The sequence below is a fragment of the Capsicum annuum genome, chromosome 4 (assembly GCF_002878395.1).
Source record: "Capsicum annuum cultivar UCD-10X-F1 chromosome 4, UCD10Xv1.1, whole genome shotgun sequence".
In the NCBI taxonomy this organism is placed as follows: Eukaryota; Viridiplantae; Streptophyta; class Magnoliopsida; order Solanales; family Solanaceae; genus Capsicum; species Capsicum annuum.
In genome coordinates this window covers 174,438,378-174,510,466 of record NC_061114.1, presented here as the reverse complement: position 1 = coordinate 174,510,466, position 72,089 = coordinate 174,438,378, and the positions used below count along the sequence as shown (strand labels likewise).

Below are 72,089 nucleotides of genomic sequence, written 5' to 3'. Positions count from 1 at the left end.
GAGACCAAACTCATGACATTGTTATTTATAAGAAAAAAATAATGTGAGAGAGGGATTAAATAATTAGATACGGAGAAGAGGTTGAAAACGGAAGAAATTATCCATGTTCGGTGATGATTACACAATTCAATATAAGAATAGTATATAACGTACGTACCTTTGGCAACGGTAGGTTTGATATCTCGATCTTGCATCGTGAAATCAATTTTGTACTTGGGTATACCATCGAGTTTATAGATACCCCAGTGTCGCATATAAGCGCCATATTCTAGAGTATTCCTAGTTTCATCTGTCAAGGAAAGGAGATACATACTTATATCCCTATTAGGGCGTAGTGGAGTTCCTTCTTTCCTAGACATATATTGAAAAAGGCCACGGTAAAATCTTTCAGCATTTTCTTCATTTGCACTAATGTATCCATCTGTAGGCCAACCAATTTGTCCAATAACAATGTCCATATTACCATGACCTGCCTTTGTTAGAGCTGAAACAAGGGTATCATATACGAAAGTGAAGAGATTATTATAGGTGTTATTGCCATCTACGACCTTGAACTTGGATTTATTATCGAAGAAAGCAAATTCCAAATCAAATCCGTATCTAAAAACGGTATGGATTGGGAATATATTGAGAACGAAAGGGCCACTATTTTTGTCAATGAAATCGACCATTTCTATCATTTTCTCCTTTATGTCTTCCCGAAAATCACCTTCTGATGGTTTGGTCACATTTATTAAGCAGTCCAAGAAATGGGGAGTTGTTACTTTGATATCTGTGAAGTTGAAAGTATCGAGGGCATATCTGGTCATATTCAGGAAATTGACATCACCGTTAACTAATCTATTTTGATTTGTTGTTTTGATAAAGGGTTCGTTCCCCACGTACACATACCTACAAATCAATAAGTTTTATATGAATCGAGTTCAAATCTAGAAATGATTACGAAAATATTGAATTTTGGTGAAAATAATGGGAGCTTGGGGATCAAAATTCCAATAGATAGAAACAAACAAATATGAGATGGTTCGTTGGTAAATTGACACTATACTTCATATGTTGGTATGAAGTAGCGAGTATATATTAGACAGAATATAGCAAAGTTGCCAGATGAAATTGCTGAGTTGGGGTTTAGCTGATTCAAACACTATTAGAATAAGAAAAAAAATAAGAAATGCATATATCATATCACATCACAATATGTACCTGAATTTAACTCCTTTGTCGGAATAAAACTTGATACGTTCATAAATAAAGTTGTCCATTTGTTTTTGTCTCTTGACATTTTTTAAAAAGTTGACTTGTAAGGTGATGGTCACACCAATATTGGTGTCTGCAAAAGCATCAAGAACGTGAAAACTTGGTTGAAAAATTCTCATATCTGTAATTCCATTCTGTAATAGTAAATCCACCACCATCGACGGAACAAAATTTTGTCCTGCCGCTCTCCCCCAATTTATCCCCAAAAAGGCGCCTACCTGAATCGCACCACACAAGAATATCACCGACATGAACAAACCTATCCATAATGAACTTATGTTTTTGTACATTCTTCGTCTTTGTTTGTGTTTTCTAATTATTCAATGAAACCAATATAATATTTTGTTAATGCATGGCCCCTTCGATCGTACATGCAATGTCGTCTGGGCGCCTGTAATGCAGCTCGCCCTCCGTCTATGACCGTAATTATAAATTTAGGGAAGTGAAAAGGATATGTTAATTTGTTTTCCTATTGATTTTAAGCAGGCAGGCAGGCATGGTTTCCATGTTCAACATGCAATGAAACAAGATATCTTGTCCTAATTTCTAACTATAAGACGATGTTGTGTTTGTGTGGTTCAGCATGATTGTCGAAAAAATATTTAAGAGTGGTCCAAGATTGCATTCTCAAACTATCATCAGAATACGAGTTCTCAAAGATTTATGGGATAAGCATTTTGTCGTCTTTGATTATTAAAAGTTCTTACATTTTACAAATAAGTAAATTAAAGATTTAAGAGCTATACTTTAATATAATTATATACTCCCTTCTTTTAAAATAGAATTACCTATTCTAATTTGGTACGGAGTTTTAAAAAATAAAAAAAGTTTAGAATCTTATGATTCTAAACTAAAGTTATGTCAAATTTATCAAATTGCCATTTAATCTTATAATTTTAACCATGTCACATGAAAACTTGAAATTAAATTGTTGACAAAAAATAAAGGGAGGGGGGCGGGGGTCATTATTTTTTAAATAGATTAAAAAGAAAAATAGATCATTTCATTGAAAAAGAATAAGTAACAATTAATTGAGAACAAAAGTATATGATAATTTTGTATATTATAGATTTATAGTATTTTGTTAAAATAGTTGCGTTGAATTTAAAAGAAAACTCATCTAATTATAAGCTAACTATAATTAGAACCCCCACAATAGTTGGGGCCTTGCGGGGGTATGTGATCCTTCATATAAAAGGGAATAGAAAATTGGAAATTTGAAGGTATTACAAGTTCATAGAGGCAAAATATTTATATAAATAATAATATCTTACTTAATTTTAGTTAAATTTTAGGTCCAGTGGGTTGATTTATTGATCAAAAGTAAGAAAAAAAGTAACCTAAACTTATCATATATACTGATACAAGCCAAATTACCTCTGGACCTTTGGATGGAATATGTATAATTCAGGAGGTGCTTGACAATTCCTTAGTGCTATTAAAAGACGCCACATGAATGAAGATTACCATTAAGGAGGGTCAAAGGACTTTGACGAGGTCGAAGGAGTGCAAAACGGGGCTCGAAAGCCCCTTGGAAGGGATATGCGCCCAAGGAACTTTGGATCCGTCTTTGATCCGCTCTAGCATTTTAAGAGTAGGTCAAAACAACATCTAGAGGGACTTTTCTTGTCATTGAGTCACTTTTGGGTCCTTGATGTGTAATAATTAGCCCAAACTATAAATACTTGGGAGCTAGCTTATTTCCTTTGTTAGTTTTTGGATATTGATTGAGATGAAACTCTTTTAGAGAGTGTTTTGAGTGCTTGAAAAAGTCAATGTTGATATTTGTTTAGAAACAGTGGTTGTAGGGGATTTTTTATTCTCTTGCGGTCAACGTAAGAGTTAGGTGTTTGTTGGTAATCAACAAGGGGTGGTCTTAGGGTTTGAAATACCTTTTGGGTTGCCCTTTTGTTATCTTCTTTGTGTCTATCTTTCTATCATTATCAGTCTATCACTTAATCTTTTGACTTCTGTGGTTAGATTCTCTTTATCGTAGTTTGATTGTTATCATTTGGTATCATAGCCGAGCTTGATTTCGTTCCTACGAAGTCAATCTTGGGTCTAATCGTCTTAGAAATAAACAATCACTATTTACATTTTTGTTCTTAGGTCATATTTTGAGTTTTTGATTTTTGAGTTTTCTTTTGTTTCTAGTATTAGATTTGCATTCCCTAACACTATTAGAGTTCATATATCAAATTCGAGCTAAATCGGAGTGAAATTGAGCTTTATACTATCAATGAAAGCTTGGGTTTGAAGAAGTTTAGAGTGGACTGAAGATTTCGAAGTTGGTTGTAGAATTTGAAGCGTTGGAAGAGGAATTTGAGAAAAATAATTTTTGAAATGAGTTTAGAATGTAAAAAGTGTCGAGGTTTGAAATTTTAACTTATTTAAAGCTAAGGAGAAAAAGTTCGAAAAGTTGGTGTTCTTATCGTTCTTGAAGAAATTATTATCTTCAAGGTAGATTTTTAGTTAAAGTGATTGTTTGATCCGTAAAGAAGAAAGAAAAAGTGTGAGAAAGTGTTTTTACTGGAGCATCTCCAAAGATTCCAAGCATATTCCAAGAGAAGAGGACAAAGGGGGACCAATAAAGGGGAACAAAAACGTCATTCCAAGAAAGTTGTGCAGGTAATCTGCCTTTGGCCTACGCTATAGGTGCGTTGGGTTTGCTCCAGACCTGCTCACATAGGCTAGACCAATATCTTGGCTTCCACCACCCAAGATGTGTAACACACTTCCAACGCAGTTCAAGCTTCCCCAACGTTGATTTTATGTTCCAAATTCATTCTAACACTTCTAAACTCTAATTTGCTTGGGTTTGATTCCTTAGTTTGATTATTTGATTCTTAAATTTATTTCTTGATTATTAAAACTATCAACAACTAGTAATTCACCTACTATAAGTTGGATGATTAGTTCTTGAGTCCGAATTCTTTCATCGTTCAAGCAATTTTTTCAAAGAAAACGTGAAAAAGATCATTTGATTATCCATGTGATGACTCGTAATTTGATTTTGTTTGAATACATAATTTACTTTGTTCATATAGATAATCTGGAAAAATTTTAAACTATCTTTAATATTGTTATTTCAAGTTCAGTTCTTAATAATAATTTGAGATTGTCAGTTCGTGTTTTCGTTGATCCGAATGTGAGATTTGTAATTTTATGGTACATATATTTTGGTGGTATGAGTTTGTTTAACATATGTTGTAGGGTTCATGTTTTGTCGGATTGATAAGTAATTTTTATCCCAGTGATGTATAATATTGATTTTATATCATTGTATAGTGACATAAATGACTATTTAATATTATTACATTATACTGTCACTATTGTCATAATTTGATGAAGGTAACTATGTTTATAATCACATATGTAATGTATTATCATATCACATTCAAAGATTAAAAAAATTATTAATGTATCTGATGTATGAAATCTGATAAAATGTTGGTGAAGTATTTAGATTTAATTATGTTACATGCATATGTATAAGCTGGTTCAGACATAAATGATTTATATATTATATTGTTGTTTCGTACTTTGCATTATAAAATAAATTGTATAAGGATTTATTATACATGCATTTCAATGTATGAAGACATAACTAATGTATAATGTTATCATATTATATAGTTAGTAAAATATTAAAATTTGATCAAAGGTACCTATGTATAATCACATATTTAATGCATTATACATTTAATGTATGAGCTTTCATTATTTAATATATAATGGTTTGTTATATATGAGATAGAAATGACAGTTTAATGTATAATTGTTTTTTATACATTAGATATAAATGACTGTTTAATGTAATAGTTGTAAACTTAGATAGTATTTATACACATTTATGTATAAAGTATAATTAAACCGTTTAATTATACAATATGATTTTATAATGGTATTATAAATATATTTTAAATTTAATGTATAATGTAGTACATATAGTTATTGCGATGTATACATAAATTCTAACATTTGAGAAGTACCAATATAATAGATTTTATGTCATTGCAATACACTTAATTAAAATTGAAACATGGCCCTAGTAAACGACGTTGCTAACAATACATAACATATGTATATAAGCAGTTCCAAGAGATCAATAAAAACCAAAAACAACATAAAAAACTAAAAAGTGATAATTATTTAACATCCATTGCTAAAACAAGAATTAAATATTTTCATGTAGAATGTTTAATAATTGTGCTACTCTAAAGTAACTATTGCACTTTCATCAATTGATTGGAGATAACTATTCCTTGGGTATGAAAGATCGTCATTATCACTTGTATATCCTTCAATTTTCTTGATCACTCAGTAATTCTAGATTAAAGATGCATAGCATGCACGTTGAGTTTGTGCATCAAACCCACATGAATGCACTTCTAGTGAAACGCCCTGGATTTCTGGACCTTAAAAAATTTCCTAAATTTCTGGTTTCTGGACAGGATATGGCTAGGGAAAATGACTCGTATACTGGGATACGAGAGGTATAGGTTAGTTGTATGCTAACCAATATTGGTTGCTGCGTTGGATTTAGTTTCTAGAATGAGTACGACTTGGGTAGTACAAGTCGTATCAGTGGATAAGGGTTGTTTGTTACTTCACTTAGTCTTATACTTGGTAACTTAAGTTGGATCTAAGTACGAGTGGCTCATCATGATCCAAAATCCAAGTTACGAGTCGTATGGTGGTCAGTGTTCAATCCTCTTGGGATTCTATTCTGTCAGGGGTACGGATCATGGGTAATAGTCGTATACTTAGATACAACATGGTTTCGGTTGAGTCTTACCTTGGAAAGTGTTGGGTCCAAGTGAGATGGCCTTAGGTATGAGTGGTGGGTACAACTCATATTGGAGGGTACGGCTGGTATGGATAGTCAAACCCACCTGACGGGATTTTTAAGAGTTTAAGTGAGGACAATCTGGACATTATCCTATTTAACCTAATAAGTCCCCACGACTTATATTCCTATTGAGAGTTTTTTTGCCCTATCATTCTATTCCTTAACACTTAGAAACTTCTCTTAAACACTCTACAATTCTCTCTAAAAATTTTGGATAAAAGGAGGCTAGAGTTTAATCTTAAGAATTAATTTGGGGCTTGTGTTGGTGATTTCTCTCCATTATCTTCTTGTTTTAAGGCATGTTATCTTTCCTTATTGTTAGTTCCAACTAAAGGTATGGATTTGTGCAATGTTTTCATGGTTTGATTATTGTATGGTTTCAAATTTTTATATATAATTTGGGGATTTTGGTTATGACTTTCCCATGTTTTAATTATACTTTTATATAATTTAATGGTGTTTAAGAAAATTTGTTGCATGGGAATGACTATTCGCTAATTGGCTTTGGTTTTGGATATACTATACCCCCAATATGTTTGATAAAATGCCTATAGAAATGTTTTCACTACATTGTTGGATTTTAATGGAAATTATGCATCGTTTAAACTTGGTAATGGAACCCTAAATAGTTTAAATGGTTTAAAATGTTTAAATGGAATGGTTTTGGGTTTAACAAATATCCTTGTGGGGTATGGAATACCCCAAGTAAGTATGTTAAAGGAACACTTGTGGGGTACGATGGAATCCCCCAAGCTAATCTAATAATGGCACATTTATGAGGTACATGGGCCTCCCCTAAGTTAACTTGGTAGATGGGTACACGGAAATCCCTTTACCTTAAAAGGTTTGGATAAGGACAATACTTGCAAGTTATAGTCAGTATGACGATACCACTACTCTAGCCTTGGTAAATAATAAATAGAATAATGATTGGTTGATTGGAAATAGTTGTAATCGAGCAATAATGTCAGGATGAGATAGCTAACTATGAAAGTGGGATTTCAATAAACTAACACTAGAAACTCATGTTTGCCAACATGAGGGGTAGCGCATGGCGACCCTTTTATGATACTATGAGATACGCGAGAATCCTCTACGTACATTGTACGTATGTATAATGAAGGGTGAGGGTAGTTCAGAATTCCTTACTCTTATGGTATCTCCGTGTAACGCCCCAACTCTGGTACCCAGAATGCTACATAATGCTCATGACCCCGAAGGACCTCAAGCTAACTCATGACTGATATCTGTAGCTGTATACTGCATAATATACTGTATAAATGTGGAAACATGAACTGAAAGGCCATAAGGTTCAAAAATGTAACATAATATCTGATAAAGGATAACATCTGGTGGGGTATGAAATACCTAAAACAACTGAAATAACTGTCTAAACATACTAGTCTAAAAAAGCCTCTAACTGACTGAACTATCTGAATAAGGAGTTGATGGGACAGGTCCCCAACTAACTCCAACTAATAAATTAATTAATGAGATAATATTGAAATAATTATGTCCTCGGAGGATGAGGACTCACTGCTAACTGACTGCTGATATCTGGAATCTACTGGTGCTTTAGAGCTCGTGCTTCAAAACCTATGGTATAGAACACCATAGTGCAAATGCGTCAGTACTTGGAATGTACTGTTATGCATGTGAGGTAGTCTAAATGCATGGGGTTCATATGCATGAAAAATACTGGCTAACTGACTAATATGAATGTGATAATACATATATGAACACATAGTAACTATATCTGAGATCGTGATAATACGAGTTTACTGATAACTAACATGACTGATAACTAAGTTCTAATGACTGATATAACTGATAACATGAGTGACTGTATCTGACAGTCCTGAATTTTGTAACTAAAACTATGAGAAGTAGTTATCTAACCGACATGCCCCTAATACGCCATTATGGCTGAGTTGGGGTCCAATCTATGACCCCAATTGGAAGGGTGTCAATACCGCAGTACTGGTAAGGACAATCTGTGAGTAACCCTCATATAAAAGGTAACTCTAGTGAGAATGGTGGAAACCCTTATATAACAGGTTAAGCCACCTCATCTACTCTCATATAGTAGGTTATGATGTCTCAACCTATGCTGGCTAAGTAGTTCAAGAACGCATGGATTGTTTCTAAGAATCACACCCTCATATAACAAGTGAGTTCCTATCTTTGGGTTCACTCGGTGCTAATTCCTACTCCCATCTGAATAGATATTGAACATGGATTACTAGACTGAATTAACTGAATTCCATTTACTGACGGAATAGTTCTGAGATTACTGAATTACTGAAATTTCCTAAGTCACATGACTGACTGAGTTCTATGGATCATGGCTTAACTGAGAATATCATGAAAACATGACACTAAATCGCAACACACAACTATATTTTTTGGGTACTAGTACCCCCAGGACTCGATGGAAGGAAACTGACAAGGCATGACATTCTTGAAAACATGACTAACATCAACAATCCATATTACAATAATTGAAGATATTTTATGGGCATTTAGTTATCATAGCTTGGTAAGTGAATAAGATAGCATGTATACATAGCATAATTTTATAAGGCTAACTCATGAGCAATCTAATAAACCAATTTCAATACATAAGAATAACATGGAAGTCATTTTGGATCACAATTTAGCTATAGTGCATAATTTTTATCCTCCTAGACATTTTATCAAACACCTTGCATGCAACCCTTAGGGCATAGGCCTAATCATCAAATTGACACACTATAAATAACTCAATTTATAGATTTCACTCACTTGTTAATATAGTTTCATGAAAAACAGATAAATATTCCAACTTGGGAATCATATTACAAGATAAACATGGTTACAACCAACCCACAACATAAATATCATGATTCATAATTTAAAATAAGGTTCTTGAGCTTTATGGATGAAAGGAATCCATAAATTAAAACAACACATACCTTAGTTCTTGGTTTAGAGAAAATTGACAGAGAGACTTTCTTGAAATTGAATCCCTAATTGAAACCCTATCTTGTTCTTGAGAGAAAATTGAGAGAAACTAGTTTATTTTGGGTTCCAAATAGTTGAATCTCATGTTAAAGGGCTTAAATAGAGGTGAAAAATTGACCCTTTTAACCCCGAACGCATCTTTTAAATTGGTGAAAATTTCCCAAACTGGACCACTGGTGCGACGCGGCACTATCCACCGTGTCACTAAAATTTGACAATTGGGAAATAGGGAAATGGTGCGATACGGAGCCATCGTGTTGCCACTTCGTTTGTGACCTAGAAGTTTGGCGTGACACGCCACTATTGTGGACCCCTACTGAAATTTGACAAATGCCATATTCTATTGTGGTACAGCGTGCCACAAACTAATATGGCACTATTTTATGACGGAAACTTGAAATAGTCATAACTTCTTACCCGATTATCGGATTTAGGCGAATCTTATATCGATGGAAAACTTATTGAATTTCCCATATGGAAAAAGTAAAAATCTTAAAAATTACTCATAGAATAAATATCATTCTATTTAGAAGATAATACTAAAAATTCTTGGAATGAAATTAGTTAGAAAACTTTGGGGTATTACAATGTCTCCCCCTTGGGAACATTCATCCTCAAATGAGACTGATTGAGATGGGAGAAATGATAAACTGAAGTACATACTGACCATGAACAACTGAAACAAGACTGACATATCTGAGATTTATATTGAGCATGCACATCTGATGTATGATTTCATGACTTAACTGACTCATGAACACATGATTGAGATTTCTGATAACTGAGTTTATCACCAGGAGAATGCATGTCTGATGCATGAACACATGACTAATATGATGCATAAACATATGACTGGATATGCAATGGTACTTAGTACCAAGTTTTAAAAATGGAATCCTATACATGAGACTGAATCCAAGTTGTAACTAAAATCTGGACATAAAAACTGAAAAGCTTAAAGAGAACTGTTACCTTGAGCTTGATCTGAGTTAGCGAAGAAAAGGTGAGGATACTTAGTTCGCATATCTGCTTCTACTTCCCAAGTAGCTTCCTTAACGGACCGATTCCACCAAAGAACTTTGACTAGAGGGACTTCCTTGTTTCTCAGTTTACGAGTCTGATAGTCTAGAATTTTGACTGGAATCTCCTCATAAGAGAGGCTGTTCTGAACATCTATGCTCTGAATAGGGACTACAACTGCTAGGTCACTTATACACTTCTTGAGCAAAGAGACATGGAAGACTAGATGAACTGAGGCTAGATCTGAAGGCAATTCGAGCTCATAAGCTACCTTGCCAAAGCGACTGAGAATTTTGAAGGGACCGATATATCGAGGACTGGGCTTTCCCTTCTTGCCAAACTTATTCACTCCTTTCATGAGAAATAACTTTAGATAGATATATCACCAATCTCGAACTCAAGATCCTTTCTACGTACATCTGCATAAGACTTCTTTCGGCTCTGAGCAACCCGAAGTCTTTCTCTGATCAACTGAACTTTTTCTAAAACATTGAATACAAAGTCAGGCCCTATGAATGAGGCCTCACTAACTTTGAACCAACCGACTGGAGATCTACATCTCCTACCATAGAGAGCTTCAAATGGAGCCATCTTAATACTGGAATGATTGTTGTTGTTGTATGCAAACTCAATTAAAGGCAAGCGGTCATCCCAACTACCCTTGAAATCAATTGCACACGCTCGCAGCATATCTTCTAGAGTTTGAATGGTCTTTTATGCATGACCATCTATCTGAGGATGAAAGGCTGTTGTTCTGAGATGAACTTGGGTACCAAGACCCTTTTGGAATGCTTTCCAGAAATGAGAGGTGAACTGGGTACCTCTATCTGAGATAATAGATAACAAAACACCTTGCAATCTGACCAACTCTTTGATGTAAAGTTTGGCATAATCCTCGGCTGAAGAATAGATATGGACTAGAAAAAAATGAGCTTATTTGGTCATCCTATCTACAATAACCCAAATTGAATCATGCTGATGACGAGTTCAAGGCAAACCCGTCACAAAGTCCATGTTCACTTCTTTTCACTTCCAAGTGGGAATACTGAACTCCTGCATGGACCCACTAGGCTTCTAATACTCTATCTTAACCTACTGAAATGTAGAGCACTTAGCCACAAACTCTGCAATATCTCTCTTCATCCCACTCTACCAATAGATTTTTCGCAAGTCGTGGTACATCTTTATGGCCCCTGGATGAATAGAGTATCACGCACCATGCGCTTCTGTAAGAATTCCCTGCCTCAAGTTATCTACACCTGGAATACACAGGCGACCCAGACAACACAATACACCATCTCCCCCTTGGGAGAAAACCTCTACTTTCTGGCCCTTGACTCATTGTTTCAACTTGACTAGACTGGGATCTCTATCTTTCTTTACTTTCACCTCAAAAACAAGAAATGATTCTGAACTACTCTAAACCCATATATCACCCTCCTCTGTATCGACTAAGTGAACACCTAGTCTGGAAAGCTGATGGACTTCCTTAGCTAACTTCTGTTTACTGCCCTCAACATGAGCAACACTACCCATAGATAGTTTACTGAGAGTGTTGGCCACTACATTAGCCTTGCTCAGATGGTAAAAGACACTCATGTCATAATCTTTCAAGAGCTCTAACCACCTTCTCTAACAAAGATTGAGATCTTTCTGAGAAAATACATACTGAAGGCTCTTATGATCTGTGAACATATCTACATGCACTCCATATAGATAATGCCTCTAAATTTTTAAGGCAAATACTATGGCTGCTAGCTCAAGATTATAAGTTGGACAATTCTTCTCATAGGGTTTAAGTTATCTGGAGGCGTAGGCTATAACCTTACCATGCTACATGAGGACACAACCTAAACCTACTTTGGATGCATCAAAATATACTACGAAACCATCTGGACTATCTGGAAGAGCTAAAATTGGGGCTGAGGTGAGTCGATTCTTCAACTCCTGAAAACTCTTCTCACAAGGATCTGACCACTGAAACTTGACTTTGTTCTGAGTCAATCTGGACATAGGGGATGCAATAGAAGAAAATCCTTTAACAAATCTTCTGTAATAGCAATCCAAACCTAAGAAACTACTGAGATCTGATGAAGAAACAGGTCGAGGCCAATTTTTTATGGCTTCGGTCTTTTGAGGGTCAACCTTAATTCCATCACTGGAAATAATATGGCCAAGGAATGCTACTAACCTTAGCCAAAATTCACACTTACTGAATTTGATGAACAACTGATGATTTTTTAGAGTCTGAAGTACAATTCTTAGATGGTCTGTATGATCACGCTCACAGTGGAAATAGACCAGAATATCATTTATGAAGACTATGACGAATATGTCCAAGTACTGCTTGAACACATGGTTCATCAAGTTCATAAAAGCTTTTGACATGACTAGGAATTCGAAATGACCATATCGGGTACAAAAAGCTATTTTTAGAATGTCATATTCTATGACTCTAAGATGATGATAGTCGGATCTGAGGTTTATCTTAAAGAAATAGCTGGCACCCTGAAGTTGGTCAAATAAGTCATCGATTTTGGGAAGTGGATACATGTTCTTGATCGTGACTTTATTGAGTTGAATGTAATCTATGCACATTCTGAGAGAACCTTCTTTTTTGAGCATGAATAAGACTGGTATGTCCCATGGGGACACACTGGGCCTGATGAACCCCTTATGTAACAGATCCTTCAACTATTCTTTTAATTCTTTAAGTTTTGTAGGTGTCATTCTGTATGGAGAAATAGATATAGGCTAAGTACCTGGAAAAAGATCAATGTCTAAGTCTATTTCCCTTTTGGGAGGAATCCCTGGAAGATCTTCGGAAAAGACATCTGAATATTCATGTACTACTGGGACTAATTCAAGACTGGGAGTTTCAAAACTAGAGTCCTTAACTCGAACAAGATGATAGACACATCCCTTAGATATCATTTTTCTTGCCCGAAGGTAGGAAATAAACTAACCTCTGAAAGCGGATACACTACCCTTCCACTCTAGGATAAGTTCATTCGAAAGCTAGAACTGGGAAATTCTATTTCTGTAGTTGACTATGGCATAGCAGGAATGAAGCCAATCCATGTTGAGAATAACATCAAAATTAGTCATCTCTAATTCAACTAAGTTTGCTGAAGTGAGTTTCTGAAATATCATAACTAGGCAGTTCCTATATACCCGTCGGGCTATGATGGTTAAACCCACTGGGGTAGAGACTAAAAAGGGCTTTGCTAGAATTTTGGGACTGATTCCAAAATCTACTATATAGGGAGTAACAAAAGACAAGGAATCTCCTGGATCTAGCAAAGTGTAAACATGCACATGAAAGATCTGTAACATACCAGTACCTACATCAAGAGAATTTTCTTGATTTTGTCAGGACTGGAGAGCATAGAGTCTATTTGGGCATTGCCCACTAGTAGCACTGAAAGTGACACCCTACTGGTTTGGGTAACTAGACTAAGCTGAGGAACGATTCTGCTGACGCTGAGGACCTAACTGAGGACATTCTCTGACTCTGTGGCCTGGCTTGCCAAATCTAAAATAAATACCACTGCCAGCTCTGCAAATACCCTGATGGTGCTTGCTATAATTCTAGCAAAAAGGATAGGTGTGGGCACTGCTAAAATTGCCCTGAGACTTAGAGCTTGGTGTTCTATCTTTATTACCCTCCCTAAACTTAAGAGCTGGAGCACTAGCCGAAGAAGGAGCTGGAACTAATGACTTAGGATGAAATTGAGAACTATTTCCTCCTTCTAATTTAGGCTGACCAAAGTTGAAACTACCTATCTTTGCTCTCTTATTATGTTTCTCCTTCATCTTAATCTTTTTCTCTTCTATCTGCTGATCACGAGTCATAAGCCTGGCTAAAGTCATATCACTATTAAACATCGAAGACCTACACTCGTTGACCACATTATCATTTCCCCTGAAATAAACTTACTCATTTTGGCCCTATTGTCTGCAACCACATGAAGGGCATATCTGGTTAATTAATAAACTTAAGAGAATACTCTTTCACGGTCATGTTTCCCTTCCTGATATTGATGAATTCTAATACCTTAGCTTCTCTAAGCTCTTGAGGAAGAATCTATCTAAAAATTCAGTGACAAACTCCTCCCACTCAATAGGCCCTACATCATCTGGCCTTTCTGGCTTCAACTGCTTGTACTAAGTGTGAGTAACATCCTACAACTGGTATGTAGCTAGCTCAGTACTCTTACTAGAAGTAAACCCCATGATGTCTATAACCTTCTGAACCTGATCGATGAATTCCTGAGGGTCCTCATCTAACTTAGACCAGAAAAGGATGGAGGATTCATTCGAGTGAAGTCCCGAATCCTAGCTGCAGCTGAATTGGCCACTGGGTTGGCTGGAATGATAGTTGGTCATTCATTCTGAGCAGTAACTGACTGAGCAAGAGTAGTGAATGTAGCTCTAAACTCTACATGAGAAACATGTTCGCGCAAAAGTTCTTAAGGTTGAGGGGCTGACTAATTCTCATTTCTTCTTTTGGGAGGCATGTTCTATAGAAGAAAGGGAGAAATGGATTAGACTGAGAGATTGTCTTGAGATTATACTCACTGGTATAATATGAATACTGAAAGAAGGGAAACTGTTCCTAAAACATCTTATAGCCTCCTGTACATAAATGTGGCGCGTAGCACACCCATGTATAAGACTCTACTAGATGCGGCTTTCAGACTTCCTAGGACACTGTTGAACCTGGCTCTGATACCAAGTTTGTAACGCCCTAAATCTGGTACCCGAAATGCTACACGATGCTCATGACCACGAAGGACCACAAGCTAACCCATGACTAATATATGTACCTGTATACTGCATAATAAACTATATAAATGCAGAAACATGAACTGAAAGGCCATAAGGTTCAAACTGTAATATAATATCTGAAAAAGGATAACATCTAGTGGGGTATGAAATACATAAAACAACTGAAATAACTGTCTAAACATACTAGTCTGAAAAAGTCTCTAACTGACTGAACTATCTGAATAAGGAGTTAATAGGACAGGTACCTAACTAACTCCAACTAATAAATTAATTAATAAGATAATAAAGAAAAAATCAAGTCCTTAAAGGATGAGGACTCACTACTAACTAACTGCTGATATCTGGAATCTACTGATGCTCTGGAGCCTGTGCTTCAGAATCTATGGTATAATACACCATAGTGTAAATACGTCAGTACTTTGAATGTACTGGTATGCATGTGAGGTAGGCTATATACATGGGGTTCATATGCATGAACAATACTGGCTAACTGACTAATATGAACATGAGAATACATGTATGAACACATAGTAACTATATCTGAGATCGTGATAATACAAGTTTACTGATAACTAACATGATTGATAACTGAGTTCTGATAACTAATATAACTAATAATATGACTGACTGTATCTGACAGTCCTGAATCTGATGGAACTAGTCTGTACTATTTTGAGTTGACTGTATTTGACAGTCCTGAATTCTATAACTGTAATTGTGGGAAGTAGTTATCTAACTGACATACCCCTAATACGCCATTATGGCTGAGTTGGGGTCCAATCTGTAACCTCAATTGGAAAGGTGTTAATACCGCGCCACTGGTAAGGACAATCTGTGAGTAACCCTTATATAACAGGTAACTCTAGTGAGAACAATGGGAACCCTCATATAATAGGCTAAGACACCTCATCTACCCTCATATAGTAGGCTATGATGTCTTAACCTACGCTGGCTACATAGTTTGGGAACGCAAGGATTGCTTCTAAAAATCACACCTTCATATAACAGGTGAGTTCCCATCTTTGGGTTCACTCGGTGCTAATTCCTACTCCCATCTGAATAGACACTGAATATGGATTACCAGACTGAATTAACTGAATTCTGTTGACTGACGGAATAGTACTAAGATTACTGAATTACTGAAATTTCCTAAGTCACATGACTGACTGAGTTCTATGGATCATGGATTGACTGAGGATATCATGAAAACATGACACTAAATTGTGGCACACAACTATATTTTTTGGGTACTAGTACCCCCAGGACTTGATGGAAGGAAACTAACAAGGCATGATATTCTTGAAAACATGACTAACATCAACAATCCATAATACAATAATTGAAGATATTTCATGGCCATTTGGTTATCATAGCTTGGTACGTGAATAAGCTAGCATGTATACATAGCATAATTTCATAAGGCTAACTCATGAGCAATCTAACAAACCAATTTCAATACATGAAAATAACATGGAAGTCATTTTGGATCATAATTTAGCTATAGTGCATAATTTCTATCCTCCTAGGCATTTTATCAAACACCTTGCATGCACTCTTAGGGCATAGGCCTAATCATCAAATGACAAATTATAAATAACTCAATTTATGGATTTCACTCACTTGCTAATGCAGTTTCATGAAAAAACATAAATATTCCAACTTGGGAATCATATAATAAGATAAACATGGTTACAACCAGCCCACAACATAAATATCATGATTCATAATTTAATATAGGGTTCTTGAGCTTTATGGATAAAAGGAATCCATAAATTAATACAATGCATACCTTATTTCTTGATTTAGCAAAGATTTGACGGAGAGACTTTCTTAAAATTGAATCCCTAATTGAAACCCTAGCTTGTTCTTGAGAGAAAATTGAGAGAAACTAGTTTATTTTGGGTTCCAAATAGCTGAATCTCGTGTTTGAAGGCTTAAATAAGGATGGTAAATTGACCCTTTTAACCCTGGACACGTCTTTTAAATTGGTGAAAATTTTCTGAACTGGACCCCTGGCGCGACACGGCGCTGTGTCACTAGAATTTGATGATTGGGAAATAGGGGAATGGCGCAATGTGGAGCCATTGCAATGCCACTTCATTTGCGACCTAGAAGTTTGGCACGACGTGCCACTATCACGGACCCCTACTGGAATTTGACAAATGTCATTTTCTCTTGTGGTACCGCATGCCACTGACTAATATGGCAATATTTTACGATGGGAACTCTAAATAGTCATAACTTCTTATCCGGTTATTAGATTTAGGCGATTCTTATATCGATGGAAAGATTATTGAATTTCCCACATGACAAAAAGTAAGAATCTTAAAAATTCCCCATGGAATAAACATCATTCTATTTATAAGACAATACTATACATTCTTAGAACGAAATTAGTTAGAAAACTATAGGGTATTACACTCTGGTTCATGCGGGTACACACATCAGAGCCTGTTTAAGGGGTTACACTGGCCAATATAGACTATGGATTATTAAGGATGGTTAAGATTCTCATACCCAAGTTAATGATTTTAAATGAATGCTAAACCCGGTTTTCTTTCCCTACATGGTTATATATATATGTACGATTTGTATGGATATGGTTGGTTTACTTAGTTTTACTGGTTGGAATTATTGTATCCTTATTTTGAGTTCATGCTAGAGTTTACCCACTAACCCATCTTCAGGCAGATGTATCCCACGTGATGCAAGAATCGATCGTTATACTCGTCATGCTTAGTTATGGGATATTTGAGATCAGCTACTGGATTGAAGTGGTGAGCTTTTATCTTTTTGGAAGGCTCCATTTCATGGATGTTATTTTATACTTTGGTTTACTTATGGATATTGGTTTTGGCTATGGTTGGTGCTGTCCCAACAGGATTTTGGTATTATTTTGGTTAGAGGCTTTTGTGTAACTACTATTTTTTAGAATGGGTTGGATCAGTAGGGATGTCAGGATTAGTATCAGTATTGGTATTGGGGTTGATACCGATTGACTTTACTGTTGTTTGTTCCATCCTCTTTTATTTTGGGATAATATATAATTGTTATAGAACTCTTATGGTTATATTTTAGCTGGCTTAGCTATTGGTTGGGTTTAGATGGTTGGAATCGATTGGGTCGATCTCAATAATAGACCTATCCTAGAGTTTGTAAATTAATTAGTTGGGCTATCTTTATATATGCTTGAAATTCAGCCAAATTAGGGTAGGCGGCTGGACGTTGGGTAACAGGGTAGTCTTCGGTCTCGGTCAAACTTGGGATGCCCATTACGATAAGGCCTCAGGTCAAGTCAAGTTGGTATTAGAGCCTTAGGTTCATAGTCAATTGGGATTCCATAAAGTTGTGTCTGGTAGAGTCTTTTTTAGGGTTGTGTAATGTGCCACACTCATAAGAAAGAGGCGACAGCACAATTAGAAATCTTTCACTTTCTTGGCATTCTATTTTTAAGCTTAGAATTTAAGTCATGGAATTTTCTCTAATCCTTGTTTGTTTGCTTTTTAGATCATGCCTCATAGATCTAAAATGCAAAAAAATCCTTATGTCCTATCTGGGGATGATATTGATGGAGTAAGCCCTACACCTGGAGTTCGCACTTGATCTCAGAGTCTTATCCCTGATTTTTTTGGTGCTCTTTTGGTTGCTACTAGTCCTCCTCAAAGTGAAGTAACTAATTCAGAATTTTATCAGTCGATTCATACTATTATTCAGTTGATTTCTACTCAAGCTGAGGGGGATACATCTGGTGTTCTATCTATTGAGGCCACAAGGGTTGGTCAGTTCATGAAAATAAATCCTCTTACTTTTACTGGTGTTATAATGGAGGAGGATCCTCAGGGTTTCTTTGATGAAATAGAGAAGATATTTAGAGTGATGCAGGCCACTTATGTGGAAAGGGTAAATTATGCAGCTTATCAGCTCAAAGATATTATTTATCAATAGTATAAGGTGTGGGATAGGGATAAAGGTGATGTGGAAGAGTTGTCAATGACTTATTGGATCGCTTCTTACCTCAAGAGATGAAGAAAGCAAAGATAGAGGAGTTTGTGAATCTTAAGCAGGGAAAAATATATTTCAAGGAGTGTGCCTTGAAATTTCATTAGCTATCAAGGTATGCTCCAGATTTGGTGGATAATATGAGGGTGAGGATAAGAAAGTACACTTATAGGCTATCTCGAGATTCAATCCTTAAAAATAAGACTGCTTTGCTGATTAAAGATACAGATATTTTGAGGGTGGTTGTTCACATCAAGCATGTAGATAATAAAAATAGAAAATAGGTAGAGTTTGGAGAAAGGCAGAGTAAGAGAAGTAGGTTCTCTGATCATGGTGGTGCTCAGTATCAGGGTGGTCAGGATAGCGACAAATGGCTAAAAAAGAAGTGGGGGAGTACTGTTGCTTCCTCTACTACTAGCGCTCTTTACCTGAAGTAGTCGAGTGACAGGCGTCAGCTAGGTTGTGATAATTTTTGGGCACAGGGTGCCCAATCTCAGACAAGTGGGGCATAGTCAGCTTCTTCATGTCCTCCCTGTCAGTTTTGTGGTCTTCTTTATCGGGGCTTTTATGATGAAGGTAGGGATACATATTTTAAATGTGGTCAACAAGGCCATATGCTCAGAAACTATTCGGTTGGTAAGGGTGCTACGGGAGCGGTCAAGGCTTCGGTTGCTTCATCTTCTGCTCCTGCACCTACTGATGCTGCTTCTGCATATACTCCTACTTCAAGTACCGACATTGGCCAAAATAGTTTGTATTCTCTTGCATCTCAGTAGGAATTTATTGTGATGCATCTAAAGTGGGACTTAGTTGTGTTTTAATACAGCATAGGAAGGTGAATGCCTATGCTTCTAGGCAGTTAAAGGTGTATAAGAGAAATTATCCTACTCATGATTTAGAGCTATTGGCGATGGTTTTTGCTTTAAAAATATGGTGGCATTTTTTATATGGAGTGCACGTAAACATCTTTTCTAATCATAAGAGTCTACAGTATGTTTTCACTTAGAATAATCTAAATCTCAGGTAGAGGATATGGTTGGAGCTTCTCAAAGACTATGATATGAGTCTTTACTATCATCTATGTAAGGCTAATGTTGTTGTTAATGCTCTTAGAAGGTTATTCATGGGGATTTTATCTCATGTGGATAAGGAGAGGTGAGAATTGGTGAAGGATATTCACTGTTAGGCTAATCTTTGAGTTCGTGTCTTGGACTTCGAGGGTGGTGGAGTATTGGTATAGAAAATAGTTAGATCATCTCTCAGTGTTGAGATTAAGTAAAAGCAAGTGCTAAATCCTATCTTGATGAAAATACAAAGTGATGAAAATCAGTGGTGACGGTACTTTATGGTACCAAGAGAGGTTGTGTGTTCCTAACATCGATGGGTTGCGATAAAAAACTTAGCCGAGGGGCATGAATCATGCTATGTTATTCATCCTGGTTCCATAAAGATGTATCATGATCTCAAAAAGATATATTGGTGGAATGGTATGAAAAGGGACATGGCTGATTTTGTAGCCAAGTGCATGGTGTGATACAAGTTAAAGTTGAGCACATGAGACCTGGAGGGTTGTATCAAGGAATTGATTTGCCCAAGTGTAATGGGAGGTAATCAACATGGATTTCATTACTGGTCTTCCTCGATCGTGGAACCAATTCGATTCAATTTGGGTCGTCATGGATAGGATGGCGAAGTTTGCTTACTTTTTGCTTGTGAGGACTACCTTTTCGGTAAAGGATTATACAAAGTTATATCTTCAGGAGGTTGTGAAAATGCATGGGGTACCTATTTTGATTAAATCTGATCATGGTATGTAGTTTTTATCTCATCTCTAGTAGTCTTTTCAGAAGAGATTGGGTATTAAGGTAAGTTTGAGTACTACTTTTCATCCTCAGATGGATGGACATGCGAAAAGGATTATTCAGACATTGGATGATATATTTCGGGCATGTGTGATTCACTATGATGGAAATGGGGTTGATCATCTATCTTTAGTAGAGTTTAATTACAATAATAGCTATCATTCTAGTATTGGTATGGCCCCTTTTGAGGCATTGTATGATAGGCAGTTTAGATCTCCTATTGGATGGTTTGAGCTTGGTGAGGCGGACATATTTGGTCTAGATTTGATTTATCGAGCTATGGAAAAGGTGAAGGGGATCCAGGATAGGCTTAAGGCTTCCCAAAGTCGTCAAAAGTCTTACGCGGATGTAAGCCATAGAGATTTGGAGTTTAAGGTTGGGGATAAGGTGTTCCTAAAGGTATTTCCTATGAAAGGAGTAATGTGGTTTGGTAATAAGGAGAAGCTCAGTCCCCTGTTTTTTCTTCCTTATGCGATTTTACAGGGGATTAAAATATGGCTTATGAATTAGAGTTGCCTTCTGGTTTGAGCTCCATTCATCTAGTATTTCATGTTTCCATGTTGAGGAAGTGTCTTGGTGATCCTTTTTTGGTGGTTCCTTTGGAGGGCTTGGGTAACTCACATTCTCTGTCTTATGAAGAGGTCCCAATCAAGATACTAGATCGGCAGGTTAATCGGTTGTGGACTAAAAATATGGCCTCGGTTAAGGTTCTATGGAGAAACCATAAGGTGGAAAAGGCTACATAGGAAGCGGAGGAGGACATAAAGTCCAAGTATTCTGATTTATTTTTTACTCCTGGGATTCATGCTGAAGGTATGTATCTTGAACATATCTTTATTTTCAAAAATTTGTTAAAAAAAAAGACTAATGTCTTCGCATCTATTTTTCCTAACTTGGTTAAAGGTTGGATTGATATTTGATAACGCAAATGAATCATGCTTGTGGTTACTTTACCTTATCCGTCATTCGAGGATAAATATTCCTAGTGGGGGAGACTGAAACACCCTGAGTTTCTAGCCCTTAGAAAATTTCCTGGATTTTTTATCACTGGACAAGATACAACTAAGGGAAATGACTCGTACACTGGGATACAAGTGGTATAGGTTATTCGAATGCTGACCAATACTGGTTGGTGGGTTGGATTTAGTTTCTGTAAGGGGTACAACTTAGGTGGTACGATTCGCCTCGAGGGATACGGGTTGTTTGGTTACTTTACTTTGTCTTAGACTTGGTAACTTAAGTTGGATCAGAGCACGAATGGCTCACCATGATCCGTAAGACAGGGTTCAAGTCGTACCATGGACTCGTAGGATAGTCAGTGTTCAATCCTCTAGGGACTCTATTCTGCCAGGGGTACGTAGCATGGGTACTAGTCGTATACTTAGATACGACATGGCTTGTGGTGAGCCATACCTTGAATAGTATTGGGTCTAAGGGAGATGTCCTTGGCTACGAGTAGTGGGTAACACTCGTATTGGAGGGTACGACTGGTATGGATAGTCGTACCCCCCTGATGGGATTTTTGGGAGTTTAAATGAGTGCGATCTTGATATTTCCCCATTTAACCTAATAAGGCCCCACAGCTTATATTCTATTGGGAGGTTATTTGCGCTATCATTTTCTTCATTAACACTTAGAAACTTCTTTTTAACACTATGCAATTGTCTCTAAAGCTTTTGGGTAAAGGAAGGCTAGGGTTTCATCTTAAGGATTAATTTAGGGGTTGTGTTGGTGATTTCTCTCCATCATCTTCTTGGTTTAAGGCATGTTCTCTTCCCTCATTGTTAGTTCCAACTAAAGGCATGGATTTTGTGCAATGTTTTCATTATTTTGAATTTTCAAATATAATTTGGGAGTTTTGGTTATAAATGCTTGGTTATAGTTTTTCCATGTTTTAATTTTGCTTTTATATGTTTTAATGGTAGTTTTGGATAATTATTTGCATGGTAATGGCTATTTGGTAATTGACTTTGGTTTTGGAAATACTATGCCCCCAATATATTTGATAAAATGCCTATGGAAATGTTTTCAATGCATTGTTGGATTTTAATAAAACTTACGCATGACTTAAACTTAGTAATGGAAGCCTAAATGGTTTAAATGTTTGGAATGTTTAAATGGAATGGTTTTGGGTTTAACAAACATCCTTGTGGGGTACCATGGAATCCCCCAAGTAAGCATATTAAAGGTACACTTGTGGGGTACCATGGAATCCCCCAAGCTTATATAATAATAGCACACTTGTGGTGTATACGGGACTCTCCCAAGTTAACTTTTTAAACGAGTACATAAAAATCCCATTACCTTAAAAAGCTTGGTTAAAGAAAATACTTGCAAGTTATAGTCGGTATGACAATACCACTACTCATAGTCTTGGTAAATAATAAATGAAATAATTTACTAGTTGGTTGTAAATGGTTTTAATCGGGCAATAATGGCGGGGTGTGATAGCTAAGCGTGAAAGTAGAATTTCAATGAATGAACACTGGAAACTCATATTTTCCGACATGAAGGGTAGGGCATGGCAACCCTTTTATGATACTATAAGGTACGCGGAAACCTTTATGTACATTGCACATATGTATCATGGAAGGTGAGGGTACTTTGAAATTCCTTACTCTTATGGTATTTTGAGTTCGTGCGGCTACACGCTTCAGGGCCCGTTCAAGGGGTTACACTGGACTCATATAGCCCGTGGGTGGTTAAGGACAATTAAGCTTCACATACCTAGATTAATTATTTTAAATACATGCTAAATCTGGTTCCCTTTACCAGCATGGTTATATATATGTACGGTTGGTATGCATATGGTTGGTTTACTTGGTTTTATTGGTTGGCATTATTTTATCCTTATCCTGAGTTCATGCTAGAGCTCACCCTCTGGCCCATATTTGGGTGGCTTTATCCCCCACGCAATTCAAGAACTGACCGTTCTACTCCTCCTACTTATCTATCGGACATTTGGTATCATCTACAGGATTAAAGTGGTGAGCTTTCATTTCGAAAGGATCCATTTTATGGATGTTATTTTATACTTTGGTTTATTTATGGATATTGGTTTTGTTATGGTTGGGGACATGTCCCAATCAGATTTTGGTATTCCTTTGGTTAGAGGCTTTGTAGAGCTACTATGAGTTGGAATGGCCGGAATCGATAGGGGTGTCATCCTTAATGTTGGCATTGGCATTGGGGATGAAACCATTTGACTGTATTGTTGGTTGTTCCATCCTTTTTTATTTTGGGATTATATATAATTATTATGGGACTCATATGGTTATGGTTTAATTGGTTTGGCTATTGGTTGAATTCGGATAGCTGCACTCGATTGGATCGGTCTCAATAATAGACATATCCCAGAGTTTGTAAATTAGATAGTTACGTTATCTTGCTATATAGTTGAAATTCAGTCAACTCAAGATAGGCGGCTGGAGGTTGGGTTGGACAATGGAGGTGGTCTCCGATCCCGATATGACTTGGGACGCTCATTATGACAAGGCCCCGAATTGGGTCATGTCATCCAATCCTTCACTTAAGATTTTTGTAAATGTAGCAACAAAAATGCCACAGTCCTTGAAATGAGAAAAAATAATTTAACAAGCCATTAAAAAATTATTATGTGTTTATACATGTAAAAAGTATAAACCAAATGCACTTACAGACTAGCAGATGCTTGTTGTGGTATATTTTGCACACAGTGAACATCAAATAGATTTTGATTGATAAGTTGAGTGTGCTGACCAAGCTTGTCTTTGTATGCATCTAGTGTAGTCCAGTCAGTACGTTCTATTTTTTCAAAAACTCCATTGTCTGACAAGTAAGTATGCTCACTGCTAACTTGTATATTTCATTTGATGGGTCCCTTTTTCTTGTACCTAATAATGAATCATAGACACGTATCACTCTCCTTCAACACAATTACAGCCAACACCCAGTAAAACTCTTCGCCACAGTTAATTGGAACATAGACCTTATCCATCATATACCATGGTAATCCCGTAGAAATACAGAATTCATTAATTGTGTTGGTAATTGATTCTTCATTTTTAGACACAATACATGATTTTATGTAATCTTCGTGAATAGTGGTCTGAATATATGAAGCATCCGGATAATATCTATTATATGTGTTCTCGATATATGTTTTGAAGAAGCAACTTGTTGTTGTATATCTATAATTTTCATTAAGATACAACTTCGATTTCTTTCTCAAATAGTAGAAGATCACATCTAAATGCTAAATATATAAACAGGATAAGAAATAAAAAAAAATGATGATACGTAACAAGACCATATGCATGACAGACCAAAAAACCATATTAAATAGAAGCTGGATAATTTACAATGATTGAAAAAATTAATGTATGAGAAGGTTTTATACAGTACTTTGTATGTATGATGCTAGTGTATTAGTTTTTAGCTATAAGTAAAAACTTGCACAGTATTGTATGAGAAATTATAATACATTACCCAGTTTGAATAATATTTTGACATTATTTATGAAATTTTACACTACAAATATTAGATTTACTCTAACAACAGTATGTGTATGATACTTATTTACATTATTGTATGAAAGTTAGTTTAATTTACATAGTCGTTCCAGCATGTGCTATACGTATGAGAATGTATTATACATTTCTTTCTATGTATGATGCCAGTGTTGTATGTATGATTTACACTCCAACAACAGCGTGTTCTATATGCATGAGAATGTATTATACTTTACATTCTATGTATGATGCAAATGTTTTTATTTTTAGATTTAAGTAAAAACAATTCACATTATATGTATGAGAATTTATTATACTTTACTTTTTATGTATGATTTACAATCCAACAACAACATGTGTTGTATGTATGAGAATGTATTATACTTTACTTTCTATGTATGATACAAGTGTATTCATTTTTTAGATTTAAGTAAAAACCTTTCACATTATTGTATGAGAAATTATAATACATTGCCCATTATGTATGATATTTGTCATTATATATGAAATTTATATAGCAAAAAAATATATTTACACTCCAACAACAGTATGTCTAGGATACTTATTTACACTATTGAATGAAAGTTAGTTTCATTTACCTCATCATTTCACCATGTGTTAGATTGCGACATCATGTATAACCAATTCTTTAACTGTGGATGTGCAACGACGAAGTTCAACTCTCGATAACCTATACCAAAGTAATTTTTCAGGTAGTGATTGTCGGTCTGTTTTCTGTACCATTAACAATGTATAAATATTACATACAATTATGTTGACGTACTGTTTTTTTTAAAAGGTTTCAAATTTCTTACTTGTCATCATGATATTTCAATAATCCTTCAGCAATTCATTTAGAGTAAACCAACATTAATTCATTAGGCAATACTTGAGAAATGGTACAGCCCCCGAAGGCATACTTCTATTTCTCTTCATTATCCTAATTGTCCTCTCCCTTTGAGCTTGAACCAAATTTTGTTAGGTACGGTGACCTAAAAATTCTAGACTTCTTTTGATCCCTTTTTACTGGTACTTTTATGGTCTTACAAATTCAAACTTGAGCATCTGAAAAATCAGGTAGAAAATGACTATCGCGAAGAGTCCATTGTCTCTCGGTCATTGTATTTGGAGTACCAACATTCAGTGGTGTCATAGTTAATGGTGTTGTCAATCCAAATAAGAGTGTATCAACAGGGTCTTGAACTGAATTTGTTATCATGCCACTTAAATCATCCTACATAATATATAACAATCAGATTTTTCATACTTACTTTACAGATGTAAATTCTTTTGTAATGAATTATTTTTCATCATACCATCAAAATATTCTAAATTTATAGTAAATCATTAATACTTAAAAACATCAAGTATCAATACACAGAATATATAAGTATATGCAGTTTGCAAACACATATTAAGTATTAAGCAATTACAAATCTCCTATACTTAACAGTTTAGTGTATAAGTGGTTCGAAAGCGTTAGAAATTTTTTGTAAAACATAACAAATGTATGTATAAAATTTTTTTTACATAACTTATATATGTATAAGTTATTTTATACACAGTAGTAAACTATGATTACTACTTCAAATCAATAACACATAACATTTATCTGATTAAGCAGGTGTCATACATAAGAAAAAATACGTATAATTAGTTCAAAATCCTATTATATAGAATCAAAAGACAAAAAAATAAAGTTCTATGATTCTAATATAGACACAACTCTCCCATACATATCATTTCTCCCATACAAATGCGAATAATAAATTCAAAATCCCTTTTGTTGGCTTTGAACATCATTTGTTGTACATTCAGTATTTTTATGTGTCCCTTGAAAATCCGTTTCCACGGGTTGAATTTTCAAAGGATCATCATTTGGATGTCACTCAGTTGACCCTTGCCCTCATCTTCATTTTGTTTAAGAACGAAAAAAATGTTTATCAATGGTAGAAATACAGACATACTAACAAACACATTTATTTATAAAAAATATCAGAAACTCCTCTATGATTGGACTGTCCTATTTTTTCGATTTTTGTTCACCATCTTTTTTTTTATCATCCATTTTCTCATCCTATATAAAATAACAATATGATTGTATGAATATTTTATCAAACTAATAAAAAAATAAATGTATAAAAATTTTATATCGATGATTTTATTTTCTTCTAGCTTGAAAGCTTTCACAACCTTAGCAAGTATATTTGATATTACTGTTACCAGATCAGCAATCTTTTTATCAACCTTAGTACATACACAAAAATAAAATATTAGTAACAACGCTATCTTTTAAAAAAAAAATATCAATAAGAAAGTAACTTACATATTACTTGATGTAAAGACTTTATCTCATCCATGTCTGAATTCAACTTAGAAGTCCCATGAGACATTGTGAAAGATGAAAGAAAAGTCTTGACTTGCTTACGCTCCGGAGATGCAGCAAATTGTCCTTACTGATCATGTTCAAATTGAATTGATGCCTTATCTATTAAAGCATCTTGATTTTTTTAAAAAGACCCCGATACATCACCTACTGAACGAGCACGTATAGAAATCTTACATCTTTCACCCCTGCACTGTCTTTCTCAAACATCATTGTCTTTTTTCTCTTATATGCTTGTTTAGTTGATAAAGCTAAAGATAATCCAGCCTTAATTAGAATTTTTCGCAATGATACAGTGCCGAAATAATCAAAATCTTCAGTTGTAGAAATAATACGCGGTTGATCTTCATTAGCTACCATTTTCAACTTGCGATCAGCAGATATGGCAGCAGTAGATGTTGAAAGTCGATCACATATCTCAAAATCCTCCGTAAAAGACAAATTCAACCTCTGAACTTCTTCATATGTAGGTTGTAAATTCTTGTAAGCAAACTGTTACAGTGAAATCCACATTAAAGTATTAGAACTTCAAGAAAATGAATTGAAAAAAAAATAAAGAAAAGGTTATACATCAACCTTACTGAACATTCCATCCATAAAAGACTCATATTTAGGCTTTACATACTCTACAAATCAGTCGAATATTATTAGAATGATGTTTTTCTGACGGACCGTAATTTTTTTATAGACTTTAGAGCAGCACTCAAAAATCCAAACATTGAGTACGTGTGGCATTCCATCCAAAGAGTATAACTGTTTTGTGATGAAGAAATCTTGTTGTTATGAGTTCATCAACTTCTCAAATATAATCTTTCCCCATGAAAAATATCTGTATCAACCATCCTCAACCATCTGGAAGTGGGCTAAATTAATCGATGATTCATAATGTTGAGGAAACAAAAATGTATGAACAAAGTATAGTATGGCAATGTTCAAAGCATCTTGAGAGTTATCAAAGTTTTTCATCTTCACACGTTGAATTAGTGTTTACTTAGATATTTCAGTTTTAGCGTTGGAGAAATATTTTGACATCAAAGTTGATTTGGACGATGAAGTATACATATATTCATCAATATTATTGATACATTTAAGACCGATAATAATGGCAAACTCAAGCATAGAAAATTTCAGGATATTACCTTATACACAAATATAAATCTCATCATATTTGTCCTGCTGAATTTCTAGCATCAGAAGGCATTTGAATATTTGCCCTATCCAGTTGCACTGACACATGTTGAGGAATACCCCAAAGATTATATTTCTAAATATCTAATAAACTCTTCTCCAAAATAATTTTTTATATCTTCTCCAAATTTTTAATTACCTGAGCTACCAATATTTTAATGGGTGAGCCAAAATTTTGTCAATACAATATTTCATGCCCTGAGACAATAATAGCAAATACAAATTAAAGGATAAAAACATAGCAACAAACTGATACATATTAAAGATAACACGATACAACAATTTCACGTGTATGTGTACACCGTATATATATTACATTGTAATCTTTCTTAATATATAATGTAACATTATACAAATTACATGAACATCTTATAAATATTATAAATATAATCTTGCTTAATGTATAATGTAACCTTATACGTAATTGTTACTTTCTAAATGTATAATGCAACCTCATACATAAAAGGCGTCTTATATGTAATATAAACTTCTTAATGTATAGTATAATGCATCTCATACATGAACAATGAAATATTAATTTATTAATATATCCGAAGTAATGAATCTGATAAACAAACTAATATATAATGTCAGCATAAATTTATGGGATTAAAATAGTAGTCTTACAATCAATTATAATTCTATTGTATAAGTTTACAACTGTAAAGTATAATGTTCCCAAACTAATGTATAGTATATCTGATCCAATAAATGAGTTTAACACTATAAATATAATATAAACTACAATTTTACTGTACAATCCTACAATATGTTTATCAACGTATAATTACCCATACATTGAAGTAAATAAAGTAATATAAAAACTATACTTTTGGTAGACCTGGTCGTCCTGAATCATCGGCCTTCTTCTTACTTGACAATTTTGAAGCTGACTTGGTTGAACTTGAATGGACAACTTCCCTCAATTTCCTCATGGTTACTGGGTTGTTTTGGTGTTTGGATTGGTTCTCTACAAAATTGGGTTATTCATAATCAAAAGTATCAGGAACAAAATCAACAGTGGAAATAGTTTGTTCTTGACCATCTAACCGACTAAGTCCTAAATTAAAGTTTCGACCAGACTCCATTATAAAAATTATACTTTATTGATTAACCACTTGGAACTAAAAAAAAAAATCTAAGATCTGACTTGTAATATATGAAAAAATACGAAAAAATTCAACTATCATACTGGCATGACATTGCAAAAGCAGATAATTTAATAAATACATACATGCAACCAAAAAAATTCAAAACTAATTTTAATTTGATAAAGTTGAAAAAAAAAACTCATAATTAAATGAAGAAGGTGATGAAGTTAAACACTTTGTTCAATTAATGCTTGATAACTGACAAATTTGAAACCCCCCAAATCACGTAGCTTGAAATTAGGCGTACAACAAGGAATGCAATGATGGAGCAAAAATCAAATTAAAAATGAAGCAAAAAACGGATGTTTTGTGATGTATGAGTCAGAAGAGAAAGAAAGTCTAAAGAAAGGAATTCTATGCAATTAATATGAAATTTTTGTAATTACTTTTTAAATTAGGAATTTTATGTAATAAGTAATAATTACCTTATGTATATATGTTTAGATTTTTGGGGGGGAAAGGACAAAAATAACACCTAAAACTAAAATAATTTCACAAAATTAGCACCTAAATTTAAAAACCCAGTAAATAGCCATTAAGGGATGGGTACATCACAATTCTACCCTTCCATTTTATGTACAGGGCCGATTTTTTATTTTTAATTGGCCCGTATTTTTTTGCCTTCTTTTTTTCATTCTTTGTTTGCTTTGAGAAAGTGAGAGAAAACTGAAAACTCTTTCCACTCTATGAATTGGAGGGAATTATTGTCATCCAAGACTTTGACTTTTCAGTACTCAACTTGCTGACAATTAAATTTCAATTAAAGTACTCCAACTTTGTGACTTTGAGAAAATATTATGAGTTCATCTACCATATTTATATATAATAATTATAGAGTTCTATACATATACATATTCTATATAATAATTATAGAATTTTTATACACATTTTATACAATTTTTAACTACAACTATTATTTAAATACATATTTTATACGACTCTATATAGTTTTTATATGCATTCTAAAAATTGTATCAATCTAGTATAAGAGACTATCAATTGAGTATATGGACACTGCAAATGTATCAATGTAGTATAAAAGTGTATTAATGTGGTATAAAAGAGCATCAATTGGGTATAGGGACTGCATGTGCTTGCATACAATTTCCTTTCTCTTTTTTAAAAAGGGTATCAATATAGTATAAAAGTGTATCAATATGGTATAAAGACGTATCAATTGAATATAGAGACTGCATGTGTCCAATTGAGCCAAATGACTAAAAAGTGGTATTACTTTAGCTGACTGGCTAAGCATGTCCACCTTTTCAACTATGAGCCATTTTTTTAAAAATAGTCATCTCATATCGTTTCCCTTTTTTTCGGTTGTTAACATGTAGTTGGGCCAAAAAAGAAAATATAAGCGAACTTCCATTTTTCTTCTTGGCATATATCTACTTGAAAGATATCTGCATAAACTCCCTGTTTGTCTATACACAGGGCATGATATAGAAAACCAAGTCACAAATTGACAAATTTGACCTTAAGTAATTTGACCTTAACTAATACTATTGGAATAAAAACAGTAACAACACTGCTGGAAATAGATGATATTCATCGCATGAACTGTCAAATTTGTGTTATAAAAAATAATTTTTCCACTCATTTCCCACTAAATCAGCTCACTGTGAAAATATACAGTGAGATTTTAATTGAAACGCTAAAAAACTTCTTTAACTTTTACACTACTAATTTTTCTTTTCCTATTGGATTCAATTAAATGTCTATGAAAACAACCACTCGATAATTTTTATCGGAAATTTCAATGGAAAAATAGTTTATTTTTAGTAGGGGAATGGAAGTGTTTTGGGTAATTTGCAACACATTTTGTATGTAGGCGCTTTTTGTCTTGACCTTGAGAGCAATAGCGTCCTCACTTTCCTTACCACCAAATCTTTCCATCTTTTTTTTTTTTTTTTTTTCATTTAGAAATTCTCAATAACATTCATATAGAGTTCTTTCTTACAACAAAAGGATCAAAATCTTGTACCAGCTTCAGCTTTCTGCCAGGTAATTGTTAATTGCAATTTAATTATCTGCAATAATGATGAATTGAAACTGTACTTCCCATCCACAAGCGATATATATACAGAGACTCAATATACTACTTTAATTGCGTAATATATAAAACACATTACTCTGTGCTGAAACTTTGGAATCCAAACAGTTTTTTCCTTTCTTTATATATGATCATGGCGTGTCGAATGATTGAGGATATCATTCGACAATTGCTAATATTTGCATCAGCATATATATATATATATATATATATTTATTATCCACTTGAAGTATAACCCTTCTTATTAGAACCTCGCATATGAAATGTCTGGTGCACTAAATTTCATTCTTCCGCAAGTAGGAAATGCACTTCATAATTTCACATGGGGTTTCCTCACGTGGATCTTGTCTAGATTTTAGTACTTCCGAGAAAATACAGATTATACTAGTTCGAATGACTCAACCAGATTACATTAAGATTGTGAATCCCCGTGTACCCCATTTAATTCTTTCCTATGCATTACTCCCTCAGTCTCACATAATTTGACATGTTTATCTTTCGTATAAATTATAAGAAAAAATTAATAAAGAATGCAAATTGATTAATATAATTTTATTAAAGTCACATTAAATATTATTATTATTATTATTATTATTATATATTAAAGTTAATCATTCTTTCATTAAATTACTAAAGATAAAATTGAAAAAAAAAAGTTTAATTATCTCTTGATTTTTAAATATGTCAACTATTTTGATATAAATTTATTTTAACAAACATACCAAATAATATGAGATGGAGGGAGTATTATAGAGTACTACTTCCTCAGTTTCTAAATAAATGATAGTTTAAATTTTTTATTTTATTTATTTATTATAAATAACTAATCTTTTAGATTAATCAAGATGACATTAATAATATTTTTTTTTAATTTTATTTGAAAGTTTACATAATCACAAAATTATTAAAGATTTAAATTTTAAAAAAATATTTATTAAGAGTAAGTTGGTAAATTTTTATTTTTTTTAAAACGAGTGATTTTATAAAAAATGTGTCTACTTATTTAAAAAACGGGCGGAGTATATATTATGTCACTTCCCATATGACCCGTCCTTTATTTTTTAGAGAATTTATTAAGAGTAAGTTAGTACAACAACAACAAACCCAATATATTTCTACGTAGTGGGGTTTGGGGAGGATGGAGTGTACGCAGTTGATACCACTACCTTAAAAGAGGTAGAGAGGCTGTTTCCGATAGACCCCCGGCTCAAGATAAGAGGCAGTATACAGAAGCAAGCAAGGCATAGAACAGGATAAAATAACACAGGTACAACATCCAGAAAAAAAATTACAATGCCAAACCAAGGATACTAAAATCCACCTAATTACTGACTACGACTCATCCATACCCTAAGCCATCTATCCTAATATTTTTCCTTCATACCTTCCTATCCAGGGTAATGTCCTCAGTCAACTGCAACAGCTCCATGTCACGTCTAATCACTTCTCTCCAGTATTTCTTCGGTCTACCCCTACTCCACTTGAAATCATCCAAGGCCAACCTCTCACACCTACGAACTGGGGTATCCGTGCCCCTTCTCATCACATGACCAAAACATCTCAACCTCACTTTTAGCATTTTATCCTCCACTGACATCACTCCCACCTTCTCTCAAATAATTTCATCTTAACCCTGTCAGCCCTCATGAATCCACACATCCAGCGCAATATCCTTATTTCCGCCACCTTCAACTTTTGGATATGAGAATTCTTAACCGACCAACACTCCGCTCCATACAACATAGCAGGCCGGATTGCAACTCTATAGAATTTGTCTTTCAGCTTGGGGCACCTTCTTATCGCATAAAATTCTCGAAGCAAACCTCCATTTCATTCAACCTGCCCTAATATGGTGAGAGACATCCTTATCTATCTCTCCATTTTCCTGAATCGTAGACACGAAATACTTAAAACTATCCCTCTTACAAACCGCCTAAGAATCCAACTTCACTACTACCTCCTCCTATTGCCTCGAATCACTACACTTGCACTCCAAGTACTCCGTTTTATTCCTACTCAACCTGAAACCTTTAGACTCCAAGGTTTGTCTCCAAACCTCCAGCTTATCATTAACCCCTTGTCACGACTCATCAATCAAAATTATATCATCCGCGATAAACATACACCAAGGCACTTCGCCCTGTATATTCCGCGTCAGCACATCTATCACCAAAGTGAATAAAAACGAACTAAGAGTTGATCCCTGATGCAACCCTGTCAAGACCGGAAAATGTTCAAAATCTCCTCTCATTGTCTTAACCCGAGTCTTCGCACCCTCGTATATGTCTTTAATCACTCTGCAGTACGCCAACGATACCCGCTCACCTCCAAGCATCTCCAAAGCACCTCCCTAGGGACCTTGTCATACGTCTTTTCCAAGTCGATAAACACCATGTGAAGGTCATTCTTCCTCTCTCTATACTGCTCTACTAGTCTCTGCACAAAGTTAATTGCCTCAGTCATTGAGCGACCAGACATAAAACTAAATTGATTCTCCGAAATAGACACAATCTTCCTCAACCTCCGCTCCACCATCCTCTCCCAAATCTTCATCGTGTGACTCAACAACTTAATACCCCGATAGTGTTAGGGTTTTTGCACTGATTTCCTTACTATATTTAAGTTTTACTTTTTCTTAGAAGGAAAATAAAAGTTACCATAATTACTTTTACTTTTTCTGAAAGAAAAAAATATAATTCTTTTCCATATTTGGCTAACATCTTTCTTGGAGGAAAGGTTTTGGAACTCTATAAATAGAAGACCCCCTTCTCATACCACAACACAATAACATTCATGATGTAGTCTTTTAAGGGTTTCGTTTAGGGGGAGATTTTCTCTCTCATTAGTTTTATGCTTTTTAATATTATTTTTAATATTAGGTTTTATATGTAGGCTAATTGGCCAAATCACATAATAATATTATGTTTTTAGTATGTTTTTCTTTATCATCTGAGTTATTATCTCATAGTTTGCAACTAATAGCTTCCGCATGACGCCCTCTCGATTTCGAACCCAATAAGTGGTATCAGAGCCTATGGTTCAGAGTTTCGATGGTTCGATTGAGGATAGTTTAAGGTCAAAGTTGCAACCAATTAAATGATAATGAAGATATTTTGTCAAAATAAAACTACATGTGGAGATAATTATCAATCATATTTTCAACAATCCTGCTGTCACATATTTAAAAATAAAGCTCACTTTTAACCCTGCAAAAGGGCTCCAATGTTTTTAACCCGAAAATGGCTGATATATTTTAACCCCAGAAGGCTAATTTTTAAAGCATGTCAAATAACAGTGATATATGAAGAATATATATGAAAAACGAAGATCATGCACAAGAAGAAGGAGGATCAAGAATATTTTAAAGAAAATCAAGCCAAAAAGGGGAGATTTGTTAGGGTTTTTGCCTGATTTTCTTACTATATTAAAGTTTTACTTTTTCTTATAAGGAAAATAAAAGTTACCATAATTACTTTTATTTTTTCTGAAAGAAAAAATATAATTCTTTTCCATATTTGGCTAACCTCTTTCTTGGAGGAAAGATTTTGGAACTCTATAAATAGAAGATCCCCTTCTTATACCACAACACAATAGTATCCACGATGTAGTCTTTTAAGAGTTTCGTTTAGGGGGAGATTTTCTCTCTCATTAGTTTTATACTTTTTCATATTATTTTTAATATTAGGTTTTATATGTAGGCCAATTGGTCAAATCACATAACAATATTATGTTTTTAGTATGTTTTTCTTTGTTATCTGAGTTATTGTATCATAGTTTGCAACTAATAGTTTCCGCATGACGCCCTCTCGATTTCTAACCCAACAGGTAGTTGTTGCAACTCTGAATGTCACTCTTGTTTTTAAATAAAGGAATCATCGTACTCCATCTCCACGCCTCAGGCATCTTTGCTGCCTTAAAAATATCATTAAACAAGTTGGTTAACCACCTCAACCCTGACTCGCCAAAGAACTTCCAAAAATCCACCGAAATCTCATCGGGCCCCATCGCCCTGGCCCTAAGCATCGTGCGAATAGCCTCACTGACCTCTTCTACCTTTAAACGCCGACAATAGCCAAAGTCGCGACACTTCCTGAAATACTCCAGCTTCCCTAACACAACACCCCTGTCCCCCTCATCATTCAAGAGCTTATGGAAATACGACTGCCATATTTTCTTAATGAGGTTGTCTTCCACCAAATTCTTCCATCCTCCCCTTTAATGCACTTCACCTGATCCAGATCACGACCCTTCCGCTCACTAACTTTGCAAGCCTAAACAACCTCTTCTCCTCACCTTTCTCCTCTAATCCCTTATAAAAACTCACAAAAACTGTTGTCTTACTCCTTTTTAGTAAAAAAAAAAAAAAAAATACTTTTTTAAAAATAAATAATTTCATAAAAAATGTGTCTACTTATTTAACAGCGGGCAGAGCATAGATTATGCCTCTGCCCATATGACCCATCCTTCATTTGTTTTGAGATGCCCGTTTCTTTTGGATCTAGTTTAGATATTTGAGCTTTTCTCTCACTTTGTCTTCTTTTATATTATATTATTATATTATATTATACATATATACAAGCATGAAGAAGAAGACACCTCAACGTATTTGCTTTTTCTCTAATTTTATTATATCATTTCTAATTAATTGTTATATATTATTTACATATTAAAAACTTAATAATATTTAATAAAAAGTATTATTATATCATTTCTAATTAATTGTTATATATTATTTACATATTACAAACTTAATAATATTTAATAAAAAAGTAAAATAAATATTTATAATATGTCTGCTTTAGCTGTTTCAATAATAATTTTACTATATCACCACTAATTAATTGTTATAAGTCATCTAAGTATTAAAAAATAAAATAAATATAAAATGATAAATTAACTCTTAATGTTTTAAATTAACTTGACACCTTATGAGGTCCACTTAAATTTTTTCACAAGTAATTTTTATAGTCATTTATGCTGCTTATGGTCGACATGTCTGCTTCAGCTGCTTCAACTGTGATTTTAATATATTACCTTAATTAATTATTATAAATTATTTATGTATTAAAAAAATAATAAAGAAAAATTAAAATCGACATTTATGACATGACTGTTTCAGTTGCTTTAATCGTGATTTTACTATATCACTCATAATTAATTATTATAAGTTATTTAAGTAAAATTAATAATATTTAATAAAAAATAATAAGCAGCTGAAACAGACTGCTCATGGTCGACATGTCTTCTTCAGCTATTTCAATTGTGATTTTACTATATAACCAGTAATTAATTATTATAAGTCATACACATTAAAAAACTAAAAAAAATAAAATGGACATTTATGACATGACTGTTTCAGCTGCTTCAATCGTAATTTTACTATATCATTCATAATTAATTATTATAAGTCATTTAATTGTTAAAAAATTAATAATATTAATAAAAAATAAAGTAGATATAAAATAATAAATTATTTTTTGATGTTATTATAAGTCATTTAAGTATTAAAAATTAATAATATTTAATTAAAAAAATAAAATAGGTATAAAATGATAAATTATTTTTTAATGTTTTAAATTAACTTGGCGTCTTATATGAAACCACTTAAAAAAATTCACAAGTTTTTGTTATAATAATTTTACTATGTCACTTCCAATTAGTAGAATAAAAAGAGAAAAAATTATAAATCACAATAATTTAAAAACTTAAATTATTTAAAAAATATAATTGACTATCAATGCCATAAAAATTTGAACAACTTAAAATATTTTATACAAATTTCATCAATCTAAATATAATAATATATGCATAACTTAGAATTTTTCAACCAAACAAATAAAGATTTTAATTAAATAATAGAATCATACATAACATAAAATTTTTAAGGATCAATATTGAGCCGTGTATAGCACGGCGTAAGCTGACTAGTGTATATAATATAATGTATGAATGTCTATGACCCATTGACCTAAGAAGTTATCTTGATAACATAATTGAGGAAGTTCGAGCTTCTATATTTTTTAATCTTCGAGGTATGTAGTTGTGGTCTGTTTGTTTTGGTATTCTTGTGAATGTATCTTAAACTTTGAAACTTGCATTTCCTATTTAAGAGTTCGGGAAATAATCATTAATTGGTTTGCTAAGTTGCTAATTATTGATAAGCAATTGATATTATAGAATACTATACTTGTTCATGTAAAGAGAATTGGTGTATGTGCTTTGTTTTAGAGTCAACGAAATTCTTTAAATTGCTACTGCCACTAGAGAGGTTAAAAATAAAGTAGCATAAAATTTGAGCTCTTCAAACTTTAGTCACAATTTTATATGTAGACATATCATCTTGGGGTTCCACCTATTAAACACCTAAAATTAACAAGCACATTCCTAGTTTAAGATTAAATTAAATTTAAGACACGTGAAACTTACTATATTTTTTTTTTAAAAAAAAGTTTTTGAGCTAACTTTTGAAAAAAGATTTTTTTCTTTAAGAAAAAATAAACTAACTGATTGAAAAGGAAAAAAGAAAAATTCTCCCCCAATAATCTCCACATGCCCCTCATCTCTCAACTTCACTCTCTCCTTTTTCCCGTCAATCGAAATCAAGTTTAATTCATTTTCTTGGACTTAAAAAAGGGTAAGCTTTGAGATTTACATTTCTGCTGTTAAAATATCAACAAGATAAATGGTATGGTTAAGTATCAAAGCATCTTAGATTTTTGGTTATTTGGTAAATAGTTTCTGTTTGTTGTTTCACAAATTAAATGAATATCAAGATGATCCCAAGATGGGTCGAATCACAAGTGTCTATTCTACAGAGGCATTTCTGCAAAAGGCAACTTGAACCGGTGACCTTGTGTCCAGGTATGCTGCAACTTTATCAGTTACGTAAAACAAAAAAATAAAAAAACACCCATTCATTCTATTCATAGACATTCAAGCTTCAAGAATTTTGCAAACTTGCAGTACAGTTCTAGGATAAGTATGGATGATCAATTAGGGAAGGTTTAGGTTAAATTTTGGTCCTTTATATATGATGGAGTTATGTCATTTATTTGTGGATGGTATAAGTATTTCATAGAAGTGGAGCCTTGGTGAAGTTGTTTCCACGTTTATAATAGACCCTTGTGGTTCTGTCTTTCCGCAGTCCTGGGCTGCCCTTTGGTCTAATTTTTAACTTGGTATTCTTCCCTTTGATTCGATGCAACTTGCTGAAGTTTGAATGTTATTATCAATTCATTAATTTTTCAAAGTTTTAAGTTTTCCTTTTTACAGTTATGATAAAGAAATGAACCTTGGCCTAACTTATACATAGTGGGAGCTTATTGCATCGGACTGCCCTTTGGTCTAATTTGTAACTTGGTATTTTTCCCTTTGATTCGATGCAACTTGCTGAAGTTTGAATGTTATTATCAATTCATTAATTTTTCAAAGTTTTAAGTTTTCCTTTTAGAGTTATGATAAAGAAATGAACCTTGAGCCTAACTCAACCTCAGTTTTTAGTTTTCCTTTTTACAATTATGATAAAGAAATGAACCTTGAGCCTAACTTTTTACAGTTATGATAAAGAAATGGATCTTGAGCCTAACTCAACCTCAGTTTTTAGTTTTCCTTTTTACAATTATGATAAAGAAATGGACCTTGGGCCTAACTCAACCTCAAAAGCTAATGGACCTTGGGCCTAACTCAATCTTAAAAGTTAGCTCACGAGGGAAGGATTGCCCAAGACTATGTAAGAAGATCAAGGACCCTTTAACCCATCGATGTGGGACTCCAACAGCCCCGCACCTTGGGTCTAACTCAACCTCATGAGGGGAGGATTGCCCAAGACATGGGAGGCTCAACATCGGAAATAAATGAATTGGGTGGGTCTGGCTCTAATACCAGGACTGGACATCTGGAGCGTGGACAATAGAAGATGAGGGGCCCAACATTGGAAAAAAATGAATTGAGTGGGCCTGACTCTAATACCATGATATAGAAATGGACCTTGGGCCTAACTCAACCTCAAAACTAGCTCATGAGGGGAGGATTGCCCAAGACTATGTAAGGAGACCAAGGACCCTTTAACCCACTGATGTGGGACTCCAACAAGTTATTCTTAAGATTCCCCAGTTAGTCTTTTCATTGCAGAGTGTTATAGTCTAACGGGAGATCTTGTTATTCCAATTTTTTTACAATGTTTATTGTTACGTACTCCAGCTTAAATGGAGCGACATGGTCAATGAGGATTCATAGGAGGTCCCAACTTGCAGGGGATTGAGGCATAGTATTGTTGTTGTAGTGTTACATACTCCTTCATTTCAAAAAGGATGAAGAGGTTCAGAGTACGAGGGTCAAACTATCTGATTTTCTGTCTCAAATTGGATATTGATTTCTTAATCTTTTTTAAATAAAACTTGTATAAATAAAAACTAGATAAAAATTACTGCAAGTTAAAACATTTTACAATTAAGAATATTCAAAAAATATATGAGAAAGCTTTTTTTCAAAGAAAAAGTTGTTTGATTCCGCGTATCGTAATAGTGTCATTTAAAGTGGAATGGAAAGAAAAATTTCTATTGCTTGCTCTCAGCCTTGATTTCTAATAGAAGCATTATTATCATAGATGTGAGTTGTGTGCGAGGTTATGGAAATTGAGTTTGTCTCCATTATTGAGTGAGAGTTAGCTTAAAATGGTTACAAGTTTTCTTCCAAGTTCTGATATGACACTCTCGTGCCTTCTTCACCTTCCCCGGTTGCAGCACGTTCTTTGTGTGCTTCAGACTTGGCTTGCGGCAATGTATTAGAGATTGTTTAACTTGTTTGGGTCATGGATTTTGAAGTCAATTGATAGCCACGGTTGAGGACACTGATCCAAACACACAGCGAGTTGGATTGATGGAGATTAAAGAAGTTTGTTATGTTACCGGTGTCTCTGATTTCACTCTTTGTTATGTTACCGGTGTCTCTGATTTTACTCTTTTCTTATTATAGCTAAAAAGGATTGAAGTATGTTGAGCTAGTATGTTTGCTGTCCTAATTTGTGATTTTCATGTAATTTGCTTTTGATGTAGATTTGATACAGGCTGGACTTTATGCTGGAGCTTACCAGTAATTGTCTTTTAATTTTAGTGGAGAACCATTAGAAGTTGGATCAGCTGCCTCGTTGAGAGTTACTTTTGTAGCACTTACGATTGACCTTTTCTGATAAACTATCTCCCTTACAGCTGGTGATGAATACAAACTTATAGTTCCTTCATTTTTTGATATTTTGAATGGCTGGATCTTTGTTGCCAGTGGGCAAGGCAGTCCTACATTCCCACCAACCCTCCAACTGTTATATCTTCAATGCGAATCTCCAGCATCCGAAGTCAATTCCAGCTCTCCTTCCATACAGGAAAAGAGCCAAACAGAACAATACTTTGAACAAGTTGGTGCTCTTAAGCCCATTAGTTTGCCACTACCGGTTAAAACCGGTTTCTGCACTTGACTCAGATGCTCCCCGTCCTATTGATCAGGTACTTATCCCCTTTATTATGCTTCTAATATTGGTTGTTGGGCTCATTTCTTAAAGTAAGCCATGGATTCAGTTGGAAGTAAAGAAATATGGCCTAACAGTGTTGCTAAATGTAGAGATCGGAAGATTTAAAGAGCAGCGAGAGCTTTAAGCAATGGGATTCATTGACTGCAAAATTTGCAGGAGCTGCAAATATTCCATTTCTCATATTACAACTGCCTCAAATAATACTCAATGCCCGTAACCTTCTAGCAGGAAATCAAGCTGCATTATTTGCTGTTCCATGGCTGGTATTGCATTCTACTTCTATTGTAGCGACTTATATCTGTGGTCTTATTAATGTTGGAGCGATAAATACTCTGAGCTGAACATAACACAGGGGATGTTCACTGGATTGCTTGGTAATTTGTCTTTGCTATCATACTTTATAAAAAAGAGGGAGACGGAGGTGGTCGTTGTGCAAACTTTGGGTGTCGTGACCATTTATATTGTGATATCACAACTAGCCATGGCTGGATCTATGCCTTTACCTCATTATGCAGTCACTTCCGTTGTTATTGCTTGTGGTCTTGTTGTGAACTTCATGAACTACTTCTACTTGCTCAATCCTGCAATCTGGCGTTATTGGGAGGATTTTATTACTATTGCTGGGCTATCTGCACTTCCCCAAGTAATCACCCTCTCTTTTCCTTTATTTTCTACCATCCGAAATGAGAATTTGGTGGTTAGATTCTTTTACTTGTTCTGGTGTTCTGCAACATGCATTGTGCAGGTCATGTGGTCAACTTTCATCCCATATGTTCCAAACACCATCTTGCCTGGTGCTATAGCTTTTGTTCTGGCCATTCTAGCTGTCATTATGGTAAGCTTTGACATTTGCAGCTTGTTTACGTGGTTTCTTTTTCAAGGAGAATGTTGAAATGTCCATACCTTTTATTCTGCTGATATAAACTGGAACAGGCAAATCTTAAGTGGTGGCTTTCCAACTAGGAGATTGAGAGCCTGTATACTGTAGTTGATTAGTGTTGTCTCCTTATTAAACAAAGTAATCTTTTTAAAGGTACAATAATGGACTGCACATGGAAGCTCGGTATTGTGCAGGCAGATTGTCACATCCAATGGATGTGCCTGGAAGCACGAGAAGCTTTTGTAGTGTCTTATTGTGATATTTTTTGTCATTTTGCTCTATGGTGACCATAACTGGAACTTTATTTGAAAACTTCCTTTTTTTGCAAAAGATACACATAGGAGAAAGCCTAAAGTTATTGTAAAGAATGGATCTTGAGTCTTAACTCAACCCCAAAAACTAGCTCATGAGGGGAGGATTGCCAAGTCCATATAAGGAAACCAATTGCCCATCCCTTTTCTGATGTGGGACTTTTAACTGTTATCAAACAATATTGCAAAGGCAGTAGTTCACATTGAGGCATTGAACCTTCTTTACTTGATACTGTTAGATTATATACACGAAGTCAATTAAGATTAAAAATTACTATTTGTTCATTGGCCTTGGGCTCTAGAGCAAGCTAGAAACTTTTTATGCACTTTATGTGGTAAGATAATTATGTTAAGCTTGAGAGAATGAGAACATGGATCTGAGACGCTGATGTACTTTACAGTCGCGGACTGGGAAACTTCCAGAGAAGGGCATCAAATTTGTAGGATCATTGTCAGGATGGACAGCCACTCTTCTTTTCATGTGGATGCCAGTTTCACAAATGGTAGTTTCTACAACTTTTTTTTTTTTTTTTTGTACGGGGAGGTTAAAATTGTCAAGTCATAGTTTTTCACAAGTTTGAAGTTCCTCATCTTGACTGATACTTTTGTTCTAGTGGACAAACCTTCTAAATCCAGATAATATTAAAGGTTTATCAGCTCTTTCAATGTTGCTTGCGATGATCGGGAATGGACTCATGATTCCACGAGCACTCTTTACTCGGGATTTGATGTGGTATGGCGTCTCTAATTGTTTCCCTTGATTTGCAAACTTCCTTTTTTGCTAACCCTTTTACAAGCATATGCATTTTTTCTGAATCTTTTTGTACAAAGTGTTTAATTTTCCTCCCTTCATTCTCTTCTTGATTAATAACAGGTTCACTGGTTCAACTTGGGCATGCATTTTTTATGGATGGGGAAACCTTGTCTGCTTATATTGGTAAGTTGTGCAGAAGTGCTGTGCTCTTAGTTTTTAAATTTATTCAAGAATCGAGCATTATTCTACGTACTAAATCTCTTTTGTTCTGCATCCAGCTGCAAAGTTACAAGCAGGGAATTTTTCTTGGCTTCGACAACTGGCTTTGTAGCATGGCTGGGTACATTCTCACTTCATTTGTCTTCTTTTAACTTGAATTTTCTCTCTCATACGTTTAACTACTGTTTTTGCAACATCTTATTCCTTGTTCATTGATGGCCTTCCCCATTTGCATTTGGCTGATAGCAATACGACTCTTTTTTTTTTCTTCTTTTTTTTTTTTTGGGTGAAAACAGTGTTCAGCTTTTGGAGAGACACACAAGTATATGGTTATAATTCTCCGTTGAAATCGTTGAAGGAATTGATTTCTGGTTCATAGCTGATCCTACTTGTCCTACCTTGGCTTTGGTTGTTTGTTTGAAAAGCAAGAATGTTCGAGTTTGGGATTTCTGCTATAAATCAAGTGCTCTTCTTTAAAAGATCTGGTGAAAGTGCTTTTGACAAATGTCTGGGGGTACATGAGGCAAGGTCTAGTTGCAATGGCAAATAGTGAGAAAGGTTCCTGTGGTTTTTTTTACTACATATAATGCCAATGAATAATAAAACTACAAATGCAATGTTAGAGCAAATATATTTGTTGTATTCCATTTTGGGACCATCCATTTTTCCATGAAATTAACGCAGTTTAAGGTAATCAAATTATTTTATCGGCATAATCAGATATATGTTATTAGAACTCTAAATATTAGCGACTTGACATAAAATCAAGGAGGATTTTGCGTACTGTTAGTTAATTTGGTTATTAGAACTCTAGTTACTAGTAATTTCATTTCAATTCTTACAAAACCTGGATAAATTGGAATGATCGGAATATAATGACTGAACTTGTCGTTATATATTGATGATGTTTTAACAATCTATTGTAATCTAATTGAAGAGTTTCAGTGGGTTGCTCCTCAACTCAGGGATCAGTTTCCAGATAAACTCAGACAACAAGAACTAGGAGAAATATAAACTAAGAAGTGCAGGAATAAAGTAAATAGCAGACACAAGGTTTTTACGTGGAAACTCTTTGCTTAAGGAAGAAAAACCATCACCTGCCTCCAGAATTTCTAAGTTCCACTATATCCAAGCAACTTCTTGAATACAGACTCCAAGGATTAACCTCCTAATTCTTTGTTTCCTAGCAATAACTCTATTACAAGGAAACACAAGCAGTAACTCTACTGCTTCAACCTCCAGCTAACTTTAACTGGACACGCCAAACTAACTCTACCTTGAACAATCACCTAACTCTAGATGATTACAAAGGAAAGGTTTGCACCTCAACATCTGACTCTACCTTGAACAATCACCTAACTTTAGATGATTACAAAGGAAAGGTTTGCACCTCAATACCTACTAACAATCATAAGCAAATATAGACAAACGTCTAAGAGCAAAGTACAAAGACTCAAATACAACAAGGACATAAAGATACAACTCGATGAACAATCAGTTCCCTAACACTGAAGTCTTTAATTCACAGCTTTAGAGAGATATTTTATTGTAAGAATATGGAAGCGTTGGTTTTCTTGTTGAAGAAGATGAGCAATATATATTATGGCACCAAAAAACTAGGAGAGGTTCGATTACTTGAGGCGAAAAGGTGGTAGCAACTGTTCCACCAACTTTCGTACTTTGTGTCAACTGTGACAATTGACCATGATAGTGACAGGTGAGCCCAATCTGTTTCCTAAGCAGTAATAACTTTGTTATCACAATATTTCCAGAAAATAGTTCCTAAAATATAAGTTTGTCAATCATCAAAGATGAGGACTAAACAATTTCCCCCTTATTGACTAAACAAATCTGCATAGTCAGTATCTTCAAGCAATTTCCACTCAGCACAGTGTACACCTTCAGCAACACAAGTAGTAGCCTTAGCCAAACCAGTTTTCCCAACCATTTTCCCCTATCTATGAGCATCAAGTCACACCATGTTCCCTTATGACCATGTTCCCCTTGAGTATGAGAACCCCTATTTCATTACCACAGCCCAGCTACAACCCAACCTTTCTAAAGCAATACAAGTTATGCAAGCTATACATCAAAATAATTCCCCTTTTTGGCATCATCAAAGAGGTTATGCAGTAAACCAAGCATAGAGAACCATATATGTTAACTCATGGCCATTGAGGCAACATTAACATAGGCAAGAAAAGATCAGATACAAATAAAATAAGGGATAACACAAAAAAAGGCATTCAATCATCAACACAGGCAAGTACCAAAAACCGTTCCAACATAGTGACAACAAAACAAACTGAAAATGTGCCAAATACACTATAGGAACAACGAAAGTAGGGAGCTAGGGGGAAAGAGTGGGGATCAGAGGAAAAGGGATTCTAGGAAAAAGCTTTAGAAAATTGTCTAAGGAGGATTGTCATTCTCTCACTTTCATCAGCACGTGCCTTAAGAATCTGCTGAGTCAGGTCTTCATTTTTGGTAGTTAATGCTTTAACCTTTTCTTCTAGCTTTTTTCACCCTTTTCTGCAGGGCAGCATTCAGTGTGCAACTTCTCTTCTGAATCTGTTCCAACATAACCTCACTTTGCAGATGCAACTTTTAATGCAATAATCTTAGCATCCCTTAAAGCAATTATGGCAGTCATAAACTCCAGTTTTTCCTTCAAAATCTTTTGTACTTCCACCAGCTCAGACATAAGGGACTTGAACTTCCTACCACCTCACCTCTCTTGGGAACATATTCATTTTCCTCTAGAGTGGTCATATTAAACATTTGCTTAGCTGATCCAACCTTTCCTTTTTTCACACACCATATTGAAGTAATAAAAAATCCTATTAAGTTAGAACCCATATGTCAGTCCATATTTGACACGACTCAAACCGGGGCCTCGTCGTAATGGGCATCTCTAGTCCAATAAGGATCGGTGGTCGTCCTGTTAACCTAACCTAACCATCACATCAATCCACAAGTGTCGGATGAACTCCGAACACATAACAAAATAACAGAAACAAGCCTAATAATCATAACTTAAGAAGTTTCTAATCAATCCATTAATGTCAATATACTAAACCAATGTACCCAAGTCCACAGTCATCCACAAATCCTCTACAAATTGGAAGTCAGTAATATGTCAAGATATGCCCCTAATAATAGTGAAAACCAAGTCTAAGATAAGTCTATGACATAAGGTAAAAAGACCATGAAATACATGCCTTCTGAAGTATGGAAGCTCACCACTTCAATATCAACACACGAACTGCTCGAACACCTGGTCACTGCGCAGGAAGAGAAGAAGAAGATCTGTCCCCTGTATCGCATAGGGATACTGCATCCAAAGACGGTTAGTAATTGGAGTGCTAGCATGTAACTTAGGGATAAGGATAAAATAATGACATCATTCAACCAAGTTAAAACATCATATGCAATCACATGCATATGCATATATATATAGTATCTGGAAAAGGTAAAAGGCTTAGCATTCATTTTGAATCACCCAATCATAGAACATGAAATGGGGTACTCTAACCTCCCACTCGTATAGTTTTAAAACTTTGAATGTCCCGGTTACATTAAGCAAGTGGACTTTAACCTCAAGCCATTTTGACCCTTCGGACCTCACAATCATATTAAGCAAGTGAACTCTAACCTCAAGCTATTTTGACCCTTCTTAATCGATCTTGGGACTTTAACCCTTAGTCTATGCAATGACATCCATTCAATTCAACACTTAGGGACCCTAACCCATTTAGCCAAGTTAAACCACTAAGGTCACAATTTCAACACTATATATGACCATAAGGTCTTCATGAAGCCATTTGTCAACCATTTACTTTAATAGGCCAATCCCTTAGTTCAAATCACAATTCAAATCAATTTATGGTTGTCAAAACCTTTTTAACGCCATTCATCTTTCATTAGCATTCCCATACCAAGCTTTAGTTCAAAACACAATTCAATTTCATATTTAGGGACTCAAACCCTTTTAACCAATCAAACCACAAAGGTTGCCAATTAACTCATTACATGTCCAACAAGGCTTTTACAAAACCATTTACCAACCATTCATACTCATTAAGCTATTGCCTTAGTTCAAAACACCATTAACATGTGACTAGTTATTTCTCTTACGCATTTTAATAAACACCTTGAGGGCATACCTTTACCATGACAAAACCAAAGTGAAAATAATCAAGATTAGGGTTACTCATGACCTAATTCTTAAACCACAATCAAAAAGCACCTACATGTGCAAACCATCACCAAAAATATGTATAAGCCCAATTAAACAAAGAGCAAATAATATTTAACCATATGAAACAAAACCCCCAATTATTGGTTTTTAAAACCATTATTTAAGAATCATAATAACACCTTAAAACACATGACATTTATGAATTCACAAGGAGGGAAGAGTCACATGCTTTATACAAGGTGATTCACAAAAAGAACTAGACCTCTTTAGCCTCTAGATGAACACCTCCAATCTTAAAGAAAGAGTTAGAGTCTGTTTTTAGAGTGTTTAATCTTTCACAAGTAAGTTATAAGAGGCCTCAACATGTTTTAAGGTGTAGATACTTAAGGTTTTTGCGGTGGGAAATGTCCAAAATGTCCTCAGCTTAAAAGCTGAAAACTTGGTCGCAAGAGGGTACGACCTATCCCCCAATCCGTACCCTAGGGTACGAGTGGTACCCTTAACTCATACCCTAGACCTAACCTAGAACTCTATACTAACCAACATACGAACATATAATACCAAGTCGTATCTTAACATACGACTAGTACCCACCCTAGTCGTACCTTAGACAGAATCCACTAGGCTAACTTAGGGCATCATACGACTTAGTAACATACTACTAGTATGATACCTAGTCATACCTTGGACAGAAACCAACCTAAATACACTGACTAATATATCAAAGAGGGGGTACTAAACCGTATCTTAGCATACGACAAGTATGCTCAAACTGTACCTTATCCAGAAACTCAAACTTAGGAAATTTTCTAAGGGTCCAAAGCCAAGGTGTTTTAATGTTTGCCATCTTTTGCAGTCATCACTGTATGAATGTGCTTAATGATAAGAGTAGGAAGACTGATTTTCTTAAACTTGGCCAACATCTCCATGAAATATAGATTAGGACTTATGATAGTTGTTTCTTTTTTTTTTATCTAGGCAGAAGACACTTATTTAGCAACTCAAAGAGTAGTTGGTACTCACCCTTCAGGTCCTTCTTGGTTACATTATTCGCATTCATATCATCTGAATTACTACAAACTGTCAAAAACCTGGTAGGTCCATCTTTATTTCTCACAAATTTTATCCCCTCATTATGGACTCCCAAGATTTTTGATATTATCTCCTTATCAACAACCATATTTATTCCATTCACCTGCAAGATCATGTATAAATCATCTTCAAAGAATGTCAAGTGTGATAAAACAAGTGTAGTTCTTATTCATACAAAGGAGGAACAAGTCTCTCAAATAGATGCTCCCAAGCTTAAAGCCTAACCCATTCTAGTAATTCCTTCATTCTAGAAAACTCAACTACTGTAGGGTCAAACACCTTTTCTCTCAAAACTTTTTGAGTCTTCAGAATTTTTTGCCTTGCCTCCCTTGACAACCCTTTTCCCTTTCCAGTAGAGGAGAAGACCTCTCCCAAGGGACTAGTCCTCTTAGGAGATGACCTAGGAGCTCCTGAGGTTTTTACAACTTTGGAACTGTAACCTCGTTCCTTGTTGCCTGTAGATTGTACCATTTTTCTCTTCCCAGTCATTGTAGACATAGAACCTGTCAAATGAATTTCCTTCCCATTTCTCAGAGATACAATTTTCTTTCCTCTTCTAGGAGATAAAACTTTCTTCCCTTTTTTTAGATGATAAGATTTTCTTTTCCTTTACCTTAGCTCTAGAGGCTCTCACACTTCTCTTTATATCTGAATTAACAGTATCACTGTTGAATACACTGTCATTATCATCATTAGACAAATTTGCAAAAAGATCATCAAGACTATCATAGTTATCATCCCTGCTATCACCATTCTCAGTTTCTTCATCAAAATCTCCAACAACAACTGGCTCAATAATATTTATTGCTTTTTTTTTTCTCCATCCTTCTCTTCTTGGTGTCATTCTTATTTTTTGCCAAGGCTTCCTTCAATGCATTTCTAGAACTCACCCTGGTTTCTTGTGTCCATCCTACTACTGAGGAAGACAATCCTTTCCTAGATAACTGCTAAGACAAGGGTTTTTTATTGTTACTATCTGAAGCACCTTGTGCATCTTTATTTTCTCTTGAGAGATCAAGCACCAGAGGGAGTACCATATTTTCATCATTACCATCTTAGGTAGAGTCATTTTCCCTTCTTGTGAACAGGGTTGCAGGGAGAGTTTCCCATCTTGAGGGTTTTGCACACAAAACAATAAATGCCTAGACCTCTATTTCCTCAATCATAACTTAAATATTATAGGAAGGCTTTCTAGAGGTTGGTGGGTCTTCAAATAGGGTTTCATCTAGGTAGGCACTTCCTGATTTGTTAGAGAATTCATATTTGTTAGGAGATAAAGTTTGGGTTTTGGAGGAGAAATTCAAATCTTGACCGGAAGAAACTTGTTTATCGGGGATTCATTCTTCATATTTGTTGGATTGTGATGTGAGTTCAGGGAAAATACTTTAAAGGAATTCAATTTGGGACTTAGAGATGGCATCAATGACATTTTCCCACTTTTTATGAAGGTCATCAGAAGTTTCTACCTTCTTACAGTTGAAATCCCTAGCAATATTAGACACGGATAAAAAGGAGAACTTAGTAGTAGCAAATGTTTCTTCAAACCCAGATGGAATGGAATGAGTGTATATTACTTTTAAGGGAGTGAGTTCATTTTTTTGGGAGGATGAGGAAGGATTCGAAATTGTAGAAATTTAATATTCTTGTACAAAAGTAATTGGTATGAGTTTTAAGAGGGTTTAGGAACTAATGAGGCTTGTGAGAAAGAGATTTATTCAAAATGATGGAGAGAGAATCTAATTTATGGTTTTAAATAGGACAAGAGGGAATGGTTCAAATTTGATGAAAAATTGTGTCTGAAGTGATGTGTCTGATGAGATGAGAGCGTCTCTTGGACTTAAAGAACATTGAAAGCTTTCTGAAAGAGCGGGAGAGTGACATGTCGCATATCATTTATTATTTAAAGGTAATTATATAAGAAAATTAAATGATATTGACCTAATTTGGGAGCTAGTCCCTAAGGGATTTTGAAGGCAACATTATGTGCTATATCACCTTCCCCTTTTTCTTCTTCACATTCTTGCCCTAGATGTTGTAACGTCCTGGGTCTGTACCCCGGACGCCACACGGTGCTTATGACTCCAAAAGACCACAAGCTAACCCATGATTGATATCTGTTGTGAGCACTAAATAATAACACCGTAATAATAATAGTATAACTGAACTGTTACTGATCGTGTTAACTGACTGAACTGGACTGAGTTCACTGAGTTTTGTAACTGACTGAGTACTATTGTTCATGACGTTACTGAGACTATTCTGAAGCTACTGTAATTCTAGTTAAACAACTAGATTTTTGGGTATTGAATACCCCCAGGACTCGAAAGCGTGGAAAGTAAAGTATGTCATGATCTTGAAAAGCATAACAATAGATACTTGTTAATAATACATTCACCTAGGCATTTTGTCAAACACTTGAGATGCATGAACTTGTACATGAATGGGAACACATGGTAACATGTCATAGTTTTCACCTTTAATTCACATGAGCAATTTATCAAGAACTTGGGGATCATAATCTATACAAATGTTACTAAACAATATGTAGGCATCATACTTTCAAATCCCAATTTGCAAATCAAGGGCTTTTAACATGAATTCACATGATACTACACAAATGATAAATAATTTTACATGAAACTTGAAATAAACCATGGGTTAGAACACAATTTACATCATAATCATGAATACACTCAAATCTAACATGGAATTCATGAAATCAATTAACTTGTAGTTTAAAAGAGTTTCTTGAACTCCAAGGGTGGAAGGAAACCCTTGGATGAACACTTCACATACCTTGGTGCTTGAATTAGTGAAGATTGATGGTGCGTTCTTGAAGCTTGAATTTGAATTTAGATCCCCTAAGGTTTGTTCTTGAGTAAACTTTGAGAAAGAATGAGGGATTTTGCCTTATGAGAGGCTTAATCTCGTGTTTTGGGGGATGATATAAGGTGTGAAAAGATACCTCTCTGGACGTGGAGTTTTAATGACTGATATCACGCCCAGTAACATGCAGCCCGATATGCCGCATTAATGGGATCTGTGCGATGGATGATACATCACGATGAGTCTGCATTGATTCACTGGAATTGCACTCTAAAGCTGGGGAAAAATATCTGTCGACGTGATGGGCGACACGGTGCATTGAGATCACGTGGACCCACTATTTTGGTCATCCAAACTTGATTCAAATGAGGTCCAAAAAATCCAAAACTCACTCGAAGAGACCTAATGACACCCCTGATCATGATTTAATCCAAAGATCAACATTTTATGGTTGTAAGGATCGTGAAATAAGATTTCAACTTATGAAGTCTAAAATAATTCTAAGTATGGATACTTAGTTGAAATTTCTAAGTCTGGAACCTCCTTTCATGCTCCAAGGGGATGAGTTAAGCTTAGAATTTTGTGAGGCCTTACAATATCTTCCCCTTGGGAACCTTCATCCTCGAATGAGAATGACTAAGCTGAGAATACTAATAGATTGAGTCTACACACTGAACATGCACAACTGAGGCATAATTACATGACTGAAATTATTGATATACTGAGTTTTTCATACTGAACATGCATAATTGAAGCATGACAAAAACTGAATCCTGAAAGTATGACACATGGCTGAGCTGTTTCATGAGGGTATGCATGATATGAGAATGCTATGCAACTGAACTGATATCAAACTCATAAAGGAAATCTAAACATAGAACTGAGTAAATTCAAGGAGAACTGTTACCTTGAGCTAAATCTGAGTTTGCGGAGAAGAGGTGAGCATACTTGGTCCGCATATCAGCTTTTGCTTTCCAAGTATCTCCCTTAACGGACTAATTCTGCAAAAGAACTTTGACTAGAGGAACTTCTTTGTTTCTCAGTCTGCGAACCTGATGATCAAGGATTTTGACTGGGATCTCTTCATAAGAGAGGCTATTCTAAACATCTATCCCATCCATAGGGACTACAACTTCTGGGTCGCGTATGCATTTCTTAAGCAAGGAGACATGAAATACCAGGTACACTGAAGCTAAGTCTGAAAGCAGCTCAAGCTCGTAAGCTACCTTTTTGAAACGACTGAGAATTTGGTAAGGACCGACATATTGGGGACTGAATTTTCCCTTCTTGCCAAACCTCTTCACTCCCTTTATAGGAGAGATTTTTAAATATACATAATCACCAATCTCAAACTCGAGATTTTTTTTCGCACATCTGCATACCACTTCTGCCGGCTCAAGGCTCTAAGCTATCTTAAGCCTTTCCCTAATCAACTGAACCATCTTTAAGGTATCAATTACCAAGTCAGGCCCTACCACTGTGGCCTCACCCACTTCAAACCAACCAATAGAAAATCTATATCTCTTCCCATAAAGCACCTCAAATGAAGCCATCTAAATACTGGGATGGTAATTATTATTATATGCAAACTCGATAAAGGGCAAGTGGTCATCCCAACTACCTTTAAAGTCGATGGCATACGCTCTTAGCATATCTTCTAGAGTCCTGATGGTCCTTTCTGCTTAACCATAGTCTGAGGGTGAAAGGTTGTACTGAGGTAAACTTGGGTACCAAGACCCTTTTAGAAGGCTTTCCACAAATGAGAGGTGAACTACGTACCTCTATCTGAAATGATGGACAACGGAACTCCGTGTAACTGACCAACTCTCTAACATAAAGCTTGGCATAATCCTCGGCTGAATAGGAAGTATGGACTGGTAAGAAATGAAATGACTTGGTCATTTATCTATAATGACCTAAATCGAATTATGCTGGCAGTGAGTACGGGACAAACCCATCACAAAATCCATGTTCACCCCCTCTGTAATACCCTGCATTTCCTTAGCGTATTCTAAGTCTCAATACATGAGTATTCGTATATAAAATTTTTGAAACCCTCATTATTTACCAGTTTAGATCCTTCCATTTCATAGGAAATTCAATTATCTTTTCAACGATATAAAATTCTCCTAAATCCGATAATCGGGTAAGAAGTTATGGCGATTTTAAGTTTCAGTCATTAAACACTATCATTTTAGCCCTTAGCTTGTCATGGAGCCAGCATAAATGACGATTGTCAATTTCCAGTGAAGCTCCGCAAAACCACCACGTCGCTCCATCAACCAAAATCTCAATTGTCCTTTTACAGTGTCCTGTCGCGATAATGACGTGTCGCGCCAAGGGTGAATTTTAGAATCAAAAGGGCACCGCGATTTCTCCGCGTCGCGCAAAGTCCTCAGTTCCCAATTATCAGTTTTCAGTGACACAGCGTTATAGCTCCACGTCGTGCCAGGTTCCTATTTTGAAAAATTCGATGAAAAATTAATATTTCTTTTAGGGATAAAATAATTCTTTTCCCATTTTTCAGTCCGCCCAAGTGTGATATTTAAGCCCTAAAAGTATTTTTAAAATTATTTTTTAATTAATTTCCCCCAAATTAAAAGGCATTCTCTCCTAATCAAGAACCCTAGCTCTCAAATTCAAGGTTAATCCTCAAGAATTCACCAAGAACTTCAAGAAATCCATCACTTAAGATATATTAGATGTTCATCCATGGATCCCTTTTATCCATGGAGTCTAAGCAACCTTTTAAATTATAAAATTGTGATATTTCAAGTTATTATGTTTTAAATTATGATTTCACCCATGAATCTCCATGAACTAAGATTCTATACCATGTTACCATGAAATTATTGTTATTATTTAATCCTCTATGTTTTAATGTTGTTATTTATTGAACAAGACCTCAATTTAACTCTATTATGTCAGATTCATGCTATTTCCATATGTTTTATGACATTCCTATGATTGTTTTAAACCATGAACTACAAGTGTTTGATAAAATGCCTACAAGAGTGATTGATTTAAATGAAAGCCTTCATGTTTTGTCCTTCAAGCTTTAGTGTCCTTTTTACTATTATTGTTTTAAGTCCTAGGGGTATTGAATACCCGAAAACCATAGCTATTTATCTAGTCTAGTCTCAGTACATTATAGAATAGTCTTTAGATTATATTATGAGCATTATCAGAATAGTCAGATACCAGTCATTAAATTTAGAATAATCTAGTATCCAATGTCTTTTAGTTGGGAGTAGGATTTAGCACCAAGTGAGTGCAGGGATGGAGGCTTCCCCGTAAGATAGGCAGAGTCATTAGTAGCAGTCCCTATACTCTAGAACTACGTAGCCAACGTAGGATATGAGTAATCACCCGTCAGATTAGGCTTGACTATCTCGCAGAGGTCACCCATCAGTTCAGGCTTGACACCCTTAGTCCTTTGGATATTATATCAGTTTAGTGGATCCACACAGTCATTGTTAGTACCCCTGGCACGGTATTAACACCCTTTCAACTGGGGTTACAGGTTGGACCCCGATTAGCTCAAATTGGGGAATGTCGGTTAGATGATACCTCCTACAGTCTCAGATGTAGTCTCAATTATAATTTTAGTTTAGTTATGCAGTTTAGAGTTGCTTGACCAAAGTATACCGATATTAGTATTTTTTTCAGTATTTTAGTTTACAGATTTTACTTAGTCCATGTTATATGCTTGGTCATGCATCCCTAGTGTCCACAGATTTTCACATATCTTCAATAATTGTAGAATGTCATGCATACTCGATATTTACAGTTTTCTTCATAATTTCAGTGCCTACAGATTTCATGTTCTCTATTCAGTGCTCTATGTTTTATATGTATAATCAATTAGTTATTATTATTCCTATTCATGAAACCATGCACATCAGCCTACCTCATTTAGTATACCTGTACATTCAAAGTACTGATCACACACCTTTCTTTTGCGCTATAATGTATCATATCATAGGTGCTGACGCTCAGTTCCCAGATCGCACTTAGTCTCTCAGATCATCAGCAGTATAGTAGCAGTGGTGAGTCCTCATCCTCTGAGGATAGATTATATTACTTCATATCTTTATCTCGGTAGTTTGTAGAGTTAGTTGGGGCCTATCCCATCAACTCACAGTATTCAGTTTAGAGGTTTTTCAGACACTACAGTTAGCTATTTATATTACTTAGATTTCAGTATTATGCTAGATTAATAATTCAGTAGTCGTTTCATTATTAAACCCTTTGTAGGTTTTCAGTTATTCTTCTGCATTCATGATTATATTATTTAGTGCTCACAGCAGGTACCAACTCATGGGTTAGCTTGTGGTCCCTCGGGATTATAAGCACCGTGTAACAGCTAGAGGGTAGTCTTGGGTCATTACATCCTTCCACTAGGCTTCTGATGCTCAATATTGACCTGCTTACATATTGAGCATTTAGCTAAAAACTCTTCAATGTCTCTCTTCATCCAACTCCACCAATAGACTTCCTGCAAGATGTGGTACATCTTGGTGGCCCTTGGATGAATCGAGTAGCGCTCACCATGTGCTTCTGCAAGGACCTGCTGCCTCATGTCATCTACACCTGGCACACATAGTTGACCCTGGCAGCGTAACACACCATCTCCCCCTTGGGAGAAACCTCTACTTTTTGACCTTTGTCTGCCTCTTTTAACTTAGCTAAGCTGGGGTCTCTATCCTGCTTCTCCTTCACTTCAGAAACCTGAGATAATTCTAAACTATTCTGAACCCACACACTAACTTCTACTGAATCGACTAAGCGGAAACCTAGTCGGGAAAGCTAATGGACTTCCTGAACTAACTTCTTCTTACCATCATCCACATAAGTAACACTACCCATAGACACCCTACTGAGAGCATCAACCACTATATTGGCCTTGCCCGGATGATATAGAACACTCATGTCATAGTTTTTCAACAACTCTAACCACTTCTTCTTACGTAGGTTTAGGTTTTTTTGAGAAAATACATATTGTAGGCTTTTATAGTTTGTGAACACATCAACATGCACCCCATACAAATAGTGCCTCCAAATCTTTAAGGCAAACACTACACCTGCTAACTCAAGATTATGAGTGGGATAGTTCTTTTCATGGGGCTTAAGTTACCTAGAGGCATAGGCTATGACCTTACCTCTCTGCATCAAAACACACCCTAAACCAACTCTAAAAGCATCACAATATACCACAAACCCATCTGAACCATCTGGTAAAGTCAAAACTGGAGTTGTAGTGAGTCGAGTCTTCAACTCCTGAAAACTTTTCTCATAAGAATCTGACCATTGGAATTTGACTTTCTTTTGAGTCAATCTGGACATGGGGGGTGCAATAGACAAAAATCCCTCAACAAACCATCGATAATAGCCAACCAAGCCCAAGAAACTCCTAATATCTAATAGAGAGATGGGTCTGGGCTAGTTTCTCACTGCTTTAGTCTTTTGGGGATCAACTCTAATGCCCTCACCAAAAATAATATGGCCAAGTAAAGCTATTGACCTTAGCAAAAATTCATATTTACTGAATTTGGTGAACAGCTGGTGAGTTCTGAGAGTTTGTAAGACTATTCTGCGATGGTCTGCATGATCATGTTCACTGCGAGAATAGATAAGAATGTCATCAATAAAGACTATGACGAACATGTCCAAGTACTGCTTCAACACGTAGTTCATCAAGTCCATGAAGTTGCTGGGGAATTGGTAAGGCTAAATGACATGACTAAGAATTTGAAGTGACCGTACCGAGTTCTGAAAGCTATTTTTGGATTGTTATATTCTCTAACTTTGAGCTGATGATAGCCTAACCTGAGGACTATCTTAGAAAAATGGTTGGCACCTTAAAGTTGGTCAAATAAGTCATTGATTCTGGGAAGTGGATATTTGTTCTTGACTGTGACTTTGTTCAACTGATGGTAGTCTATACACATTCTAAGAGAACCGTCTGTCTTACACACGAATAGAACTGGTGCACCCCAAGGGGTTACGCTGGGTCTGATGAATCCCTTATCTAGGAGATCCTTCAACTTTTCTTTTAATTCTTTGAGTTCTGCTGGAGCCATTTTGTATGGCAGAATAGAAATAGGCAGAGTATTTGGAAGAAGGTTTATTCCGAAGTCAATTTCCCTTTCGGGAGAAACTTCGGGAAGATCTTCAGGAAACACATCTGGAAATTCACATGCCACTAACACTGATTCAAGATTGGGGTCTCTGAACTAGAGTCTTGAAATTAAATAAGATGATAGACACATCCCTTAGATGTTATTTTTCTCGCCCTAAGGTAAGAAATAAGCTGACCCCTAAGTACTGAAGTACAACCCCTCCACTCTAGGACAAGTTCATTCGGAAACTAAAAATGAACAATTTGGTTTCTACAGTCAACTAAAGCATAGCATGAATAAAGCTAATCCATGCTGAGAATGACATCAAAGTCTGTCATCTATAATTCCACTAAGTCTGCTGAAGTAACTTTCTGAGATACCATAACCGGCCAGTTCTTTTATATCCACCGAGGTATGATAGATTTACCCACTGGGTGAAAATGAGAAAGGCTCTGCTAGAATTTTGGGACCAACTCCGAAATCAACAGCTATATAAGGAGTTATAAAGGACAAAGAAGCTCCTGGATTTACCAAAGCATAAACTTGTAAATGATAAACTTGTAACGTAATAGTGACCACATCAGAAGAACTTTCTTGATCCTGTCAAGACTGAAGTGCATAGAGTCTATTTGGGTGTTGCCCACTAGTGGCACTGGAAGCAGCACCCTGCTGATTCGGGCAACCGGACTGAGCTGGAACCTGACTGAGGACAATCTCAAAACCTGTGGCCTAGCTTGTCATATCTGAAACATACATCACTGTTAGATCTGCAGACACCCTGATAGTTTCTACCATATTTCTGGCAAAGAGGATCCCTGTCTTTGTTGCAATCTCTAAATTTTGGTACTGGAGCACTGGTTGAGGATGAAGCTAGAACTGAGGATGTCTAGCTGAAATGAGAACGATTTCCACCCTCTAACTTAGTGTAACAACCCAAATCTGGTACCCAGAATACTACATGGTGCTAATGACCCCGAAGGACCACAAACTAAACCATGACTGATATTTGTACCTATATATTGCATAAAATACTAAATAATGTAAAAACATAAACTGAAAGGCCATAAGGTTCACATATCTGAAGTAAAAAATAACATCTAAAAAGGGGTATGAAATACCTAAAACAACTGAAATAACGGTCCGAGTAAGGATTTGATGGGATATGTCCACAACTAACTCCTACTGATAAACTAATACATGAGATAATAAGAAATAATCGTGTCCTCGAAAGATGAGGACTCACTTTTAACTCTAACTGCTGAGACCGGAATTTACTGCTGCTCTGGAGCTCATGTCTCTGAACGTATAGTATAAGACACCATAGCGCGAATGCGTTAGTACTTTGAATGTACTGGTATGCATATGAGGTAGGGTAAATGCATGGGGTTCATATGCATGAACAATAATAATAACAGACAGACTATCATGAGCGTGAGAATACTTGCATGAGACATAATAACTGACACTGATACCATGATAACATGATTACTAAATCTGAATACTGATAACATGACATACTAAAAACTGATATAACTGATAACATGAGTGACTATATCTGACAGTCCTAAATCTGATGGAACTAGCTGAGTTTTGTACTGTATCTGACAGTCCTGAAATCTGAAGAACTATCTGAGTTCTTGACTGATACTGATACTGAAATTGTGGGAAGTAGTCATCTAACCAACATGCCCCAAATGGCGCATTATAGCTGAATTTTGTGCCCTGATTGGAAGGGTGTAAATACCACGCCACTGGTAAGGACAACGTATGAGTAGCCCTAATATAATAGGTAACTCTAGTGAGAACGGTGGGAACCCTCATATAGCAGGCTAAGCCACCTCATCTACCCTCATATAGTAGTCTATGATGTTTCAACCTATGCTGGCTACATTGTTCTGGAATGCAAGGATTTCTTCTAAGAATCTTACCCTCATATAACAGGTGACTTCCCATCCTTGGGTTCGCTCGGTGCTAATTTTTACTCTTATATGAATAGACACTGAACATGATTTTCTAAAACTGAACATGGACTAAGTTACTGACTCCCGTTGACTAACGGAATACTACTGATATCTGACAAATGACTGAGTTCATGAGATCATAGAGATTTCCTGAGTTATAAGACTGTCTGAAGTCTAAGGATCATAGCTTGATTGAGAGTATCGTGAAAACATGACATGGCTCTAGGCACACAGCTAATATTTCGGATATAAGTACCCCAGGACTCGATAGAAGGAAACTGACAAAGCATGACTTGCTTGAATACATAATAATCACTATAATGCATTTACTGAAGCATTTCATCAAACATGTGATAGGCATAAGCTTGTACATACATGGGGATTTCATGACAACATGCTAGTTAGGAACTTTTCCTTCATTTAGGCATTAAATCAAACATATTGTAGGCATGGTGCAAGTAAACATCAGTGTACAATAATTAAACATCATGGTCACATTCTAATTTCATCATTCAAGGGTTTAGTCATAGGTTTGCATGAAACTATATCTATAATAATTAAATCCACATAGAAATTATCACCCAACATGGAGTAGAATTTAATTTTTCATTTATCAACGTGAACAAGAATAGCCCAATCATGAAATCATAAAGAAAATCCATAACATGAAGATGGAAAAGGGATTCTTGGACTTCATGGACGAAATGAGTCCATGAATGAACACTATGCATACCTGGGTTAAGATTCTTGATGTTCTTGAACTTGAAAAATTGAAAATTCCTTAGTTCTTGAAGAAGATTAAATTTTGTTCTTGGAGATTAATGTCAGAGAGAAACCTTAATATTGGTTGTGAAGTAATAATGAACCAAATGGCTGAAATCGGATATAATTGGGTATATATATAGGTGGGTGGTAAATGATCAAAATACCCTTTTAAAAATAGCTTTAATTTACAGAATTGGGACCTGCGATGGTCCGTCGCTAGGGCGATGATCCGTCATTTTAATCATTGTACGTAGACCAAGAAAAGGGATTACTGCCTAAGTAGCGACGGCCTAGGCGACGGTCTGTCGCAAGTTCGACGGACCGTCAACCTGCCCGTCGCATATTTTCCAGAAGGTGGCCTCACTGTTTTCCTTACAACGGCCTGAGCAATGGTCCGTCTCTAGTCTGACGGTCCGTTGGCCTTGGCCGTCACTCCTAGGTAGAAGGTAGTTATCACTGCCTTGTTACGATGGTCGTGGGCGACGGTCCGTCGCTAGTCCGATGGTTTGTTGGCCTCACTATCGCATTTGGGCGATCTTACTGCCTTCTGTATTTTGGCTATAACTTTCTCCTCCAATGTCGGATTTTGATGAAATTGGTATCGTTGGAAAGATAGTTCAATTTCACACGTGACAAAAAGTGAAAATCATAAAAATACCATGTGTACATAATTGGATTCACCTTTCAAAGTAAGTTTCTAACATTCTTGAGATAATTTCAAGCTAGAGAAAAGTATGGAGTATTACAATATCTCTCCCTTGAGAACATTCGTACTCAAATAAGACTGAGAGTGTGGAGAGAAGATAACCGACGCACATACTGAAACATGATCTCATGACTGACATGACTGATAACTGAAGATATCATACTGAACATGCATATCTTATGCTTGTGTAACTGATTCATGAATGCATAACTGGATGTTCTGAGGAACTAAATTTATCACGATGAGAATGCATGTCTGATGCATAATTATATAGCTGAACCGATACATAAATGCATGACTGAATATGCAATGGGATTAATACCAAGTTTGTGACGAACACTGAACATGAAACTGAGTAAGCTTAAGGATAATTGTTACCTTGAGCTTTATCTGAGTTGGCGGAGAAGGGGTAAGGATACTTGGTACGCATGTCTAGTTCTTCTTCCCAAATAGCTTTCTCAACGGACTGATTTCTCTAAAGAACTTTAACTAGAGGGACTTCTTTGTTCCTCAATCTACGAGTCTGATAGTCTAGGATTTTGACTGGAATCTCCTCATAAGAGAGACTGTTCTGAACATCAATTCTCTGAATAGGGACTATAACTGCTGGGTCACCTATACATTTCTTGAGCAAAGAGACATGGAAGACTGGATGAACTGAGGCTAGATCTGAAGGTAAATTGAGTTCATAAGCTACCTTGCCAAAGCGAATGAGAATCTTGAAGGGAACGACATATCAGGGACTGAGTTCCCCTTTTTTGCCAAACTGCTTCACTTCCTTCATGGGACAGATGTTTAGATAGACATATTCAGCAATCTCAAACTTGAGATCTTTTCTACAAATATCTGCATAAGACTTTTGTCGGATCTGAGCAACCCAGAGTCTTTCTTTAATTAACTGGACTTTTTCTAAGGCATCGAATACCAAGTCAGGCCATACAACTGAGGCCTCACTAACTTTAAACCAACCAATTAGAGATCTATATCTCTTACCATAGAGAGCTTCGAATGGAGCCATGTGAATACTGGATGATAGTTGTTGTTGTATGCAAACTCAATCAAAGGAAAGTGTTCATCCCAACAACCCTTGAAATCAATTGCACACGCCCTTAGCATATCTTCTAGAGTCTGAATGGTATTTTCTGCTTGACCATCTGTCTAAGGATGGAAGACTGTACTGACATGAACTTGGGTACCAAGACCCTTTTAGAATGCTTTCAAGAAATAAGAAGTGAACTGGGAATCTTTGTCTGAGATAATAGATAATGGAACACCGTGCAATCTAACCAACTCCCTAATGTATAGTCTGGCATAATCCTCAACTAAATAAGAGCTATGAACTGGAATAAAATGGGCTGATTTGGTTATTTTGTCTATAATGATCCAACTGAATCATGCTGATGACGAGTTTGAGGCAAACCCATCACGAAGTCCATGTTTATTTCTTCCCACTTCTAAGTAGGAATAATGAACTCCAGCATAGGACCACTAGGCTTCTGATGCTCTATCTTAACCTGCTGATATGTAAAGTACTTAGCCACAAACTTTGCAATATCTCTCTTCATTCCACTCTACCAATAAATTTCCCACAAGTTGAGGTACATCTTTGTGGCCCCTGGATGAATAAAGTAGTGTGAACCATGCGCTTCTGCAATAATTCACTGCCTTAAGTCATCTACACCTGGAACACAGAGAAGACCCTGACAACGAAGGACACTATCTCCCCTTTGGGAGAAAACCTCCACTTTCTGATCCTTGACTAACTTTTTCAACTTGACTAAATTGGGATCTCTATCTTTCTTTTCTTTCACCTCAGAAACTAGAGATGATTCTGAACTACTCTTAACCCATATATCCCCTCTGAAGAATCAACTAAGCAAACGCCTAGTATCACAAGCTGATGGACTTCCTGAGCTAACTTCTTCTTACTATCCTCAACATGAGCAACACTAACCATGGACAGTCTACTAAGAGCATCGGCCACTATAGTGGCCTTGCCCGGATGATAAAGGACACTCATTTCATAATCTTTCAAGAGCTCTAACCACTTTCTCTGACGAAGATTGAGATCTTTCCAAGAAAATACATACTGAAGACTCATATGATCTGTGAACACATCTACATGAACACCGTATAGATAATGCCTCTAAATCATCAAGGCAAATACTACGGCTGCTACCTTAAGATCATGAATTGGATAATTCTTCTCATGAGGTTTAAGTTGTTTGGAGGTGTAGGCTATGACCTTACCATGCTACATGAGGATACAACCCAAACCTACTCTAGATGCATCATAATACTCTACGAACCCATCTGAACCATCTGGAAGAGCTAGAACTAGAGCTGAGGTGAGTCAAGTCTTCAACTCCTGAAAACTCTTCTCACAAGGATCTGACCACTGAAACTTGACTTTCTTCTGAGTCAATTTGAACATAGGGGATGCAATAGAAAAAAATTCCTCAACAAACCATCTGTAATAGACAACCAAACCCAAGAAACTCCTAATATCTGATGGAGAGACAAGGTGAGGCCAGTTTCTTACTGCTTCGGTCTTTTGAGGATCTACTCTAATGCCATCACTGGAAACGATGTGACCAAGGAATGCTACTTACCTTAGCCAAAACTTGCACTTACTGAATTTGGTAAATAGCTGATAATCTTTGAGAGTCTGAAGTACTGTCCTGAGATAGTCTGCATGATCGCGCTCACTGCGGGAATAGACCAGAATATCATCTATGAAGACTATGACAAACATGTCCAAGTACTACTTGAACATATGGTTCATCAAGTCCATGAAAGCAGTTGGGGCATTAGTAAGACCAAATGACATGACTAGAAATTCAAAGTGACCATACCGATTTTGGAAACCTATTTATGGAATGTCATATTCCCTAACTCTGAGCTGATGATAGCCAGATCTAAGATCTATCTTAGAGAAATAACTGGCACCCTGAAGTTGGTCAAAAAAGTCATCGATTCTGGGAAGAGGATACTTGTTCTTGATCTTGACCTTATTGAGTTGATGGTAGTCTATACACATTCTGAAAGAACTGTCTTTCTTGCACACAAATAAGACTGGTGCACCCTATGGGGAAATGCTGGGTCTGATGAATCCCTTATCTAGGAGATTCTTTAATTGCTTTTTCAATTCTTTGAGTTCTACTGGTGCCATTTTATATGGTGGAATAGAGATAGGATGAGTATCCGGAAGAAAATCAATACCGAAGTCTATTTCCCTTTCGGGAGAAATTCTTGGAAGATTTTCAGGAAAGACATCTAAATATTTATTCACTACTGGGATGGATTCAAGACTGGGAGTCTCGGAATAGAAATCCTTAACATGAACAAGATGATAGACACATCCCTTAGATATCAATTTCCTTGCCCGAAGGTAGAAAATAAGCTGACCTCTAAAATCGGATACACTACCTTTCCAGGGTTCATTTGGGAACTAAAACTAGACTATTATATTTCTGCAGTCGACTATGGAATAGAAAGAATGAAGCCAATCTATGATGAGAATAACATCAAAATCAGTCATCTCTAATTCGACTAAGTCTATTGAAGTGACTTTCTGAAATATCATAATCGGGCAGTGCCTGTATACCCGCTGAGCTATGATGGTTTTGGCCGCTGGGGTAGAGACTGAAAAGGGCTCTGCTAGAATTTCAGGACTGACTCCGAAATCAACTACTATATATGAAGTGACAAAAGACAAAAAAGCTCCTCGATCTAGCAAAGCATAAACATGCATAAAAAAGATCTGTAACATACCAGTAACTACATCAAGAGAATTTTCCTGATCTTGTCAGGACTGGAGAGCATATAGTCTGTTTGGGCGTTGCCCACTAGTAGCGCTGGAAGTGGCCCCTTGCTGATTTGGGGGATCGGACTGAGCTGAGGGACGGTTCTGCTGACCCTGAGGACCTGGCTGAGGACAATCTTTGACTCTATAGCTTGACTTGTCATATCCAAAACAAATAACACTACTAGCTCTGCAAATACCCTGATGGTTCTTGCCACAAGTTTGGCAAAGAGGATAGATGCGGGCACAGCTAACACTACCCTGAGACTTAGAGCCTGGTGCTCTATCTCTGTTACCCTCCCTGAACTTAAGAACTGGAACACTGGCTGACAAAGGAGCTAGAAATAATGACTTAGGATGAATCTGAGAGTGATTGCCTCCCACTGACTTAGGCTGACTAAAATTAAAGCTACCTGTCTTAGCTTTCTTATTCTGCTTTACCCTCTGCTTAATTTTCTGCTCCTCTATCAGCTGAGCATGAGTTATGAGCCTGGCTAAAGTTATGTCACTATTCAACATGGCAGATCTATACTCATTAACCACGCTATCATTTACCCCTAAAATAAACTTACTCATCTTTGCCCTGCTATCTACAACCACATGAGGGTCATATCTGGATAATTGAGTAAACTTAAGAGAATACTCTTTCACTATCATATTGTCCTGCCTGAGGTTGATGAATTCTAGCACCTTAGCTTCTCTAATCTCTAGGGGAAAGAATCTATCGAGGAACGCTGAAGCAAACTCCTCCCACTCAACTGGACCTGCATTATCTGCCCTCTCTGACTTCTACTGCTTGAACCAAGTATGAGCAACATCCTACAACTGATATGCATCTAGCTCAGTACTCTTACTAGGAGTAACCCCCATTATGTCTGTAACCTTCTGAACCTGATCTAGAAATTCCTGAGGGTCCTTGTCTGTCTTAGACCCAAGAAAGGATGAAGGATTCATTTGGGTAAAGATCTAAATCCTGGTTGCGGCTAAATTGGCCACTGGGTTGGCCGAAATGACTGTTGGCCATTCATTTTAAGTGACAACTGACTGAGTAAGAGTAGTGAATGCGGCCCTGAACTCCGCATGAGAAACATGATCATCCAAAGGATCTTTGGGCTGAGGGGCTGACTGATTTCCGTTTCTTCTTTTAGGAGGCATGTTCTATAGAAGTAAGGGAGAAACAGATTAGACTAAGAGATTGACTTGAGATTATGCTTATTGGCATGACATGAATACCGAAAGAGAGGAAACTATTACCAAAACATCTTATAGCCTGCTGTACATAAATATGCCACACAACACACCCATGTACAAGACTTTACTAGATGTGGCTTTCAGACTTCCTAGGACTTTATTAAACCTTAGGCTCTGATTCCAAGTTTGTAATTACCTGAATCTGGTACCCATAACACTACACGGTGCTCATGACCTCGAAGGACCACAAGCTAACCCATGACTGATATCTGTACATGTATATTGTATAAAATATTGAATAATATGGAAACATGAACAGAAAGGCCATAAGGTTCATATATCTGAAGAAACACATAACATCTAAAAAGGGGTATGAAATACCCAAAACAACTGAAATAACTGTTTGAGTAAGGAGTTGATGGGACATATCCCCAACTAACTTTAACTGATAAACTAATGAATGATATAATAAGGAATAATCATGTCCTCGAAAGATGAGGACTCACTTCTAACTCTGACTGCTGAGACTGGAATCTACTGTTGCTCTGGAGCTCATGTCTCTGAACCTATTTTATAAGACACCATAGCGCGAATGCGTCAGTACTTTAAAAGTACTGGTATGCATGTGAGGTAGGCTAAATGCATGAGGTTTATATGCATAAACAATAATAATAAAAGACTGACTATCATAAGCGTGAGAATATATGCATAAGACATAATAACTGACACTGATATTGTGATAACATAATTACTGAATCTAAATACTGATAACATGATATACTAAAAACCGATATAACTAATAACATGAGTGATTGTATCTGATAGTCCTGAATCTGATGAAACTAGCTGAGTTTCGTACTGTATCTGAATTGACTGTATGTGACAGTCCTGAAATCTAAAGAACTATCTGAGTTCTTGAATGATACTGATACTGAAACTATGGGAAGTATTCATCTAACTGGCATGCCCCAAATAACGCATTATAGCAAAATTGGGGTCCAATTTGTTCCCTGATTGGAAGGGTGTCAATACCAAGCCACTGGTAAGGACAACGTGTGAGTATCCCTAATATAACAAGTAACTCTAGTGAGGATGGTGGGAACCCTCATATAGCAGGATAAGCCACCTCATCTACCCTTATATAGTAGTCTATGATGTCTCAACCTATGCTAGCTACATAGTTCTGGAATGCAAGGATTGCTTCTAAGAATCACACCCTCATATAACAGGTGAGTTCCCACCCTTGGGTTCGCTCGGTGCTAATTTTTACTCCCATCTGAATAGACACTGAACATGATTTTCTAAAACTAAACATGGACTGAGTTATTGACTCCCATTGACTAATGGAATACTACTGATATCTGACAACTAATTGAGTTCATGAGATCATGGAGATTTTTTGAGTCATAAAACTATCTGAAATCTAAGGATCATAGCTTGAATGAGAGTATTGTGAAAACATGATATGGCTCTAGACACACAACTAATATTTTGGGTACAAGTACCCCCAGGACTCGATAGAAGAAAACTGACAAAGCATGACTTAATTAAATACATAATAATCACCGTAATGCATTTACTGAAGCATTTCATCAAACATGTGATAGGAATAAGCTATTACATACATGGGGATTTCATGACAACATGCTAGTTAGGCACTTCTGTATTTTTGCCATAACTTTCTCCTCCGATGTTGGATTTTGACGAAATTGGTATCATTGGAAAGCTAATTCAATTTCCTTAGTGACAAAAAGTGAAAATATTAAAAATACCATGTGTAAAAAAGTGTATTCATCTTTTAAAGTATGTTTCTAACATTCTTAAGATGATTTCAAGATAGGAAAAAGTACGGGGTATTACACTTAGGCTAGGTGAATTTGAAGCTACCTGTCCTTGCTCTCTTGTTCTCCTTCTCCTTTTTTTATTCTTAGCCTCTCCTATCTGGTGGGCATAGAACATGAGCCTGGATATGTCCATCTCCTTAATCAGTATTGCGGTCCTACACTCCTTGACCACATTGTTAGACACTCCTAACGCAAACTTACTCATCTTAGATCTACTATCTGCTACCACGTTAGGAGTGTATCTGGATAGCTGAGTAAACTTGAGAAAATATTCTTTCACTATCATGTTTCCTTGCTTCAGATTAATAAACTCCAAAACCTTTGTTTCCCTCAACTCCAATGAGAAGAACCTATCTAGAAAAGCAATAGCAAACTCCTCCCATTCTATAGGCCCTGTATCTGCAGCCCTTTCTTCCTTCCACTACTTGAACAATGAGTGAGCCATATCCTACAACTGATATGTGGACAACTCAACACTCTCACTAGAAGTCACCCCTATAATATCCGTGACTTTCTACACTTGATCAAGGAATTCCTATGGGTCATCATCTGACTTAGACCCTGTAAATATTGGAGGGTTCATTCGGGTGAAGTCCTAAATTTTAGCTACAGCAGTATTGGCCACTGGGTTGGCCTAAATAGCAGCTGGCAGTTTATTTTGAGATGCTACAAAATTGGCTAGGGTGGTGAAAGCGGCTCTGAATTTTGCGTGGGTGACATGCTCATCTAGGGGATCTAGCTGGATGGGCTGAGGTATTGATTGGTCTCTTGTTCCTCTTCCTTTAGTCCTTTTTTAAGGCATATTCTGTAATAGAAGGGAAACTTGAATTAGATAGAGAGTTTAACTTGAGCTCATGCTCACTCAATGATATTAATACTGAAAGAAGGGAAAATTTTCCTAAAATGCCTCATAGCCTCTTGTCCATTAGTGTGGCGCGCTACACACCCATGCACAAGACTCTACTAGACACGACTTTTAGACTTTCTAGGACTCCGTTGAACCATAGGCTCTGATATCAAGTTTGTAACGCCCCGGGTCTGTACCCCGGATGCTACACGATGCTTACGACTAGGGGTGTACATAGGTCGGGTTAGTTCGTTTTTTTATTAAAATATAATCAAACCAATAATGTCGATTTTCTAAATCTATAAACCCAATCAAACCAATATACAATCGGTTTTTTTATTTTTGTTTTAGTCGGGTTTTTTTGTTTTTTTTTTATTTTTCGGTTTTCTCGATTTTTTTACAATATAATGTGATTGAAGAAAAAAATTAAATGTTTTCACTAAAAAGATTAAAAAAATAATGGTCATAGAGTAGTTTCAATAAAAATTAAGTTGGCAAATTACTAAGACGTCTAAACTACTATCTCTCAAAGTAATATTATGTGGATACCCAATAGTTCAATTTCTAAGTCACTAGTCACAGTAGCTTGTCTAAAAATTCCCTTCACATAAAATGTGAGCATACAAAAAAATGAAAAATTGGAGACAATTTATTAAAAAATTAACTCCATAAAGTAATTAATTATAACATAATTCCATAAAAAAAGAGAAAGAAGAGAAACAAACCTAAATCACAACTTGACAGATGAGAAAAGTAAGAGGAAAGTCAGATGAGAAAATAGTGAGAACTCTTTGAAAACTTGAAAAGTAAAATGTAACAAGTGAAGCAGTTATAGAGTTTTAGGTTTTTATATTAATATTGGGCTTTGTATTAATTTATTATTAATGGAAAAATACTATAATTAAAGGCCCAAGAATATATATCTATTTTTTGAATATAAAAAAATAATAAAAGTAATTAGAAAGTAGATTATAAGTAGTATTTTTTACGTATAAAAAATTAAAATTATATTTGTATTACGTTGGTTCGGTTTGGATTCCGCTTGATTTTATTTTTGCTAATACCAAACCAAACCAAGAATGATCGGTTTTTTTTGCCAACACCAAACTAATCAAATCAAATCAAATCATAAGTCAGTTTTTTCCCTCAATTTGGTTTGATTCATCAGTTTGGTTTGACTTAACGGTTCAGTTTGTACACCCCTACTTACGACTCTGAAAGACCACAAGCTAAACCATGACTGATATTTGTTGTGAGTACTGAATAATAACACCATAATAATAATAGTATCACTAAAATAAATGCAGAAATTAGGCTGAAGTTTTCATAAGGTTCACAACTGAAAACAAATACTGAATACTGATAAGTGAATATTGAAAACTGAACATCATTCTGAAATACTCTAGTCTAAAAGCCTCTAACTGTCTGAATATGGAATTGATGGGACAAGTCCCCAACAATCTCCGACAACTGAAAGAAACTGAACATTGAAATAATGAAATGGTATAATAACTTAATCCTCGAACTATAAGGACTCACCACTAAGTCTGTTGCTGATAGATTAGGTTGCTAAGTGGGTTCAAGAGCCTGTGCATCTGAACTTATGATATAAGACATCATAGCGCAAAAGAAAGGTATGCGTTAGTACTTTGAATGTACTGGTATGCTAAGTGAGGTATACTGATATGCATGTGTTCATAAGCATGAACAAATAACTGGCTGAGTAACATGAATATAACTGAATGGGAGTACATGTATAACTGAAACTGATGAAATACTGATTATGCAATACTGTGCACATATCTATATATATTGTGTCTGAGATCATGGTAACCCTGGATACTGAGTTCTGATAACTGAGGGACTATTTCTGACAGTCTTAATTTTGAGAAACTGTGTTGAGTTACATACTAAGCTGAGTAACTGTGTCTGACAATCCTGATTCTGTAAAACTAAATTGAATTCTATACTGAGTCTAAAACTAAAACTGTGAGAGGTAATTATCTAACCGATATGCCTCTCTCTGAACTGATTGGGGTCTAACCTGTAACCCCATCTGGAAGGGTATCAGTACTGTGCCATGGCTAAAGACACGTTGAAGAGTCACCCTCAATCTAGCAGGTGCTCTGAATGAGAATGGTGGTACCCTCAATTGGCAGGTAAGACATCTCATCAACCCTTAATCTGGCAGGTTGATGTCACAACCTATGCTGGCTACGTAGTTCTAGAACACAAGGACTACTTCTAAGAATCACACCCTCTACTGGCAGGTGAGTCCCCATCCTTAGGTTCACTCAGTGCTGAATCCTACTCCCAACTAAAATAGATATTGAACTGATTCCTAAACCGTGCTAGGCTGGACTGAACTGTTACTGATCGTGTTAACTGACTGAAATGGACTGAGTTCACTGAGTTCTGTAACTGACTGAGTACTACTGTTCATAACGTTACTAAGACTATTCTGAAGCTACTGTAATTCTAGTTAAACAGCTAGATTTTCGGGTATTGAATACCCCAGGACTCAAAAGAATGGAAAGTAAAGTATGGCATAATCTTGAAAAACATAACAATAGATACTTGTTAACAATATATTCACCTAGGCATTTTGTCAAACACTTGAGATACATAAACTTGTACATGAATGGGAACACTTGGTAATATATCATGATTTTCACTTTTAATTCACATGAGCAATTTATCAAGCACTTAGGGATTGTAATCTATACAAATGATACTAAACAACATGTAGGCATCATACTTACAAATCCCAATTTGTAAATCAAGGGCTTTCAAAATAAATACACATGATACTACACACATGATAAATAATTTATGAAACTTGAAATAAACTATGGATTAGAACATAATTTACATCATAATCATGAATACACTCAAATCCAACATGGAATTCATGAAATCAATTAACTTGTAGTTTAAAAGAGTTTCTTGAACTCCGAGGGTAGAAGGAAACCCTTGGATGATGTAAC

The 72,089-nt window shown here is 35.7% G+C and overlaps 2 protein-coding genes across 10 annotated transcripts in view; one reads left to right on the top strand and one right to left on the bottom strand.

The window, feature by feature from the left end:
* The window catches only part of LOC107869626 (glucan endo-1,3-beta-glucosidase 6-like), a 3,093-nt gene extending 1,310 nt beyond the window's left edge, over positions 1-1,783 (bottom strand). The window contains exons 1-2 of the mRNA XM_016716127.2: positions 1,204-1,783; positions 158-891 (exon numbers count right to left, since the gene is read on the bottom strand). Of these exons, the coding sequence (XP_016571613.1) occupies positions 158-891; positions 1,204-1,547 (1,078 nt within the window). The 5' untranslated portion in view covers positions 1,548-1,783. The remainder of the gene's footprint in view (positions 1-157; positions 892-1,203) is intronic.
* Positions 1,784-31,808: 30,025 nt separating this feature from the next.
* LOC107867712 (maltose excess protein 1-like, chloroplastic) lies at positions 31,809-44,436 on the top strand. 9 transcript variants are annotated; one of them, XM_047410368.1, is made up of 11 exons: positions 31,809-32,006; positions 38,871-38,916; positions 41,109-41,552; positions 41,668-41,841; positions 41,931-42,221; positions 42,324-42,413; positions 43,171-43,272; positions 43,384-43,502; positions 43,644-43,706; positions 43,802-43,863; positions 44,039-44,436. In XM_047410368.1, the coding sequence occupies exons 3-11, from the start codon at positions 41,310-41,312 to the stop codon at positions 44,119-44,121; spliced, it is 1,227 nt and encodes a 408-aa protein (XP_047266324.1). In that variant the 5' UTR covers positions 31,809-32,006; positions 38,871-38,916; positions 41,109-41,309; the 3' UTR covers positions 44,122-44,436. The 9 variants fall into 9 exon arrangements, with proteins under 9 accessions (XP_047266324.1, XP_047266323.1, XP_047266325.1 ...); XM_047410369.1 differs by having other exon boundaries at positions 31,819-32,006; positions 38,829-38,916; XM_047410370.1 differs by lacking the exon at positions 31,809-32,006 and adding an exon at positions 38,224-38,689.
* The last annotated feature ends 27,653 nt before the right edge of the window (positions 44,437-72,089 follow it).

Bases quoted from the DNA above. Each gene is read 5' to 3' on its own strand.
- LOC107867712 (XM_047410367.1), top strand. From the start codon at position 41,310: ATGGCTGGATCTTTGTTGCCAGTGGGCAAGGCAGTCCTACATTCCCAC. The intron at 41,553-41,667 runs GTACTTATCCCC...TGCTAAATGTAG, and splicing joins CTCCCCGTCCTATTGATCAG to AGATCGGAAGATTTAAAGAG. The intron at 43,503-43,643 runs GTATGGCGTCTC...GATTAATAACAG, and splicing joins TTTACTCGGGATTTGATGTG to GTTCACTGGTTCAACTTGGG.